The sequence below is a fragment of the Rhizophagus irregularis genome, chromosome 27, assembly GCF_026210795.1.
Source record: "Rhizophagus irregularis chromosome 27, complete sequence".
Taxonomy (NCBI): domain Eukaryota; kingdom Fungi; phylum Glomeromycota; class Glomeromycetes; order Glomerales; family Glomeraceae; genus Rhizophagus; species Rhizophagus irregularis.
The window spans coordinates 1493443-1565531 of record NC_089455.1 but is presented as its reverse complement, the minus strand read 5'-3'; the positions used below and the strand labels follow the sequence as shown (position 1 = coordinate 1565531).

Below are 72089 nucleotides of genomic sequence, written 5' to 3'. Positions count from 1 at the left end.
TTTTATGACATAACTTTGTCAATATTGAAGCTAGGAATTCGATTTTACTATCATTAGAATCCTTTCATCAAGACGAATCTAATGATATAAATTTTATTAAAATCGAATCACTGGTTATGTTAAAAACAGAGGTATGTAGGATAACGAATTTTGAAAACATTCCTGTAATATGTAACTTTTGAAAAATTTTAATATAAACTTTATGCAAACTCAAATGTGAGTTGTATCCAAGTACTCTTCGTTCATACAAAGGACCTTCTGTTCAACCTTTCCGCTTTCCCGCTCCTCAAGTAGCTTTGTCTCAGGCCGATGGGCCTCTCTCCCTGCTTCAGACTTCTGAATGGTCATCTCTTGGTATCAAGTGGCTTCATTCTTCCTTAACCCAATGGCATTCATGGTTTCATCACCTGTTGGGTTTTCTGAAGAGTCGAACAGTCCTCATCTGGAATAATATCTTGGCAGGTTGTAAGATTGGGTAAGATTTTCTGGATTTGGGTAGTTGATCTGAAACTTTGCTTTTTAGGTTTAAAGTTGGAATATACAAGTTTGGGATTTATAGTTTAGGTTACTTCACTATATGTACAAATTTGTGCGACTATTTTCTTTTTATTTTAGTTCTATTTATTTACTTTTTTTTACTGTATTTTGGTTTACGAAGTTATAATATGATTAATAAAAATTACTGTTAGCCTATCAAATGTGAGTTGTATCAGTATTGTTTGGGATTCTATGCTACCTGTTCTATACACAAACATCTTGGTTGACTTAAAATCTAACAGAAAGTTAAACTACTACAAAAGTATTGTATCCTTAGCTTTACTATCTAGGATGACCATCTAGCTCCTAAGAAACCTAAGCAGTATCATAAATAAGGTTGCTGAAAATACTAGAAGGTTTTGCCAAGTTGGTGAAATGCTGAAATGGCGAAACTTTGCCAAAATTATATGAAAGTTTTAGGGACGTGCCAGAAATCAGCTGATTCCTCTCAATTAGTAGCCTTAACCCCCACCTCTACCTGATTGAAATCTGATTGGCTAAAAAAAAATTACTATTGAATATTAAATATTATATATAATAATTAGTATTATATAATTATCTTGGCTTCTAGTAATTCAATTTGAACAAACTTTTTTTTTGTTTTGTAAAGCTAGATTTATAGAACTAAATGAGAGCTATAAATTAAAAAAAAGTTTATTAAAATCGGATCACTAAAAGTCAAGATAATTGCATTATAATAATTATTATAATGTAAATACAAATATCTTGGCTTCTAGTGATCCAATTTGAACAAACTTTTTTTTGTTTTGCAATGCTAGATTTATAGAGCTAAATGAGAGCTATAAATTAAAAAAAAGTTTATTAAAATTGGATCACTATAAGTCAAGATAATTGCATTATAATAATTATATAAAAATAATTAAATTATTTACATTTATATTTAGATATATAAATGTCACGTGATATATAGACCTGATCTGAAGCTTGATTCCCCCACCCCCTTTCAAATCAGCTGATTTCTGGCACGCCCCTTATTAAAAAGTTGGTAAAACTCTAGAGAAAAGTAAAACCTGACTAAACTTATTATAAATGCTAAACCTGCTAAAATCTTGCTGAAACTATAATAAAACTATAGTAAAATTTTGGAGAAACTACTAATCATATGGGCCGATTCTTGGAATCTAATTTTTTACACAAAAATAATTTTATTAAAGCAAATATAAATTATCATTTATATAAGAATAATAAATTTATACTAGATAATGCAAAAAAAACTAATTAATTATATAATTTTTAATTTTTTTTTAATATAAGATATCATTAAAATTTAAAAGATCAAATATAACTCTCATGACAAAATTATTGATAATTCTTCGTAGAAATAAGCTATACAAATAAATTTACATTCATTTGAAAGAGAAAATCGAGATCTATCTAATGAATCTAAAATCAAGTGAATTGAATCACTAGTTGTTCAGTAATCACGTTCAGTATATTTATTGAATTTTATCTAAATTTGATCGTTAATTACTTCACATGTAGTAATTCAATTTGAATGATCTTTGCTCCCTAAGGTGATGCCAACTTTTATCTTTAAAATAAATTTAAAATAATTCGTTTAATATATGTAGATGTTTAGGAATCATCAATTATATTATTAATATAAAATTTTATAAGTTTGATAAAATCTGATATAAAAAAATTTATTAAATACCTGTAGATGCAAGCTACACGAATGAAATTATATTCATTTGAAAGAGAAAATTGAGGTCTATCTAATAAGCCTAAAATCGAATGAATTGAATCACTGGATTGTGAATAATTACGTCTAATATATTTATTTTTAATTTTTAAATTTGATTTGACTTTGATCGTTAATTACGCCTCATCCAGTGATCCAATTTTCCTGATCTTTGATTCTTACGATAGAGCAAATTCTCAGCTTTCAAATGAATGTAAAATGATGACGTTAGCATATCTCCAGGAATAATAATGCACGATTTTGTCACCTGCATAAAGTCCGATCTGAAAATTTTATTTCTTACCAAAAAATGCTTTCATAAGAGAATCCCAAATTCTTTTACTTTATTTAAAAGATTTTATTTGCCATTTAAGGATTTTAATAGAATAAATCTAATAAAATAATTTTAAAAGATAAAAAACAAATATATAATTAGTTATTTTGAAAAAAAAAGAATATCTTATTATTCATTTTACAACTATTTTACATCATAATTATTTTTTATTTGCATGTATTTTTTACAAAGAAAAACAATAAATTAAAGCTAAAAATTAAGAAAAAATATGTCTTATCTATGTATATAAAATATTAAGTTTTTTCTTTTACTTACCACTTAAAAATAACTGCTATATTTGCTTATAAACTTTTTTGTCATATTTAATAAAAGTGAATAGAAAAATGATGGAAAAGTGATGGGCAGTGATGGGGAAAAAGAAGTGGTTATTACCATTATTTTTAAATATTGATTAAAAAAATTTTTTTTATTTTTTATTAAATCTGAGTTACGTAAATATGTAACACATATTTAATTTAGATTTGTGTAATGTTAATCTTACTAAAATATTAAATTTTTATAAAAATCTTAATTTAGACTAATTCCAAAAATCGGCACATATGTGTAGAATTTTGGAAAGGTTTAGGCAGGCAACCTTAATCATAAAGTAACCACCTGGATAAGAAGTTTTTCTCAAGATATAGTAGTAGTAATCTCAAGGGCAAGACTGCATACATGCCAATGGTCTCATAGAAACGTTAGAAGTAAAGTTCCTAACAGTTCAGGCTAAACCGGGGAATCGATCCGAAACTGGCTCAAAATTCGGTTCGGTTCAGTTCGGTATTAGAACCAAAAAACCGGCAGTTCAGTTTAATCTGATTTTTTATAAAAATGCGAAAAATCAAATAGACGCCCATCTAGTAATCGTACAAAGTCGAGCCATATATTATTGGATTCGTCTCGACGAGACGCGTCGAATGGTGGTAAGATCATGTCTCTAACATCGATAGATCATACGTTAATCCACGCTAAATGATTTATCAATAATTGGAATTATTGAGCTATCTATCGATGCTAGAGACATGATCTTAGCGTCATTCGACGCGTCTCAGTGAGACGAATCCAATGAATATAAATTTGTCCGTGTACGACCACTGGATGGCGAATAATGTCAAGTTTTGCATTTTTTTAAAATTTTTGAGCGTTAAAAATTAAAAATTCTGATACATGAATTTATTCGTCATCCAATGGTCATACAAATATGAATTAGGACTCATTGGATTCATCTCGATGAGACGAGTCGAATGGTGGTAAGATTACGTCTCTAGCATCGATAGATAGCTTGCTAATGCCAATTTTTTATAAATCATTTAGTGTGAATTAACTTACGATCTATTGATGCTAGAGACATGATCTCACTACCATTCGACTCGTCTCATCGAGACGAATCCAATAAATCCTAATTCATATTTGTACGACTATTGGACAACGAATAAATTCATGTATCGGAATTTTTAATTTTTAACGCTTGAAAATTTTAAAAAAATGCGAAACTTGACATTATTCGCCATCCAGTGGTCATACACGGACAAATTTATATTCATTGGATTCGTCTCACTGAGACGCGTCGAATGACACTAAGATCATGTCTCTAGTATCGATAGATAGCTTAATAATTCCAATTATTAATAAATCATTTAGTGTAGGGTAACGTATGATCTATCGATGCTAGAGACATGATCTTACCACCATTCGACGCGTCTTGTCGAGACGAATCTAATGATATATGGCTCGACTTTGTACGATCACTAGATAGACAGATATTCAATTTTTCGCATTTTTATAAAAATTGGATTAAACCGAACTGAACTGCCAGTTTTTTGGTTCAGTTCTTACAGATTTCGGCTCTAATCCGAACCGTCTATAATCCGGACCAAACCGACAGTTAGAAGAATACTATGACCTTTAGTTGAAATGTGCAGCCTAACTGTATACACTAATTCACCATGATGCTAATTTTCATGATTAGTAAAATTGAACCTGTAACTTTACTATAATTAGGCTATATGAGGGAGTATTACTTTAACGATTGCACTAGGATGATCAGTTCTAATTTCATTTTTTTATGATCATTGGCTGATAAGTTATTCAACAAAATGTCAAAAATCAGCATTATATAATTTTTTAATTTACGTTTACTGCGCCATTTAACATTTTGCTAAATTTTTTGGCACCTAGTGATTATAAAAAGATGATTAATAGCTTGTTAGAATTGCCTTATCAAGATGAATTAAATGGTGGTAAGCTTATCTTTCTATGATCAATATTGATAGAGTTATCACTCAAAAACTATTTAATATTTTTTAATTTTAGAAATTGATCTAGTGATTAGATTTTGATGCATTTTATACCATTAAATTCATTTTATCAAGACAAATTGAATGGTAGTAAAATCGTTTCTCTAGAATCAATATTGGCAAAATTATCACAGATCGAAATGCTAAAAATTGGCAAAAAAAATGGCGCGAAAAGCAGTGGCTATTCTTGGCTATTCTTGGCTGTTTTTGGCTATTTGCAAATTAACCTATACTATTTGTAAATAGTTTATATAAATTTGTGAATAGTTTATATAAATTTGTGAATAGTTTATGTAATTTTAGCCATTTTTTTTACCTGTTTTTGGTCATTCGACGTGTGTATTATGCAAAAACTATTAATATTTTTTAATTTTATAAATTGATCTAGTGATTTGATTTTGATGTATTTTATATCATTAGAATCGTTTTATTAAGACGAATCAAATGGCAGTAAGATCACCTCTCTACAATTAATATTGATGAAATTATGATACTATAAAGTTTTAAGTATAATTCTGGTTAAAATTATGTTAATTTTTGGCTGGAATTATGATTAAGGTTGCTTGTCTAAACCTCTTCAAAATCCTACAATTAGTTTCATCAAAATTTTACTATAGATTTATTATAGTTTCAGCAGAGTTTCGGCAGTTTCAGCATTTATAATAAGTTTCGGTAGTTTCACCTTTCTCCAAAGTTTCGCTAGTTTTTTAATATAACTTTAATATAGTTTTGGCAGAATTTTGCTTTTCGGCGAAACGCCATTTTGCCTAAACCCCTAGGTTTCGGCAAGCAACCTTAATTATGATATATATATATATAAATTTTTATATAGTTACATTTTTTATAATTACCAAATATGAACTGTCCCAAATATATAACTATAAAGAAAGAGTTGACTGTAGTTGCCAAATAAATATGCCCAATATATCTATTTCCTATTTTTGAATTTGATTGTTAATATCTTTATATATAATAATCCAATTTGAATGATCTTTGATTTATAAGATAAAGTAAGTTCCAACTTTTCAAATAAATATAAAATCATTTGTTTAGCATGCATGTATATTGAGTAATTAACGATTAAGTTACTGGTATAAAATTTATCATAAAAATTTTCAAAAATTGTATTTCTTACCAAATAATATTTTATAAAAGAGTCTTGAATTCTTTCACTTTATTTAAAAGATTTTACTTGCTATTTAAGATATCAATAAAATAAAACTAATAAAAAATCTTAAAAATATGTAGTATAAAATTATCTTATTAAAAAAAAAAAACTCTTCAAAAATTCTATATCTAAATTAACACTTATATTTATACATATTTCTATAAAGGAAAAAAAAAGAACTAAAGTTAAAAATAAAAAAAATAATTTATTCCTATGAATAAAAAGTATTAATTTTTTTCTTTTACTTACTGGTTAAGAAATAACCATTGTATATGCTTACAAACTTTTTTAGTTTATTTAACAAAAAAGTGTTTGAAAAGTAATTAAGAAAAAAAGTAATTAATATTATTGGTTCTGAATATAATTTGAAAAAATTTTTTATTTTCTAATAAAACTGGATTATATAAACATGTAACGCAGGTTTAATTGATGTTTGTGAAATATAATTCATAATTAAATTTTTATAAAAATCTTAAATTTGGCCAATTTCATAAATTGGCATATACTGTATGTATTTTTAATATAAATTTCATATTTTCTATGCAATAATCAAAAAAATTTTTAGGTTAAATAGTGTAATTTCATGTAAATAAATGATTAAATAATGTTGAAAATTATGTAAATTGTGTACAAATTTGTATGCAATTTTTTTTTAGATAAATTGAGTATTAGCAATTATTTATCTATATGTAAAGTTAAAATCAGCTTTCTAAACCTTTTTTGTAAGCTTAGTAAAGTTGTAGAGTAGAATGTAATACATAATATACATAAATTTCAAAATTTTAGAATATATAGATGATAAATATGATATATTTAACATTCTAAAACTTCATAAATTTTGTTAATTTTTACAAATGTAAAATTTGCCTATAAATCAACTACTCAAAAAAATAATTTCCATAAAAAATAATATTTTAATATATACTTCATAATAATTTTTACATAAGAATCAAAAAAAATCAAATTAATTACAATGTTGAAAATTGCATGCAAATTTGCATGCAATTTTCTAATTAATTAATTTTATTTATTTATTTATTTTTATTTATTTTTATTTTATATAAAGTTGGCAAAATCATTAAAAAAATATAGTTCAATACAATTATACAAAGAAAGAATGTTTAACATATAATCTGTCATCTGCCAAGGCAAGCCCTTTCAGACTCTTACTTTTAAAGAGATTTAAGGTGATCCAACTAGGGTCACCTCAAACCCATTCTGGACCACCTACATCCTGAACTGCAGCATATTATGGGAAGGACTACCTTAGCAACTCCTCAGCATTTCTAATTAATTAAGGTTAAACTATTCCAGTTTCACTATAAAAAAAAATACTATCACGTGATCTTTGGCCCGCATTACGGCATTATGCACTAACATGTGAAAATAAACAGAATATGTGTGACAAATAATTTTTTGCCCGCAAAGATGAAAACGCGGTGGGATGTGATGCCTGTAATAAATATTTTCCGCCGTCACGTGATAGTGAATTTTTATGGTGATGCTGGGGAAAATTAATCTAACAAAAAGACTAGAAAAATATTTTTCTAAGTAAATCTATAATCCTATTTGTCACAAATTATTTGTCGTTCTTAACGCTGGCCAGCAAATTTAGAAAATCAGCATTGTTCGTAGTGTGCACAATGCATGAAAACATACGAGTCGCTAAAGGCCAAGTTTAACCTTAAGTCGAAACAGAATGTTCCAGCGGGAAGTTCTAGAATTTCTCTTCAAAAAACTTGGTTAAATATCTAAAAATTGAATTTAATTTCGCAAGACACCATAAGCATATTTGTAAATTTTTTATATAACTCCATTCAGCAAATTTATAAATTTAATACACAACGCGGTTTCTTGTTATTTAAGAGATTTGAATCTTTATAGAGTAAATAAGTATTCTTTTAAATATTTTATAAGTATAACTGTATAATTATGTTAATTATCATATTATTATTGTGTAGGTATATAAGCAAGCAAGGTGTCAGAACGTTGGATTGTTGAACAGCCGATAATCCGAGACTATTATGTTAATTGGATGATGAGTTATAGATTTTGTTAGATCAAAATAAACCAGAGTTGTAAATTTAATTGTATTTCTTGGTAATATATGAGAGCAACAAGAGACATATGTGAAAGTTAAATTAACTATTGAACTTCATTGAGAAGTAGAATTTACTTGAAACATTCTGAAAGCAAACAATTATCAATCATTAACAGATAGATATTATATATACAGTGTAAAGCGCGTATAAAGTTAGTTATATACATATATTAATTAAAACAACTCGAATTCAAACGAGTAGCTATGTTATTAGTTATGGTATGAACAAGTAAACCCTACGAAATAAACAACCGAATGGAATTAATTGAATTATAGAAAATTTTTTTTTTTGCTTTTTTTTTTATTTTAAACTGTTGGAATAATATGTTGAATTTGATAAATTTCGTATTATATAACTTTTTTAATCGAGGAATAAAAATTTTTTTTTCTTTTTTCTTTTTTCTTTTTTTTTGATTGTGAATTTGTACTTGTACCAAATAAATTTAGATAAAACATCAATAAGTGAAGATTAAAAAAAATTTTTTTCAAATTCTAAAAATTTACTATTGTTTTCTAGAATTTTTTTCTTTTCTTTTTAAAAGTAAAAAGGGATATAATTCCTGTAAGGAGAAATTATTGAATTATAGATGAGTTATAATTTGGGATAGGGATGAAGAGAATGGAACGAGGAATATAGATAAACAAGGAACAAATAAAAGCCGTTTATTATCCGCTGCGATGATTTGAAAAAATGTCAAATTAATACATAAAATTTATGATTCATTTGACATTAAGAACTTGTGAAGCATTATTAAATTGGTTATTAAATGATGTGTTCAATGAATTTGTATAACACTGAATTGCTTCTTGTAGATCGGAAAGAGAAGAGCGAAGTAAAGGTAAAGTATGATTTGTGGTTAGTTGAAGAATATTTCTTGCTTTTTCAATAGGGCTACCTTTACCATTTTTAATTTCATTAACAACATCACCGTAACGTTCTTCAAAGAAGGTTACCAAAGGCTTGAGACGTTCTTGAAGATATTCAGGGGAATGTTGAGCATTTAATTTAATGTAATTTCCAATACTATCAGTAATAGCCAAAAGAGCTGACGAATAATCAATTATTCTCGCTTGTACAGCTTTGGGAAGATTTTCTTCATCCTTATAAATTACAGCAGCAATATTTTGCAAATGAGCTTGAAGAGTAACTGCGAGATCAGGATTTTGAACAGTTTCACGAAGATTTACAACCATTCCAAGTAATGATTGATTCAAAGTATTTACAGTGTCGGTAGCCTTGCATAATAATTGATTTGATTCTTGTAATTGCCTAAGTTGATCAGCAGTATAAGATTGTGTAGTAGTTAGTTGTTTCTTCACTCTTTCAACGCATCGATCTCTCGTCGCAATAGCTAGATGGACAACACGAAGAGTTTGCGCAATCTGTTGTTGATCATCCCGAATTTCTCTATTAGTTTCACCATTCTCCTCAGGAATAATTTTTTTAAATAAGTCTTCAATTACATCAACGAAGGGAGCGAGTTGAGAATCACAATTCATTATAAAACGACTTCCAGGTGTTTTAATATTATCTTCAATTGTACAACCAAGTTGTTCTTGATATTGTTTAACAGTTGAAATTGTTTGAATCGCTGGCTCCTTTAAAGTATTAATAACGATTGGAACTTGTGTACTTAAGTGCTGAACGGATGCAGCAGCAATCTTGTCCGCTTTTTCAAGTTGGTCGCTAAACTTGTAAGAAACAGGTTTTGCAAAAACGGAAACTCTACGTGCACTGGCATCAGCGAAATCGAAAGTTAAACGGCCAAATTTGTATTTCTTGACAGTTTCGATGGATTCGGTGAACGCAGGTATACCATATAATGTTTCTATCAACGCCGAGGGCTTAGAATCATTATTACAATTATTTGTATCTTCAACTGATGAGACAGAAGAGTTAGATTTAATATCAAAATCAGTATGGTTTGAATCAGAATCAGGCGTGTAGGACGAGGTACCATTTGAATTAACTTGCGACATATTTCAACTCGCTTATCTTTCGTCTCGTCAAACCGATATACTTTTGAAGTCGTGGTTGCTTAGTATAATTTGTCGTACAAACAATAATTATTTTGCACTCCCTTTAGTATGTAAGTTAATATCTCTTGCAAATCTTTTCGTAGCTAAAAAAAAAAGAAAGAAAAAAAAAAGAAAAAATTTTTTTTTTATAGACAGAAGGTGAAACTTTAAAAAGTTAATAAGGGAGGAAAATTTAATTATTGTTTCTTTTATGCAACAATGAGAAATTCAAAATTATGACGGAATTTTATATGGTTTTTTTAATAAGTAAACAAATTAATTAATTGTACTGTATTTTATGTTGAAAATCACCTGAAAATAAAAAAAAATCAACTCTCCTTTTTTTATTCAGCCAGCAGTAATTCGGATGCATGTGAATAATATATTTTTTTTTATTAATTATCCGAATAAACATCAAAGCCCTTATTCTTTTTCAAACATATACAAACAATTTATTAGTAAGCAATCTTTTTTTAAAAAAATATTTCGCGGATTTACCAGATGTTGATAGGATATAATTTTATCAATAAATATTTTTTTTTTTTCTTATTATTTGTTTTAGGAAAACTAGGATCCTTTTAAGATAAAACCTTTTAAATAGAGTCTGTATTATTATTGATTGTGTTGCTAAATCCGTGCTTTTTTTCCCTCTCAAATGAGCAAATGAGGTAATATCTGATATGACTTTGATTAAACTAACTTTGTATTACGAACTTGCGGAGTAAAAGTTATATCGCGGAAATTTTACCGCTTACTTACCTTATTAGAGGCGCACTGACCAACAAATGTTACGCAAAATAGATGTACCCTTGAAAAAAATAATTTTTTTTCAGTCATATGTTACTGTAATTTCAACTGGTGCAGTTTTAAAAAAGTTTGTTACACAATAAATTTTTTGACTTTCATATGTTCGATAAAACAATAAGATATAAATACACATTTAGATATGAAATGTGAAAACCAACCTACTGAGAAGAAATTTACCGTATGATAAATATGCATAGCCGCAAGGAAGCACGCATCACATCATTACTTCTCTTCTCATGTGGGGTAAAATTGGGAGGGAAGGAAGAAAAAAAAATTTTTTTTGAACGTGAAAATTGAAAATTTTTTTTTTTTTTTGAGAATCGGTAAATAAATGTGACATCATTATACCGAATTATTTGTGAAAACAAAAGAAACCCTGCGTGTAATCTATAATAAATAAATACAATATAAATATGTGATATATTAGAATTTTCCCGATTCCGCCCAAGTAATTAGAACCTAAAGCTTTAATTATGGTTTGAATTAATTTCTCTTTTTCTTCTTCCGGCATATTCCGATTTTTTAAGGGGTCTAACAACGCTAATGATAACGAATAAATAAGCAACCTAATAAGAAGAGATTTGCTGTTGATATCAAACTGTTTTATTATTTTTTTTTGCAAGTGCTTTTCAACTTTTTTTTTTTTAAAAAAAAAAACGAATATTTTAGCAGTTTTTTAAAAATCTATTCCCCACAATATAATTGTCGATTTCAATTAAACCGCGTGAATGAAGATCATCGTAAATCATTACTGCGCAATAACTGAGATAATAAAAAAAAATAACTTGTTGATCTACAAAAAAAAAAAAAAACTCTCACGCATGCATTAACTTTTGAATGTCGCTTTAAGAACGGAGATTATCGAATAATAGAAAGTGATCTCAAATTTAAAGTTGACGTAGATTGTTAGATTATTTACATACAAATTGACGATTGTTGATCAAAAGCTTTATTACCTTTGTTTTATATTATCGGAATTCATGTCCTTACTTACACGAGTATTTACACGTGCTTTTAAAATGGAAAAGAATCTCAATGTGGTGTAATAATATAAGGGTAATTGTTGATCGATAAAAGATAAATTACGTAAATTCAAAACATTCGCTTTCACGTGATAAATGCGTCCTTATATATTGAAATAAAAATACTGTAATAGAGCTAGCTTCAAGTGTATTACTCAGCCAATACCCTAAATCGAAATCTCAATTTCTGTCATATGATGATTATGTTCATTATGGGGAAAAGTATAAGGAATTTTAAGTGTCACCTTACTTATTTCCTATTGTCAATTAAAAGTAAAACTCTACCATGCTTATAATTTTATTATTTACAAGCGAGATAATTAAAACTAGGAATCTCTTTGAAATGCCTCATAGTTTCTCTTTTTTATAATTATATATATATATATATAAAGTGAAATTTGTGTTTTGACTTACAGTTTTAATTATAATAATATATTATATATTAATTATTAAGAATATAAAAATCAATTTTTATAAAGATTATTATGCAGCTAAAACTAAAATTAATAATTTAGTATTTTTTACATTATTTAAATTAAGAATTAATATCACATATAGATATAAATATTAAATTTAATTATTATAATAAATTAAAATTAACTAAAATTTATATATTGAAATTAAATATAATTTATATAAGATTAAAATTCTTAATTTATGAAAAAGTGAAAAAATACTATAGTATTATGTAAAGTCAAAATTTAAAATTACTATATGATTTTTTATCAATGAAATTTGTATTTACAAATATACTTTCAATTTATTAAATAAAGCTTAAAATTTATAATAGTTTTTATTTTCTAATATAAAAATTTTTTAATAAATATAATTTTAAAAGAAATATATAATATATATTAAATAAAAATTTTACAACTAATAATTATTATATAAATAAATATAGAATCATTTTAGTAATTACCAAAGGTAAAATTTGTCAGAAATGATTTTTATTATATTTTGAAATATCTTTTAACGAAACTTATGTTTGGTTTTTCTTTTTTTAGATGGGTAGTTCTTATAATCTTGAACACAAAGTCTTAAATATCATAGGATTTCAAAAAATAAAAAATAAAATTTCAGATTTTTTTAATATACATTAATAACTAATGTTTTTTTCTTTCTTTTTATTAACCAGTTTTTTCAGGTATTTGGATATGAAATATATTATAAATAAAAAAAATATTTTTTTTATATTTTAACTAATAATATTAAAATGTTTATTTTTTTTCTTTTTTAGATAACTTTTAGATATTTGAATGTACAGATTTTAATAGAGTTTTTTATTATTAATATTAATGAACTATTTTCTAATAGTAGTTTGTCTCTTCTTTTTTTTTAGGCAGCCTGGAATGTAAATTTTAGGTAAACTTAATAAATTTTTTCTAAAATATGAATTTGGTAAATTTTTAGTGAATTTTAATAAGTTTCTTTCTTTTAATTTTTATTTTAACAAAATTTTACTAGAAATATATAAAATTTTGGTAAGTTTTTTTTTCCTTTCAATTTAATTATTTTAACAAAATGATTTACTAATATTTCAATATTTCTTTTTTTTAAATATATTGGAATTTGATAGATGGGTTTCTTTATTTTTTTTTATATTTTTGCAGTAACAAAATATTTATTAATGTTTTAAAATTTCTCTTTTTTAGATGAATCTGAACATATGAAATTGGCTTTTCTTTTTTTTAAAATCATTCAGTTCACTTTAGATACATGGAATTTTGATGATTAATCATATAATATAATGTAATATTATAAAAGTTTTTTTTTTTTAATAGTTTGTTTTTTATTTTGTAGACAGTTAGTTCTTTAGATTTTGAAAGGTGTATATTGAGTTTTTCTTTTTAAAAAAAATCTTTTTCAACAAAATAATTATTAATTTTTATTAATTTTTTTTTTTAAATAACCAGTTTTTTAATAATGTTATAGTTAGCTACTGAATTCCCAATTGCTGATTATCTGAATTCAGTTTAATTGCAGAAAATCTTCTGAAATTTCATGACAATCTGCATCTGAGTCAAATCCAAATCATATTATATGTCATTATACTAAGCTAATTATACCATTATAGTTTTTTGAATCTGATGGATGTTAAATTTTTTTTTTTAAAAAAAAAAATACAATTTTTTTTAGTAGTCAATTTTTCAATTTTTCAGATTTCAAGTAGATATATTGGGTTTGATTTTTTAAAAAAAATTTTTTTTAATAAAACAATTACTAATATTTTATTATTTTTTTTTTTTGAAAAATATCAAATTTATTTTTAAAAATTACTTTTACTTTTTTTAGATGACCAATTTATTAAATCTTAAAGTATATATTTCTAATTAGAAATGTTGAGATTTGAAAATAATAAGTTTTTTTGTAAATTAAATCAATTTTCTTCTTTTTTAATGGAAACCTTAATTAATGTTTTTTTGCTTTTCTTTTAAGTTTCAAAAAATCTAATTAGAATATTTTCTTGAAAATTTAATGTACTTTAAAATTAAATTAATATATAGATTTTATATAGATTTAATTAGATTTCAATAATTATTAATTTAATTTATTTATTTTTTTTTGTTGCTGCAGCATATTTATTAGTTTATTAAAATTAAATTCATGTCAATACATATACGAGTAATACAACATAAATTTAAACTAATTTGATAACTAATAAACCACTCAAGAACTTTACGTGTACACTGTCAGGTAAATTTGGGACTATAAGAGTAAGTCCAATGTATAATTATCTTTTCTTAGAGGGGATGCCCCTCCTTTCAGTCTCAGTCCTAGGAAAATTCAACAAAACCTACTGTAATACAAACGAAAAAAAAGGATTTTAAACAAAAATAACAGGATAAAAAAAAGATTAATAAAATTTAGACTAGATGGCGAGTGTTCTAACATCCTAAAACTCCAATTTGGCCCAGTCCTCCCGTCAGTTAGCCAGTGATCTTAGCAATGTTCTAATTTCAGCTAAAATTAAAAGTTTGTTGTTGCTGTCGAAGCCTTTATTTTTTGAAGTAGATTGCTTTTTTTTTCCTAAAGACTTCCTCTTCTGTTTCTGTCCATCTAAGTCCTTTTGTGAAACATTTAAATTCTTGTCTTAGTTCCTGAATAGAATTCATCTTCTTTGATGGCTTATTTCTAGGCCAATTTAAGGTGAGCAAAAAATATCGAGTTTAAACATCTTTAAATTTTTCAAAGTTAAAATCTGTATTAAGTGCTTTATCCAGGCTTGCCTAAGTGTCAAAATACGCAATCAACTTCCTATGCCCATGATCTTAAATAATTTTGAAAGCTAAAGCACTATCTAATTGCACAAATGGGCTGATTTGTCTTTTTATTTTTTATTTTTTTATTTTTTATTAGCGATTAAATTTGTAAAGAACAATACAAATATACAAAATTTTATAATAATAGTTGCAGGTACCTGATTCTAAACTAACGAATACTAACCAACTAGTTTCTATATAAGTTATGACCTGGATTTGAGACCTATTATAGTAACATACATTTAAGACGTTCTATCAACCTCGCTCTAAAAACCTGACTCCTAGGGTAAAATTAATTTTTTATTTCAACTCCTTAATAAAACTGAACTCCGTTCAACTACTAACCCCTAAAAAAAGTAATAAAGAGCAGAGAGCGTAGTTAACTAAAACTATAAAACCCTGCATATTCGTTCCAAAGTATATATTCGATCGTAAACTTTCTAAACCGCTAAAAAGGTTAAGTTGATTAAATTTTCTATTAGGATCAATATATTTATCTTCATTAAGATTTTCTTTAACTTTCTTGAGATTAATTTTTAATTTTCTTTCTTTTTCTTTTTGCTTCAAGCACCTATTAATCCAAAAGTTCCAACTTTTGTTAAAAATAAAATTTCTTAATAAAACCAGAAATTTTTCTTGTAACTTTTTATTTTCGAAAATTAAGGCTGTATACGCTGCTAACTCACAAGAAATTATACCTTTAATCAAATCTATAAAGGTAATTTTCATTTCACTATAAGTACGATCCCAAAATGTTATTTTATTAATCAACCCATTATCAATAATAGGATCCTTTTTTGCTTCAACTAATAAAGAATTACAAGTTTCTTCGAAAAATTCTTTTACTTCACAAATAATAGTATTCATTTCATCAGCACGTGACTCACACATCCATACGTGATCAAATGTTTCATCATGCTGTTTACAGAAGGAACATTTCCAATTATCAAATATTTTATGAGCTAAATATTTCCTTTTTTCTACAGTAGGAATTTCTTACGTCAAAAGGTTAACTGATTGTTTTTTCCATTTTGATGAAAACATAGATGTAAAATATGTTGACTCAACTTTATCTTCAATGTCCTGATTAAGCAGTAAAAATGTATAATGCCAATCAACATTAACATGAGGGTGTCTATATTTACCATTTCGATTCAAATTCAAAAATTTTTCCCAATGTTGTACCATTGATTTTTTCTTCAAAAATTGACATAAATTACATTCTATTATAATATTATTCCATCGTGGAATATAGTCTAAATTATTCAGATTATTTGGCTTAAAAATTAAATTTGATAATTCGTCAGTATGAGTAATAAACTCATCGATGTAATTATTAAAATAATCATCACTATGTCCTTTAACTTTAATGAAATCTAAAGTAAGATTATTTGTAACAATAATTTCTCGAAGAATATTCCAGTAAATATTATTCGTTTTAATCTTAAAAAATTTCCTTGGCAAAATAATAAAATTATTTCTGTCTATAATATCATAATATCCTGTAATAACATTATTCGAATCAGTATAAATAGTGACTTCACTATTACTTGGTAAAACAATCAACGCTGAAATAACTGCTAACAACTCTGCTTTATTCGATGATGGGAAATAAGAAATTTCTGAACGAAAACTATGTAAAATTATATTATTTTTAACAATAATAAAACCAAAAGATATTGTACATTGTTGAGACTCAAATCCACGAACTGAACCATCAGTGTAAATTTCAAATTTTCTAGTTGAACCTTCGAGTAATTGTCTTTGAATTATTAGTAATTGGTTTCGATCGTATGAAAGTCTAACAGTTTTGTAATTAGATTATTGTTTATTTTAACTAAGCGGTCAATTGATATTACTGATTGATTAATTGTCAATTCATAATTTTTCCAATTATTTTTAAACAAAAAGTCATTATAATTTAGATCTGTAATATCTAGCAAGTTTGTCTGTAGTATAGCTTTCAAATTATTATTGTTAAGCGTTGACCTATGATATGTACTATTGGATTAAACACCAATAATTAAACTATCGTTGGCATTAATTAAAATGTTACAATTGTAATTTTTTTCGCTCGATTGTTCTAGATTGTCTAATTCACATCTTGAACATTTCTGTAATTGAATAACTGATGATCTAAAATCCACGTTATTAATAACATTCAAATGTCCTATTATTAAATTATTTTGTCCATCAATTCCAGATTTTTTTATTAAAACACCTATTTCAATATTATTATTTCTGTTGTTCCAAATTCCAATAAATGTTAATTTTTTAGGAAGATTATTTTTATGAGCCATATTATATCCCTTAAAATGAGAAACAGCTGACATTTTATATTCAGGTTTAAGGGTTTTTCCATCAATTGTAACAATATTTTGTAATTCTCTATACCACTTTTTGAGTTTAATATAATTACATGTGTTTTCTCTAAAGGATTTCAGTTTTAAAGTACACCAATTAATCAAATACAAATTAGAAATTCCTATTAACTGATCTAAAAACATAACTCCATCTTTTTTAATCCTATAAATATTATTAAAAAATTTTTCTGTTCCTAAAATATTTCTTACTGGTATATTACCTCCAGTTATCTTATATTTTTCTATACTTAATTTATTATTAACGGAAATATCTATATTGTTATATTTTAATATTTTGATGTTTTCTAAGATCCAATTATTATATTTTCTTTTACTATAAAATAATTTTTTATAAAATTATTATTGAATGGAAATACTGATACTATATTATCTTCGATCCAAAATTTATGTTGTAGTTGTTTAAGTCTGAGCGTCGTAATTTTCCTAATAATCCAGTATCATTTAATTGTATTAGGAAATTCGTACTTTTTGCTTGTAGTTGATTATCTGCTATATCTTTTATATTATAGATCAAATTATGATTAATTATTGCTGTTGGCATCTGCCAAGAGAATCTTAATTTTTTCCTGAAAGCTCGTCTAAATGGTGACATAATAGATTCACATTCTCGATCATTAAGAATTGTCACTTGAGCACAATACTCAATTGTAGGGATAATAAGAGCGTTGAATACATATTGCAATTGTTTATCAGAAATCCTTTTATGTTTAATATTATTGATCAACTTTTTAACTTCTGATTTAGCTTGACTAAGCATGAAATTTTTATCATCGTTGACATTGAACCAAATACCTAATATTCTAATAGATTCACTAGGAACTTTAGGTTTAATATTAATGTATTCTGATCCAAATCTAATCATTAAACTATTCGAATAATTAAATGATTTGTCTATTTTTTTCAATAATAATTCAGATTTGTCTTTATTGATTTTAATGTCATTCAAATTATAAAATTCATTTGCTATATCTAACATTGTTTCCAGCTGAAGTTGATCTTTTGCCAATAACGTGGTATCATCCATATACGCCTTTCCTGGAAATATAATTGATTCTTTAATATAATCAGAATAAATATCTTTTTTATATTTCACAGTAATTTCGTAACCATGACTTTCTTGTAATTGACAAAGTAAAGGATCATAATATATACACCAGAGGAGTGGTGAAATAATCTTTCCCTGGTCTATTCCTGTTAAAACATTATAAGGATTAGTTTTACCAACTGCGGTAAAAACTTGATTTTTTCGTTCTAAGAATAAATCACAAATAATTGAAATAAAATTATTTGGTAATTTCAATCTTTCCATTGCTTTTTTTAACATATGAATGTTAACCCTATCATACGCTTTTGCCATATCGAGAGCTAAAATCCATAGTTCTTTTTTGTTTTCAATTGCATCCTGTATTATTTCTTTAATTATTCTAATTGGTTCAAAGGTATAATTGCCTTCTAATCCTGCAAATTGATTCCCTCTTAACACATTATTTTCTTTAAAAATTTTACTACATTGCCTATTTAATATGGACACTAAAAGCTTTCTCATTGTTTCTAATAGGACGATTGGTCGAGTATTCACTAATCTACAAGCCCAAGGTTTCGGTTTAGGTATGGGATATAAATCAGCTATTTTCCACTCTTTTGGAATTTTCTTTAAAGTTAGACATTCATTTAAATAATCTTTAATGTATGTCTTCATTTCTGAACTACTATGTTTAATCATCTCATATGATACTCTTGACGGACCTGATGCCTTTCCATTCGAGAGTAAGGAAATATGATACTCAATTTCTTCTTGCGTTATATGATCTATAAGACCATCATAAATATTTTCATCAACATAATTTCTAGAGAAATATTGATCAATCCATATTCCAGACAATATTTTTTCTTGATTAGTAGATCCAGCAATATGTTGAAAATGATTGTTAACTTCTTTTTTAATTGATTGAGGATCTGTTATTAAAACATCATCATTATTTTCAGTAACTATTATTCGATCAATGACAATTGATTTTATTTCTCGATTCATAAATGAATTAATCATTTTCTTTTTATTGTTCATTAAATCGTCACATCTTTCTTGTATATAGTCTTTCATTTGAATATCTCTATACTGAATAAGTTCTGCTTTATATTGTATTATTAACAAATTATTAAGTTTTTTGAGTTTTTCAAAATATAAGACAATATTTGTTGGAGTTATATTGCTTGTTAGAATACTAGAAACTAACTTACCCTCATCCATTATACTTGTTAATGTTGTTTTTTGTTTATAATTAAGCACTACTTTTTTAACGCTTTCAGATTTTGTGAAGAGGGCTCGTGATTTACTCATATGATTAATATTAAAGGAATCCTTCTTTTGAGATTTAGAAATTCATTGTAACTTTCTTCTGAAGTTCCTAATGAAGCACATGTGTTGATAAGATTTCAAATCTTTAAAATGACTGGATTTTTTCCTATTTAACATGATTTTTTTTTGTTTAATCAATGTCTCACATGACTTTTCTTTATCACATGACTGTTGCGTCAATTCGATTAATTTTTTCTTAAAATTTATCCATTTTTTATTTAAATCATTAATATTGTTACTTGTTGGTTGGGGTTCATCTATAAAAAGTTTTGTTGTTTCATTCTTATATGTCAACCAATCTTCATCTGTCATTTCATCGTATGCATATATCATTTTCCATCTTCTTTGTTGTTTGAGCTTAGCTAATTGTTTTAATCCAACAATTTCTTGTGCGAAAAACTGATTTAATATCATTAGATGGTCTGTTTTTATATCGTTTGGTCTGTAAAGCTTTTGATTATTTAACTGAAGTGCCAAAAAATGAGACGTCCAAATGTAATCTATCTTTAAAGACGTGGCTTTATTATTACCATTACCATGAAAAGTATGTCTAGAATTTGTTTCAGAAATATCAAATAATAGATTTGTAGTGTTAAACATCAATATATTTTCTAAGTATTCAAAAATCCGATGTTTTGATCTTATCTGTTGTCCTTTTTGTTTCCTTTTTAAAAATGAATCATAGTGATTATTTAAATCACCCATCATTATTATTTCATAATTTTTCCTTTTAGCTTCATCTAATAGTCTTTTGATTTCGTTCATATAATCATTTTGAATTGATATTGCATGCGAAGATGCTGGCAAATAGCATTGTACAATTCTAATTTTCAAGTTCCCTTTAAATTAGAAATCTAATGTTATGATTCGTCCTTTGTATTCCATTATATTAAAGATGTGAGCGTCTAAAGATCTAGATACTATAATTCCAGTCCCAGATCCAACATGATCTTCATCTTTTAAATTCGTGAAATAAGATATGTAATCGTTCGTAATGTTTTTATATATAAATTTAGCTTCAGAATTCTTTAATAAAGTTTCAGAAATTCCTAATATATTAATTCGCTTTTCCTCTAAAAGGTCTAATATAAATTGACACTTTTCTATTATTAGACCCTGTACGTTAAGGGTAGCAATATTAAGTTAGGCTCTTCAATTATTTTCATATCCACTGGAGTAAAATCTGGTATTTCTAGAACTCTATTGGATGTATTTATTATTGTTTGCATCTCACATGATGTCTTTTCTTTTTTTCTCATGTAATCTTTTACCATCTTATAGAGAAGGCATGTATACGCGTCTTTGAAATTAATAGCAAAAAAAAGGAAGGTGTTAAAACTGTCTTTGGGTATACCCAGTTCGTAGAGTTCGTCAGAATATGTATTTTGTAGTCCTTTCAAACGCTTGTATATAGCAGGTTTGAAGTCAGTGGCGGTTTGATAAATATCAGTCGCGCTAGTTGTAGGGCACTGATCGGTTCGGTTCGGTACAGTTTTTATTAAAACCGAAACCGAACTGAATTGATCGGTATTGGTATTGTTAATTACCGAAACCGACTGGTAAATACCGAAAACTGAACTGATTTACTGATTCATTATCAGTTTAGTTTTTAACATTTTCGCAATGTTTTTTATTAAAAAAACGTGCAAAAACATTTTTTTTAATTAAATTAACTAATAAAAACGTTTCGCATCGTTTTTATAAAATTATTGAAAAAAAATGTTGCGAAATGTTTTTTTTTTTAATTAAATTAAGGGATGGTCTATTAGTCAACGGGTGTGCACGATCGGCAAAAATGGAATGCCATGTTCTTTCAAAGTAAAGTCTATGAGTAAAAAACTAATACTTTACAACTTTGGAAATATAGAAATGTAGGTTTTTGCGTATCATTTTGTGCAATTTTTGGGATAAAATAAAAAATAAAATTTGTGCAACAGAGATCGTCAAATTTGCTGCATTTTAAAATTTTATATAAAAACTGCGCATCAAATTTGTGAACTTTTTATTATGACAGATTATACATATTTTCCATTTAATTAACAGACATATAATTATATTTTTAAATTAAAATAAATTTATAATTATAAAACATAATGAATAATTCTAATTCTTTAATTAGACAGCTAGCAAATAATAAAGCGCCAGGAATCTCCCAGATATCGAATAAAATGCTCAAACATATGGGAACTTCAATGAAAAGTGTCACGTTAAAATTAGCAAATTTATGTTTACAAGTTGGTGATATCCCTGAAGAATGGAGACATGCGTTATTGTATCCTATCCTGAAGACAATAGATTGGAAATACTCATTAACAAAAACTAGACCAATAATACTCCTAGAAACTTTGAGAAAAGTGTTAGTGAAAATTGTTACAAAAAGATTATCTGAGCGTAATATATTAAAAGGAGGTAATCACGCGGGACTACCTGGTAGATCTACAGAGGCGCCTCTAAGAATCATTAATACTTGTATTGAAGATGCAAAGAAGAATAATAAAGAGTTATGGTTGACTTTCAGGACCTCTCTAAAGCTTACGACAGGGTAGATATTAAGATGCTTAAATTAGCATTGCAAAGAATTAAGATTCCAGAGGTTTTGATTTGTTTGATGATTAACTTATTTACGAATAGTAAAAAAAGTGTTATAAAAGAAAAAGGAATAACGAAACAATATACGTTTATCATAGGAATAGATCAAGGTGAGGTCATTTCACCGCTGCTATGGACAATTTATTATGATCCATTGCTCGCAGAAATTAATTCATTAAAAATGGGATATGAAATTGAGTATTGCTTTAAAAGTAATGTACAATCAGACCAAAAAGAAAAACTTAGGATCAATATATCATCACAGTCATACATGGATAATGTCACGTGGATTACTAAAAGTAAAGCTCAGTTAGAGCAGATCTTAAAAATTGCAGATGAATTCAACATTATGAATAATATACAAACAAATTATGATAAGTTTGAAATGATAACGAACAAAAAGTTAGATAAAGATATTGTTGAAGTTAATTTTGGATCATTAAAAAGAATGATTAAACCATTAACATCAAAAGAATCTGTGAGAATTTTAGGTGTTTGGATTAATTTAGATTTAAAAACTAATTATGTTTTTAATCAGTGCAAGGATATTATTAAAAGATATAATAAAACAATTAGCTTCAAACAAATAACGGATTTGCAGATGAAATATATATATAATCATGTGATCATTTCTCGTGTGGACTATAAAGCACAATTGTTAGTCTGGACAAATTTTCAAACAGAAAAATTAAATTCTACCTGTAGATATATGTTTAAAAAAAAAGCGTCATTGCCACTTACTACTTCTAATAGTATTATACATTCATCATTGGGCTACGCTATTAAAGATATTAATACGATTCAAGCTCAAAGACAGTTAAGTAGATTATACAATCAAGTGATATCAAAGGGTATGATGAAAGATATTTTCGAAATAGATTGTAAACAATTGCAAAGTGAATTATTGTCTAATAAATCTCCATTAGCAACATGGAATATCAGTCTGAAAGACTTACAAGTAAAACACTGTTTATTAGCTCATGTTTTAGCACTCTTATATGACAATATATTAACCATAAAATCAAGTGGTGTGAAAGTTAATCAGATTTAAGGGGGATTATTACAAATAGTAGAAATATGTACACATAAAGAAATATTTTCAAATGGAATTAGTAAGGGACTGAAAGGGAAAAATGTTTATTTCGTTAGTCAGTTAATGTCGTCAGATGGTATACGTCTTCTGAGATATAAAGATTTGAAACACAGGACTAAGATAAATACACAGGGTAGAATCCCTAGTTGGTTCAAGTTTATAGAAACTAAACTTATTGAAGATCCTTTAAAATCTAAGAAAGTGAAAATTGATTATCAATTAGGATATAATATACATAATGTAAATACAAAAATTGATAATTTAAAAACAAAAAATTGGATAACAACCTTTCATGATCAAATAGGTAAACCTACAATAGGGCATGTTTTAGATAATCTAAATGAGGACAAAATTCGTATAGAATATTAGATACAAGACCTAGAAAATGATCAAATATCACCATCAGTACAGTTACCAATCCTTAAAAAATGTGGAGAATGTGAAGTGAAAACAAATCAGATCAGAAATAAAAGAAGTAACAATAAAGTAAGGTGTATAGCAGATATTAATATAAAGAATTGTGTTAAAGTTAATGCAAATTCAATACAAAATGATCATTATATAGCAGATATGGCTATTTACGAGGCGTTAGCTCAAGCGGAATGTAAATACTACGGAAAAACATCTATGAATAAATGTATTATTGAAAAAGTGAATAGCTTGTTCAAATATATACATCCAAGTAATTATCGTAATACATTGATAGAAATTGCAAATAGTTTAACGCAAGAAACTGATATAGAGATTTATACAGATGGTTGATGAAAAATATAGCAACTAACGAAATAATGATGGGTTGTACATTCGTAATTAGCGCTCTTATAAAGAAAAGTTTCAATTGTGGAATTGCAGATAATCCTTCCTCTAATAAGGCTGAATTAATGGCAGTGATATTAAGTTTAATGACCTGTCCTAAAGCTGCAAATGTCGAAATATATAGTGATTCTCAATGGGTAGTTAATACATTTGATGAGTTAAACTTTTTGACAATTAAAGATATAGAAAGATCAAAAGTTAATTATAAGGTTTTATGGTCATGTTTATTCAAGATAATTAGTATCTATAGTCTCAAAGTAAAGATAACTAAAGTTAAAGCGCATAGTGATTGTGATCATAATAAAGAAGCAGATAAGCTCGCTAAATCTGGTGCTGAGAAAAATGTATTAATAATAGAAGATAAATTGTTATTACACAATGGTACAGTTTGTTGGAGAGATATGTCTATAGAACGTAACCCTATTCTTATGATAAAGAGAATAAAGAACGCTCAATTTATAGAAAAATTCCTAATGCTACACCGTAATGAAGTTTATAAACAATCAGATCTATTAAGGTTCATAGATTGGAAAATATCTTTAAAGTTAAATAACATAAATCAATATGATACATTGTTTGAGGATCATTATTTACAATCATTTAGGATTAAAATTTGTTGTAATGAATTACCAACTTGTGTTAATTTAAAAAAGCGTAAGCCCGATCTATATGATGAAGATTGTAGATGTAATTTTTGTAAAATAGAAGAATAAACCTTTGATCATTTTTGGAAATGTAATAAGATTCAAAATGTTGTGCAAGATATACTTAAATAATTAAAAATTTTTTTAGCTAAAATTATACAGGAGTATTCAAGAGATGATATAGATACACAAGAATTAAAAGGTGGGATATTGGATGTTTATATGATTTTACATTTTTAATGAAAAATCAAGTCAGTTGTCAGTTAATAGAATTATTAAGGTACTATAAAATAACTGAAGATAAATTGTTGTATAAGGTACTGAAACAAATAACTGGGAGAGTAGAGTTCCAATCCGTCATCTGACGGATAATCACATTTTGACAGTTGTACGCTCATTTAATTAATATAAAAGAGCATTTTTTTTTAAGGATATCCTAAGAGCATAATACAGTATATAATTTAATAAATAAACTTTTTTTTCAAAAATGAAAGTGAGGAGAAATTAGGAACGGATTAAAATATCATCCGACGGATGAAAATTTCAATCCGACTAAGATTTCACCCCATTTATTTTATGTTCAATTAATTAAATAATGCATAGTCTAATCACCTTACATCGAATGCAATTCCTAAATTATAAATTATGAAACATAAATGTCTCTTTCCAAAAATAAATGAGAAGAGATTGATCATCCATCGGATGACAGATTGGAACTCTATGGGAGAGTTTTATTAGAATTCAAAGTGCTTATTTGGAAACTAAGGAATGAGTTACAAATAAAGGAAGAAAAGCGGTGCAGTATTAGCGGTAAAGATAAAAAAGCTAAGTCACATAGTTAAGGTTGCTTGCCGAAACCTAGGGGTTTAGGCAAGATGGCATTTCGCCGAAAAGCGAAATTCTGCCAAAACTATATTAAAGTTATATTAAAAAACTGGTGAAACTTTGGAGAAAGGCGAAACTGCCAAAACTTATTATAAATGCCGAAACTGCTGAAACTCTGCTGAAACTATAATAAATCTATAGTAAAATTTTAACGAAACTAATCGTAGGATTTTGAAGAGATTTAGACAAGCAACCTTACACATAGTAAACGCACTGAAGTGGGTGTTAAAGATGTTGGCTGTAAGATGTTAGAAAGTAATTGGAATAAATAGAATGATTTGGCATTCCATCGAGGCGGTCATTGGGCAAATTTTTAGGTCGATCATGACAGTCACCTTTGAATTTGAGGTCGCATCATGGTTTTTAACAATGATGTGATCGTTTAGGTGACAGGTCGACTTGTTCTTTATGAAGAGTAGTCTTGTTTCATAATGCTTAATTCTTATATGTATTTGTTTATCTTATATTTTGTAAGTTTATATACACTACCCTCCAAAAAGTATCCGGTCAAGCTCTTTTCGATTTTCTCAAAATTGAATATATAAATTATCATTTTTTTTAAAAAAAACCAATTCCCCTGATTCTCAAGATTAAAATAGATGTATTTTTATTGTATTACGATGCATGTACTGGATTTGGCGATTAAAACAAATAATAATGCCTCAATTTTGCCAATGATGATCTTTACTTTTTTTGTTCACTACGCCACTTGGCTATTTTAAAATGGGAAAAACTCGTGAGTTGAGTGAGTTTGAGCGTGGGCAAATTATTGGCCTCTGGAAAGGAATAAGAACTCATGAAGCTATCAGTCATGTCCTAAAAATTCCAAAAAGTACCATTACAGACACAATTGCCTGATACAAAAATTTTAACACTGGATTAACAACTAAAAGAACTGGAAGACCATGTTCCATGAATAATAATGATCATCGTAAACTTTTGAAAATTATTAAAAAGAATAATAAACTTTCTTTGGGTGAAATTCAGCAGAAATTTCATAGTTCACAGGATAAACAGATTTCAGCTAACACTATTCGTAAAAACCTTCATCAAATGCAAATTTATTCCCAGGTTGCTGTACCGAAACCACTTCTTACAGAGTCTCAACGTGAAAAATGGTTGTCATAGTGCATAGAACGGCAAAGTTGGTCTGTGCAATAATGGAAAACTATCATCTGGAGTGACGAATCCAGATTTACACTTTTTCAAAATGATGGTCCTAGTCATGTTTGGCGAAAAAATGGAACCCAATACAATATCGAAAATTTGACTCCTACAGTTAAACATAGTGGTGGTGGTGTTATGATGTAGGGATGCTTTTCAGGAAAAGGACTGGGACCATTGGTAAAAGTAGACGGTAAAATGAATAGGTTAGATTATATTGATATTTTAGAAAAAAATTTACTGCCATTCATTCGATCAAAACATCACAGGCAACGTTACGCATTTCAGGATGACAATGCTCCAGTTCATACTGCAAGAGATGTTAAAAATTGGATTGTACAGAAAAAGATTAAGATTCTTCCGGATTGGCCTTCTCAATCTCCGGATCTTAATCCTATTGAACATTTGTGGCATGAACTTGAACGAAGACTTCAAAAATGATCTGCACATTTAAAGAATTTTCGTAAACTTGAAGAAGCATTGCAAGATGAGTGGGAAAGAATCCCACCTGAAACTTACATTAATTTAATTAAGAGCATGCCACGTCGAATTGAAGCATGCATTAAAAACAATAGATGGCCAACTAAATACTAATTATTATTAATAAAAATATAATCTTTATTATTTGACTGGATACTTTTGGGAGGGTAGTATATGTAAGTAAGCGTGATTATAATAGGGACATGATCGCATCTATAATAAAGTATTAAAAAAAAAAAAATAATAATAATTCTAATTTTTTAATAAACCAAAAACTTATTACTGATTTTGCTAAATAAAAATTTAAAAATAACAAAAAATCTAGTTTAATAATCAACTTTTTAACATTAACAAAAGTTGTTTATTTTGTCAAATTGCACCTATGAACAAAGTTTTAAAGGTGATTCTTCGCTTAGTTATCTATCTCATTTTTTACTATAAAAATAGTTTACGCAAACTATATATAAAAGTCACGTGATTTACCGCAATGCAGTAATTTTGACGATCTTTGTCGCACAAATTTTATTTTTTATTTTATTTGAAAATAACTCAAAATGATAGGCAAAATCTTCATTTTTATATTTCCAAAGTTTCCAAAGTATTAGTTTTTTATTCATGGACTTTACTTTGGAAGAACATGGCATTTCATTTTGGCTGATCATTTTCTATCGTTAAGTAATGAATCGTCACTTAACTAATAAAAAACGTTTCGCAACATTTTCTATTAAGTTATTGAAAAAAAATGTTGCGAAACGTTTTTTTAATCAAATTAACAAATAAAAACGTTTTGCAACGTTTTTATTAAATTATCAAAAAAAAACGTTGTAAAACTTTTTTTTAATTAATTAACTAATAAAAAACATTTCGCAATGTTTTCTATTAAGTTATTGAAAAAAAATGTTGTGAAACATTTTTTTTTAAATAAATTAACAAATAAAAACATTTCGCAACATTTTTATTTAATTATAAAAAAAAAACGTTGCAAAATGTTTTTTTTTAATTAATTAACTAATAAAAAACGTTTCGCAACATTTTCTATTAAGTTATTGAAAAAAAATGTTGTGAAATGTTTTTTTTAAATATATTAACAAATAAAAACGTTTCGCAACATTTTTATTAAATTATCAAAAAAAAATGTTGCGAAATGTTTTTTTTTAAAATAAATTAACAAATAAAAATGTTGTGAAACAATTTTTTTTTAATTAATTAACTAATAAAAAATGTTTCGCAACATTTTCTATTAAGTTATGAAAAAAAATGTTGCGAAACGTTTTTTTTTAAATAAATTAACAAATAAAAATGTTTCGCAACGTTTTTATTAAATTATCAAAAAAAAATGGTGTGAAACATTTTTTTTAAAATAAATTAACAAATAAAAATGTTTCACAACATTTTTATTAAATTATCAAAAAAAAACGTTGCAAACCGTTTTTTTTTTAATTAATTAACTAATAAAAAACGTTTCGCAACGTTTTCTATTAAGTTATGAAAAAAAACGTTGCAAAATGTTTTTTTTAAAATAAATTAATAAATAAAAACATTTTGCAACGTTTTTATTAAATTGTCAAAAAAAAAACATTGCGAAACGTTTTTTTTAAATAAATTAACTAATAAAAACATTTTGCAACATTTTTATTAAATTGTCAAAAAAACGTTTCATGACATTTTTTATCAAGCGTCACGAAACATTTGGCAAATCAGTTCAGTAAATTTACCGAAATGATCAGTAAAATTTACCGAAACTGATACCAAAAATATCAGTTTGGTAAATCAGTTTGGTAAATCGCAAAACCGATACTGAAACTGAAGTTACTAAAACTAATTGGTAAATTTACCGAAAGGTTCAGTTTGGTAAATCAGAATACCAAAACCGTTCTGATACTGAAACTGATCGGAGCCCTAGCTAGTTGTCCTAAGAACTTGCAACATTTGTTCTAATAAGAAAGCGAAAGTCTCTTTATCAAGTAGCTTGAGAAAGTCCCCAAGTTCTTGTAAAATAAAGTTATTAGTAGTAGAAGCCATTTTTTATAATATATTTTTTAAAAATATTATTGCTGAAATTTCGTTAAAAAATGGTCCATACAATCAGTGGAAAGAGTTCTCTGATTATTAATTTATTAATGTAATAAATTATGCTATTTTTTAATAAAATAATTTAACTATTTAATATATTGATATTATTTGATAAGTAATAATATTTAAACTACCTAAAAATTAAATAAAAAGCTACCTACAAATTACTTAAAATAATCTACTATATAATAATTGTTTTCCTGTGTGACAGTCACGTTTAGATTACATATTTATATCTGTGTTCCTGTAACGTTTAGACTACAATTTATACCTGTGTATCCGTAACATTTAGATTACGAATTTATACTGTGCACCCGAAAGACTGTATAAAATTACGTATAACATTTAACCATCGTACTGATTATGTGTATGTTTATCTGACATTGTGGAGTAACAAGTTCAACAGCTAGTCTAATTACATAAATATTTAGTTGTTTATAAGTATTGTAAAAGCTGCTAATTATTAAATTATTAGACTATTTATAGGGAATTTATAGGTCACTTATTTATAATTTATTAAACTATCTATAATTTTTATAAATTTTCATTTAAAAGTTATTTATTGAAAAAATTAAGTCCTCAAGATAACTTAATTGTATTATTTAGATTAAAATTCATATCTGCTAATAGTTGGTATTTAAGTAATTGGTAAGTAACATAGCAATATTAAATTATTAAGTTTCAGTAAAGAAAATACTAAACCATATTAAAATAGTTTAGGAAATTTTATATTACATTATTATGATTTTTTTTCTTTTTAGTTAATTAACAAATAAAATTTAAAAAAATCCTAAAATAAGATTTTATATGAAAATAAAATTTTCACTAGTAATATATTTTAGTAAGTTGAAGTGTTTCTAAATGTTTTATTTTTTATTTTAATTTTAATTTTTATTAAAATATTTTTTAATATCTTAAATATTATTTTAAAAAAATTTATTGAAATATTTTTTAATGTTTTATTTTTTATTTTTAATTTTTTATTGAAATATTTTATATTAATATTTCAAATGTTATTTTTTTTTTTAAACTTTATTATAGATGCGATTATGTCTTATTATAATCACGCTTACTTACATATATAAACTTACAAATATAAGATAAACAAATATATATAAGAATTAAGCATTATGAAACACGACTACTTTTCATAAAGAACAAGTCGACCTGTCACCTAAACGATCATATCATTGTTAAAAACCAGGATGCGACCTCAAATTCAAAGGTGACTGTCATGATCTACCTAAAAATTTACCCAATGACCACCACGATGGAATGCCAAATTATTCCATTTATTCCAATTACTTTCTAATATATTACAGTCAACATCTTTGACACCTATTTCAGTGCGTTTACTATGTGACTTAGCTTTTTTATCTTTACTGCTAATACTGCATCGCTTTTCTTCCTTTATTTGTAACTCGTTCCTTGGTTTCCAAATAAGCACTTTGAATTCTAATAAAACTCTTCCGGTTATTTGCTTCAGCACTTTATATAACAATTTTTCTTCAGTTATTTTAAAGTACCTTAAAAATTCTATTAACTGACAATTGACTTGATTCTTCATTAAAAATGTAAAATCATATGAGCATCCAATTTCCCACATACCAAGCCCATTAATTTTACTTTTTAATTCTTGTGTATCTATATTATCTCTTGAATACTCCTGTATAATTTTAACTAAAAAAATTTTTAATCACTACACATTATAAATAACATGCATGTATGATTCTTTCTTTATTAAAAAAGCTGTATGTACATACTATCAAATACAGAATGATTATTTTTAAAAATTTATTAGAATATTTTCAACATTCTATTTTTTTTTATTTTTAATTTTTATTAAAGAGTGATTTTAACACTCACCAGTAGTTAAATTCACCCAAGGTAAAGTTCACCTATATTACATAATTTATTAAAATTTAAATTGTTTTGTTTTGAAAAAAATAATAATTTTATTAATAAAAATATTTATATAAAATATATAGTTTAAATATAATAATATATTATACAATAATTTATAAGTTAGTATTATTATAAAAAATGGATAAATCCTACAAATATTAAGTAGATTTTATACTGCTAAACAACTTTCAATTAATAAAGAAAGTAAATTTCATTTGACTAAAGTGGTGAAATTATGCTCTAAAGTTAGTAAATGGAAAAAAAAAAAATTCGAAAGTTAGTATCATGATGAAAAACGTAGATTTCTCCATATATATTATATCTATATCCATAAAAATTAATATATAAGTAGTTTCGACTTTGCTGAACAATTTTCAATTAAGTTAGAAAGTCGATTTCATTTAACTAAAGTGGTAAAATTATGTGCTGAAGTTAATAAACAGAAAAAAAAATTTGAAAGTTAGTACCGTTATGAAAAATGTAGATTTCTTCATATTTATTATATCTACACTCATAAAAATTAATATACAAGTAGGTTTGACCTTGCTGAACAATTTTCAATTAATTTAAAAAGTCAATTTCATTTGACTAAAGTGGTGAAATTATGCTCTAAAGTTAGTAAATGGAAAAAAGAAAAATTCGAAAGTTAGTACCATTATGAAAAATGTTGGTTTCTCCATATATATTATACCTACATCCCAAGTGGTATAAGTTGTAGTGACCATTCAGACAGAAAGTAGTAGGCTAGTATCCAGGATCACCCCTTAAGGTGGATATCAACCACCAGAGATCACCAATTAGAATCCAAAGAGTAGAGAATCGAACCTCATAATTATGCTACCTGTTCTGTGCACAAACACCTTGGCTGACGACTTATCTAACAAAGGTCACAAACTACCACTAAGACATTGCATTCTCAACTTTACCATCTAGAATGATCATCTAACCATTACTGACCCTAAGTGGTATCGTAGAGTGATTACCTGGATAGGAAGTCCCTTAAGATATAGTAATGACCTTAAGGACAGAACTGCATATATGCCAATGGCCTCATAGAGAATATTAGAAGGATACTATAACCCTTTGTTAAAATGTGCAGCCTAACTGTATACACTAATTCACTATAATGCAGTCCAACTACACTAATCCCTGTACCTTCATGCTATTGGTTGTAGCATCTACAGTAAAATTCTTTTTATTTTTGTGGTCATAAGAATCGAACCTACGATTTTACCATACTCAGGCTATATGAGGAATGCCACCACCTTAACGACTGCACTAGGGTAACCAACCCTAGTTTCATTTTTCTACTGTGCAAACAGTCTTACGACTTTATCTTTTATTTATACAGTCAACTCCCTCTATAGTCACTCCCGTTATAGTCACATTCTACTATATAGTCACACCAGTTGAATGTTCAAAACACTTTATTATTAAAATCTATCCTATATAGTCACAATCTATCTATAGTCACTATCACACCTATCCTCAAAAATCTTATATTAAAAAGAACCGTTTATAATCGCAGTTATATAAAGAATATATTAAATAACTTGGCATCTAATAATCGTACAAAGATGTATCATAGCTTGTTAGAATCGTCTCACCGAGACGAATCGAATGGTGGTAGTTTTATCCTTTTCCTTTGCAATGTTTACGCCATTTACGCCACCCACCCTGCCTCTGGCGACTAATCTCGGCCTGCGTCCTATCATCTTAACGCAAGGGCAACCAAGTTTTATCCTTTTCCTTTGCAAGTGTTTACGGCCAGACCACCCATTGCCTCTTATGACTAATCTCGGTCGTGTCCTATCATCTTCAATGCAACCATTAAACCGAGTACTTAATTCCTCGTGTAACAGCACCACTATGAAGACATCCCCCATCGGGCCATTTGTCTGATCGAGTCGACACGCCGCCTACTCATCCTATACCCATTGTACGATACCGATACTCAATTTATTTAACGACCTTTAGAGAGCATCTACTTTCATGGATGGACTTTCGACAGGTAACATCAACCATCTAGTACCCTTCCATACCACCATTTTAGGTACTAAGTCTCACTCAAAGGCCACTACAGCCCGCGATTACCTAGCACCGATAGTACAGTTGCTTTACCCTAAAAGCTTGGTATACTTTCGTAGTGACCACTCGATTGCAAGTAGCAGGCATCTGTCCAGGATCACCCCTTATGGTGGGTATCAACCACCAGGGGATCACCAACCAGGACCCAAGAAGTAGGGAATCGACCGTAGCATGTAATCTACTGTTCTGTGCACGAACACCTTGGTTGGTCTAAGACCTAACAGAAGGTCTAACTACCACTAAGACATTGCACCCTCAGCTTTACCATCTAGGACGACCATCTAGCCATTACTGACCCCAAGCGGTATCGTAGAGTGACCACCCGGACAGGAAGTCCCTCCCAAGGTATAGTAGTGACCCCCAAGGACAGGACTGCGCACATGCCAATGGCCTCATAGGGAACGTTAGAAGGACACCATGACCCTTAGTTGAAATGTGCGGCCTAACCGTACACACTAATTCACCATAATGCAGTCCAACTACACTAATCCCTGTACCTTCACGCTATTGGTTGTAGCGTCCGCAGTAAAATTCTTTTTATTTCCGTGGTTATAGGAATCGAACCTGCGACCTCACCATGCGACCTGCAGCTTAATGAGGGTCTCAGCGACTAACCACCGAGATAGGGTGACCAACCCTAGTTTTATCCTTTTCCTTTGCAAGTGTTTACGGCCAGACCACCCATTGCCTCTTACGAGACTAACCTCGGGTCTGTGTCCTATCATCTTCAACGGGCAACCATTATACCGAGCACTTAATTCCTCGGTAACAGCACCACTATAAGACATCCCCCATCGGGCCATTTTAGGCTGATCTGAAGCTAGGTACACGCCGCCTACTCATCCTATACCCATTGTATGATACTGATACTCAATTTATTTAACGACCTTTAGAGAGCATCTACTTTCATGGAGGACTTTCGACAGGTAACATCAACCATCTAAGCACCCTTCCATACCACCATTTTAGGTACTAAGTCCTCACTCAAAGGCCACTACAGCCCGCGATTACCTAGTACCGATAGTACAGTTGTTTACCCCAAGTGGTATACTTTATAGTGACCACTCAGACAGGAAGTAGCAGGCATCTGTCCAGGATCACCCCTTATGGTGGGTATCAACCGCCCGGGGATCGTAACATGACCCGGAGTAGGAATCGAAGCCCCCATAGCCATGCTACCTGTTACTGTGCACGAACACCTTGGTTGGTCTGACCCCAACAGAAGGTCTAACTACCACTAAGACATTGCACCCTCAGCTTTACCATCTATGGACGACCATCTAGCCATTATCGACCCCAAGCGGTATCATAGAAGTGACCACCCAGACGGAAGTCCCCCCAAGGTATAGTAGTGACCCCTCAGACAGGACTGCGCACATGCCAACGGCTAGTTTTATCCTTTTCCTTTGCAAGTGTTTACGCCGTACCACCCATGCCTCTTACGGTACTAATCTCGGTCGTGTCCTATCATCTTCAATGGGCAACCATTAAACCGAGACTTAATTCCTCAGGTAACAGCACCACTATAGAAGACATCCCCCATCGGGCCATTTTAGGCTGATCTGAAGCTAGGTACACGCCGCCTACTCATCCTATACCCATTGTACGATACTAATACTCAATTTATTTTATGACCTTTGCAGAGCATCTACTTTCATGGAGGACTTTTGACAGGTAACATCAACCATCTAGTACCCTTCCATACCACCATTTTAGGTACTAAGTCTCACTCAAAGGCCACTACAGCCCGCGATTACCTAGTACCGATAGTACAGTTGTTTACCCCAAGTGGTATACTGTAGCGACCACTGCATATAAGTATAGCATCTGTCCAGGATCACCCCTTATGGCGGGTATCAACCACCAGGGATCACCAACCAGGACCCAAGGAGTAGGGAATCGAACCCTATAGCCATGCTACCTGTTCTGCGCACGAACACTTTGGTTGGTCTAAGACCTACCGGAAGGTCAAACTACCACTAAGACATTGCACCCTCAGCTTTACCATCTAGGACGACCATCTAGCCATTACTGACCCCAAGTGGTATCGTAGAGTGACCACCTGGACAGGAAGTCCCCCCCAAGGTATAGTAGTGACCTCAAGGACAGGACTGCGCACATACCAATGGCCTCATAGGGAACGTTAAGGACAACTACGACCCCTTGGCTTGAAATGTGCGGCCTAACCGTACACACTAATTCACCATGATGCAGTCCAACTACACTAATCCCTGTACCTTCACGCTATTGGTTGTAGCGTCCGCAGTTTTATCCTTTTCCGATCACTGGCTGACGAGTTATTCAACAAAATGTTAAACGTCGGCATTATAATATTTCTTGATTTACGTTTACTGCACCATTTAACATTTTGCTAGATTTCTCGGTACCTAGTGATTGTAAAAAGACGATTTATAGCTCGTTGGAATCGCCTCATCGAGACGAATCGAATGGTGGTAAGCTCATCTCTCTGTGATCAATATTGACGGAGTTATTACTTAAAAACTATTTAATATTTTTTAATTTCGGAAATTGATCTAGTGATTGGATTTCGATGTATCTTATACCATTAGATTCGTCTCATCAAGACGAATCGAATGGTAGTAAGATCGTCTTTCTAGGATCAATATTGGCAGAGTTATTACACAATAACCATTAATATTTTTTTAATTTCGGAAATTAATCTAGTGATTGGATTTCGACGTATTTTATACCATTAGAACCGTCTCATCAAGACGAATCGAATGGCGGTAAGATCATCTCTCTACGATTAATATTGGCGAAGTTACGATACAATAAAGTTTTAAGTATAATTAAATTTCTAAAATTATGTTAATTTTTGGCCGGAATTATGATATACAAATATAAGAAATTTTTTATATAGTCACATCTCTTTATAATCACCAAATATGGACTGTCCCAAATGTGTGACTATAAAGAGAGTTGACTGTAATCTAATTTTTTTTTTACTGAATATTGTTTAATAAATTAATTAAAGAATCACATTTAGATAGTCAAAAAGATAAATTTCTGAAATTATTGCCGTTTTCAGAAATGTTGACATTAGAATGTCGATCATTTCTATAAATCGAACACACCGAACACACACCGAACACAGCAATTAAAATTAAAAAAAAACAAATTTTCCTTTAAAAAAAGCAAAATTAAAACTTTAGTAATATATTTTTAGGTAGTGTGCAAAAAAAAATGTATAAAAATTATATTATTTGCATATATGTATTCACTTGTATTTGCTTGTATTTGCCAATGTTCGGTGTGTTCGGTGTGTGTTCGGTACAAATTTTCATATTTTCAATTTTATTCATATCTAAAAAGTGACAAAAATAGTTTTTATATAAAGTTATGCATGAATACTTCAAGTTTGCATAATTTTTTGTATGTGTTCACGGTGTGTTTGGTGTGTTCGGTATAAAATGGTCAAAATTTCAGATTGTCAACATTTCTGAAAACGGCAATAAATGGTTAGATAAAAAAAATGATGTTTTTTAATAGTATAGTTGGTTCATCAACTGAGCTTTATTAACAAAAAATTTAATAAAACATTATTTTCTTTTATAAAAGAATATATATATTCATAAAATTGTAAATTGTATACAGATAAAATATACATAACTAATATACATATTTATTCAATATATAATAAAAACACTTATTTCGTGGCACAATCAGGTCAAATTTATAGTACTGGCCAGAATTATTAGTAATTTTTTGTTAAAATTATAATTCTGTCCAGCTTTACAAATTTGCCTGGCCAACTCAAATGCTACACATATTAATCGGTAACAATACCCTAATGTTTAAAGTGAAAGATCTGAATTATGCATTTTTTTTCATTAGCTTCTTTTCTGTATTTTTCAAAAATTTTAATAAGCAAAAATATTTTATAACTTTTTATTGGAATCTCAAAAAAAAGTCTAATATAAAAGTAGCAAAAACATATAAAATTAAGAACGAAGCAACCAGTGATTCAATTTTGATAAAAAAAACTTCGAATGTGTAACAGATTTTAAGTTCTGGTGGTTTATTGATCAGTCTGTGTAACCTTAAGTTGACACCGTTTATTTCCACTCTATACCGGACTAAACCTCCTGGAACAGAGGGTTCGCTATATCCTTTTTATCAAAGAAATTTTGTACTTTACAACTTTTTCACTCTCCTAATAATAAATATCTAATATTTCTTTTTTCAGACAATACTGTATTTACTCTATAATGCTTAAAAGAAATAATACTTGCGTTTTTAATTATTTGTTTCGTTTATTAGCAAAAATTATAAATAAACATTGAAGATACGATAAATATTTCCAACTTGACAATGTTTATGTATTTGACAATATATTAATTAATCAAATCGAGATTTGGGAAATTGATTATTTAGAAAAATGTCATTTACATTCATAGATGCGTTATTCCTTCATTATATGTGCAAGAAATCGTTTCGTCTTTGAAGAAGTATGGTGTAACATTTGTGGAATATTGTAATACATATAGAGAATTAGATAGTACAAATTTATTTACTTGGACAAGATAGTATGAGAGCAAAAAATATACTTTGGCAAAAACATTAGGTTAGATTTACGATACTGGTTAACCATGCTTGTATATTTCTTTTAAATTTTTAGGATGTTTATCAGTGCGACACGATGATCTGATTGGACGTATCACGCGATCAGGGGTCAACCTGACACATATTTCAGACGTGCTTTAATAATATACAAAACTGTATTAAACTACAAGTTGAATAGACCTTTCGCAGGATGAATTAGTTAAAAGATGAATTAGTTAAAAACTTGATCTAGTTGAATCATTATCAAACAGGCCAGTAATTTAGAAAGAAAAAACTTTTTTAACGAGCAGATTATCGAATCATCGAGCAGATTAGTAATAAGAAAAAAATGTGGGGACTTTGATCATTATGATCAAAAAAAGAAAAAGTTACGCAATCTAACGCGCAATTGCCGCAGTATAATTTGTTATATAAAATGGGAATTTTTCTTATTGTAATTTGTTTTCCTTTTACTTGTGTAATCTTGTTTGTATGAGAATATATAAATAAAAAATTGCCGCTTGACGCAAAGCTTTCTTTTTTATTTCTTTGTTTCTTACCTTTTATTTTTAATATATTTTCCTTGATTCCTTAATAATACGTTTTTAACTGTGAAATAAGAACTCTATAATGGAATCATTTCAAATAAACTTTAAGGTCTCCTGTACTTCAGATCCTACTGTGCTTCGAAAGCTAAATTTCAAAAATTCAGACCTAACGTATTCTTCTTTATATGCTAAGGTATTGATTTTACATGCTTATATTTTTTTTGATATCTGAAAGTGAAAAGTTAGACTCAATATAGTATCCTGAGTAATAATCTAAGCGATTTCTTTACTATCAAAGCATGATATGCATAACGTTAATAAGCTTTGATTCTTTAAGTAAAATTTTGACATGAAAGTATTATTAATTTTGCTGCGGAAAAATATTTACCATTTTTTTTTCCAATTTATTTTTTAAAATTCTTAGCTTTCAGCTCTTTTTAAATTGGATAATTTTATAATTCGATACACTGATGAAGATGAGGATGCTATTTGTATCGATAATGATAAAGAACTCAAAGATGCCATTGACCATGCTTTAAATTTAGGCAAAAACAATGCTAGAGTTGTGATTAGGTTAAGCTTGGAAAGAATGGACACTCAAGTTTCCAATCGACAAGACCCTAGCGAAAACTTAAATGATAAAAATATTGTAGCAGGTAATTGTTTAAAATATTTTAATGTTTTTACTAACTATAAAAAAAGCTTGACATTTTTGCATTCTCTATGAAATTCTATGAAAAGGCTCTGATGCTGCGCCACAAATCGATAAATCTCAATCATCATCTGAATTTGGTACAAATAATGAATACGCCAATCCTGAAGAATATGCTTTCGAAAGAGTATTAAATACAGGAATCAAAAATCTCCAGGATATGGTACAAGCTTTCGTAACCCAGTTGAGCAACACCATAGAACGGGATTTGTCAAATAAGAATCTTAACGTGTCTCAACCACATCAATCAAATAATGGTGGCAATTCTCACAATGTTAAAAGTAATGATTCAATTACCAGTTCTTCATCTGAGACGCGACAAATTCCTAAAGTTACAGATATTCCAGCTTCTTCAGGTATGATAAGTCACCTTATAATATATATATATATATTAAAATGACCAAAATTATTTATATATTATTTACATCTTTTATAATTTCTTACAGAACCTGTTGTGCATCATGGTGTAATGTGTGATTGCTGTAAAAATATTATCCGTGGAATGAGATGGAAGTGTACATCTTGTTTAAATTATGATTTATGTCAAGTTTGTAAATCTAAATCACCAAGTATTCATCGTCATTCGAATAAGCATGCGTTCCAACCTATCCCATATCCAAGAACTTCCAATCATACTCCCCGTAAGTGTTATCAACATATTTTTTTGAATTTCCTATAATACAAGATAAGATATTTTACTCACGCCATATTTCATCATCACCTAATATTAAATTAGGTCCAGAAAATTTGCATTCTGCTACTTGTGACTACTGTGAATCAGTTATCTTTGGAATACGTCATAAGTGTATTAATTGCCCAGATTTTGACCTGTGTAATAATTGCATTTGTATGTAAATTTAGGACATTTATTTATCATTAAAGTTAAGATAATTATTTATTTACGCTCAAATCAATTTTAGCGCTTGCACCAACCCAGCATCCCAATCACACATTTGTACCTATCCATAGACCTGGTGAACCTGAAATCAAAATTCCGGGTATTTATTATTACTACTATAACTTTGTGGACTTTGGGAATAAATTTAACATCATATTTTGTTTAAATCTAATTTTTTTAGACGCTTCTTTTCATCCTGGAATTAGATGTGATGGTTGTCATAAATCAATCACTGGTGTTAGATTTAAGGTACAGGTTGTTTTATTAATATAATGTGATTTATTTATAGCGTTAATTCAAACACACTTTTTTTTTAAAAAAAAAATTATTGAATAGTGCGGAAATTGTCCTGATTTTGATCTTTGTGGAAATTGTGAAGCGTCTCCTCTTAAAAAACATGATCCTAATCATGTTTTTATCAAGTTCAAGAGACCTGTTCCGTCTCCAATATCATCAACTACCCCTTTACTTCCGTTATTTTATTCGCGTGCAGATGTCAAAATCTGCAGATCAAAAGAATGCGGACAAAAATCAATTTCGAAAGAAATGGAATCTACTACAAATAACAGTATAGCTGAAGCTAGGCTCTCTTCTGCAACTTTTGCCACTCAATCTACCAGTCAAAAATCGCCAATTTCAATTGTCAGAGCAACTAGGTAATTAATTGTTATTCACATCATTAATTTATTATTAAATCATTACTGAATTATGTATATTGTATAGTGATCCTGTTGTTAGTAGAGCGCCAATTGACCTCTACGATCAGTTGCTTATCACTTCGACCACTTCGCTTGAGTCATCTACAAAACCTAAATCGCAAAACGATAGTTCATCTGTGTCATCTTTATGTTCCAAACAAGTTCCACTTCCCGAAATGTCTTCTACGCCTTCTCCATCTGTTTCAAATGTTAATACGAGTCATACCGATTCCAATAACTACTTCACTCCTTTATCCCTTAAAACACCCGTAGCAGAAACAATTTCAAAGAATCCATCAGGAAAAGCTTTTGATGCTTCGATGTTAAATTCACGTTTTATTGAAGATGTAAACGTACCAGATGGTACAGTACTTGTACCACAGGCTCAATTTTTAAAGATCTGGAAAATGTCTAATAACGGCAGTATCGCTGTAAGTGGTTATGATAATTTTTATTAAATTATATTATACATTAATATTAATAATAATATTTATATTTTTAAATGTTAGTGGCCTGAAAGTACAGTTTTACATTATGTTGGTGGACAGCGCATGTTCAACGATGCATTAATTAAATCTGGTGAGGAACCAAAGATCCTTGTTGGTTCTGTTGAAGTTGGTAAGACTGTTTGTATTTCCGCTGACCTCCAAGCGCCTTCCGAATCCGGGAAATACGTTTCGTTAGTATAATATTAATTATCCCCTAATAGACCAATAATTCATCAACTTACATATTAATATTTAATTTTAACATTATAAAGATTTTGGCGATTGACAGACAGTGATGGTAATCGATTTGGACACAAAGTCTGGTGTGATATTACGGTAGAAGTTGACGATCAATCATCTAGCATGTCTTCATCTTCAATGATCTTCCCCGTGTTGAATTATGATCAACAGTCTGTTTCGTTTAGAACCAAGGATACCTCAGCTCCAGTAACCACCTTTGCATCTTTAGAAATTGGAAAACTTCAAAATGAAGATGATTCTTTACATGATCAATTAGCGGCATATAACAAAAAATCAGAAATCATATCTGAAACTGAAAGTCAACCTGATTTTGATGATTCAGATGAAGATTCTGACGATATTTCTTCGATTACTTCTAGCATAGATTCATCTCAAGATTTTATTGTTGTAGAAAAGGAGTCGGATAATGATATGCAACGTGGAAGAAGTGTACAACCGTATATTATAAGCCAAGATTCAAATGAAGATAAAACTAGGAATGATGCACAATTACCTTCGATTGAAAATGTCCAAAGCTCATCACCTGTTGATATTTTAACCGTTGAAAATGCTGCGACATCGCAACTTGTTACTGACGAGCCTGAATTAAGTGGAGAAATTCCAGAAGAGTATCAAGAAAAATTAACACACTTGAATGACATGGTATGTGTTTTTTAATTAATTTATGTTTGTTATGTTAGATTTCAAGTCATTTAACATCAATTTAAATATCAGGGCTTTCATAATAAAGAAAAAAATCTTGAGCTTTTAAAAAAGTTTAACGGAGATTTGGAAAATACTATCAATAATCTTCTAAAAATGTAAATTATGAATTTTATTTAAATTTTTTGAATTTATATATATTCCTATATTATTCATGGTATTCTGTTTTTGAAGTTTCATATTTAAAATTAAATCATTTGATCACTACTGTTCAAAATAATAAAATGATTTATCAATTTATTAAATTTAAATATTTAAATTGTATATTAAAATTTTTTACTTATATATATATTGTAAAATCAAATAAATAATTTATTGTATTAATAAAATAAGTGTTTATTATTCTATTATTAAGAAAAAAGTAAAAGCTAATGTATTAATATACTTGCTATCAGAATTAATTACAGTATATGAAGCTTATATTATAATATATTACTTTACTAACAATATTAGTTTTTTTGACAATTATATAATAACCTTATTATAATTAGAGATGATTATGGTTCAGTAGACCATGGTTTGAACTGACTTATTGTTCAGTTTGCTTATACTCTGAACTGAACCATTGAACCATAGTTCAGTTTGTTCAAGTTGACTCAGTTTGAATTGAACTGAACCAAAATTATAAGTAAATAAAAATTTTTATCAAATAACTTAAATTACTTATATAATTTAATACTTCCTTTATTTATAAATTTGATATTATTCTTAGTTATACTATTGAATTGTATTTAATGATTATGTAATATCACTATACCATCTCTTTAAAAGATAAATCACTAAAATTAATTTCACAGCAATTAATATTTATGTTTATATGATATACTATATAAAATTATTTTTTTTTTTGTTTAAAGTGTATCTAATCAGAACTTTATTAAAATTGAAATCATACAAAATTACTGTTATACTGTACAAAATTAAAAGTTTTTATATTTATATATAAAAAAAGTTTTCACATTTGTATACAACATTAAAATTCTTGTATTTAATATTCTAATTGAAAAAATAATATAATTGGCATATTTTTTATTATGATTTTGATTAAAATTATAAATTTTAATTTATTATATAATCCAATAATATGAATATTCAATAGTATTTTATTCAATTTGCTCAAATCAAACTTTTAACACTAGTCAAAAACCAGGCAAACATGGCATAGTAGCCTTTATCTTTATTAAAATTATTCGAACTTATACAATTTACAAAAAATAAAAAGAAAGATATAAAAATAAAACTAACTAAAAACAAAGCTATATAGTCTCCTAAGAAAAAATAAAGTAAAAATTAATCTAAAAAAGAAAAATCGCATTACACTAAATTTCCCCAGATCTTCCCCCTTGATATATTCCAACCAAAGTAGAAGCAACTATGCTAACAAAATAACAAATAGCGCGCCCACTATAAAAATCGACACTCCATCCTGCAAAAGCTGTTATTAAGTAGCGCCGTTAGACGACCCATAAAACCCGAAAAGTGATTAAACCATGGCAAACCATATTTCATCGAGTTCTTCAACCAATCGGTTCCGGAGTCACGTGAAACGTGTAGGGTCGGAGGTGGTAAAGATGAGTAAGGTATGTACGTCGACAATGACAGATTAGATGGCTTTGGAGTAGTTTTCAACTTATAGGTAATGTTCATCGCGTTTTCCCATCTACTTTTTTCATAAGAACGTGGATTCCAGATTCTTCTTCTGAATTTCTGGACAAAATTGTTATGAATAGCAGCGATAACTTTAATCGCAGAAGTTCTTGGAATGGATAGATCAACAAATAAGTCGATGAAGAGTTTGGGTAAGCAACCACGGATAAGGGCAAAGGAGGACCAATTTGTAGATGAAAAGGACCAGCATGAAAGAGAAGTAAGTTTAGCTATGAATGGAGAAGGATCAATATCAGCCAAATTGCTCGCTTCAAGTTTGGAAATCAAATGATTTTGATAAAATTGGAGAATTTGTTGCATAGGCAGACGTCGCTTTTGCGCTAAAAGGTGCATCAGGTCTTCCATGCGGTCAATACAAGAACGGCAAGTTAATTCGTCCATGTATAAGTCTGGTCGGGTCCGTTTAAGCTTTTCCAATGTAGGCAAATCATCCAAGAAAAGTATGAATTTAAAGGTTAGGTGTCTTGAAGCGTGCTCAGGAGTAAAGGACGCGTCATGGGAGGGCTTGAAATTTAGAGTGAACCAAGTAAGTTCCCAGTCAACAATATAATCTATATTAGTTGATAATAAAGAAATAAAGTGAAAACGCGTTAAGTTTAACAAATCGCGCATTAACTGCGTTTGATAGTATTGTTTTAGAAGGTGTCGCGGATTAGATTCACAGACAACATCATTGTCATAAATTAAGACAAAATCATGGGCAGAGGCCAGGTCCATTCCAGAGATCAAAATACTGGATGACGCGGTATGGGCGGTATTGGCCAAGGAATCAGCAAAATCGTTTAAATAATTGCCAGAATGAGCTTTAACTTTGACGGGAAGGACAGTCAAATTTTTAGAGAAGATGGTTCGCTCGATAATAGCCCAAAGTTCAAAATTTGTGGTTTTATAGTACAAACGACTATTTGAGTAGATAGAGGAAAAACAACTTCGAAGACCATCAATGGCAGTTTGTGAGTCAGTATAAATAGTAACTTCAGAGTCGCGAGGAGAGATAGTTAAAACAGCGTAAATAGCAGCAGCTTCAGCTCAAGAAGAAGAAGGGTTATCACGAATAAGACCGTGAGCATAGGTGGCGATGGAGTTGGGAAAGCCTGCATCCGGGACTATTTGCATCCAAGACCAGCCCATAGAAACATTGGGAGTGCCTAAATTAATAAGAGACCCATCAGTGAAAAAGATGTAACGCGAGTCTGGAGAAATGACCAACGGGGAGTTAGCAAAAACAGCAGTAGCCGATGATTCAATAGTAACAGGAGAAACGGAAGCTACAGTGGTATTTGCTGGAGAAGAATCAATGTCAAATTCCAATCTACTATAATAAAGACGGACACCATCTTCTATATCAGCCCAAGTGAAAGGGGAAGTCACTTCAGAAGTAGTACGTTTAATCCGCTCGTTGGTAGTGGGCAGAATAAGCGAATGTTGTAGAGAAACCGTAGGTGTACAAAGGGTTAAATCAGCATTCCGTTTTTTGGAAGGAGGCAGAGGAATGTGAGCAGCACAACCAGGACAAGGGGAAAGTCTGATGAGATCACCAGGTGAGGATTCACAATCAGGAGAAATCCAGTGAACAATAGAACAAGTACCACGACTAGCTTGGACTAGAAGTTGTTTGCCAAAAAAGGGAGAACCATAATCGTCCAACGTGACAATCCAATTTTTTGTAGTAGGAGGAGAAAATAAACAAGGAGTCAAATCGTAAAAGGAAGAGTCAATCGTAGGCATAAAATTAAACTGATCTAGCAAACGATTATTAGAGTCAGGAATAGTGGTAGCTTGTTGAATATCTTTGTACCAATAAGGGATACGGCCAGGGCCACGTCGTCCAACCAAATTGTCATAGTAAGCCTTCCAGGAAATTAAATGAGTTCCTTGGGGAGTAACAAGCTGAGATAAATAAAACAGTTGTCGTTTACGCAGGATGGAAAAATAGGCTTTAAAGGCTTTAGGCGTCATGCATTCAAATAAAGGAACGCGTCCATCTAACAAGGACAAATTCGGAAGCTTCGATAGTTGAGTGTGAAGCAAACGAAAAGGAGTAGAAGACAAGAGAGCAATAGTGCATGCGATATAATCTTTCTTAAAAGAAAATAGAGAAGACCATATAGACCAGTCTTTAATTAAAAGGGGAGAAATAGGAATCAAAAAATTATATTGAATTAAACTCAATCTATAAATAAAAAGAGATTGAATAAAAACAGAAGAAGAATTAGCCATTAAAAATAAATTAGTAATATGACATTGTCGTTGATGAGCAAACAAATTAATCAAGCCCAAGGCATGAGACAAAAATAAAATGGAATTGGGTAAAGAACGAGAAAAGTTTGCTTTATGTTTTACAACAGATCGTATACTTCTCGTTATTAGGTGACAATCAGATTCAGATAAGTGAGTAACTTTCATCTGGTATTCAAGTTTCGGTATAAGGATGGCATTGTGTAAATACACAACTTGTTTGGAAGAGAGCTTTGCGGGGCGAATAGTCGCAGCGAATAAGCAGCATTCACGTTTGAGTTGCTTTTTGACAAAATCCCGGGAGCTTTTAATGTTGAACCAGACACCTAAAAAATGAAAAGAAGTTGTCATGGAAATTGGGGTAATAATAATGGAAGGAACACTATTTAAAGAGGATAAATCCAAATTAAAAGTAATAGGGGATATAACGGAATTCGAAGTCAAAGGCAACGAATTAGTAATTAACACATATTTGTTATGATTGGCGGAAGTGTTATTGATCTGATAAAATTCTTCAGTAATGGATAGCATAAATTCCATGCCAGCTTTTGACGAGGAAATAAGAGTAGAGTCATCCATAAATACTAAATTATTAATCTTCAAATCAAGAGAAGGACTTGAAGAATCAATTAAAGACGGTGTAGAAAGAACATAAGGGTCCATCATCTCATTCTTTAAAACAGTAAGTAAAGGATCAATATAAATAACCCATAAAAGAGGAGAGATAACTTCGCCTTGGTCAATACCAATGCGAACCCTATAGGCAGGCGTAGATCCATGAGCAGTGAGAACGCGATTAATGCGTTTCATAAAAAGTGAAAGGATGAACTTAACAGCGGAGGCTGGAAGACGTATACGTTCTAAAGCGAAACGTAACATCGTTAGATCAACTGAATCAAAAGCTTTAGAAATATCTTGGGAAAGAATCCAAAGCGGATTTTTGTTGATATCAGCATCATGGATAATAGATTCTAAAGTAATAATAGGGTCGCGGCAGAACCTCCAGGAAGACCAGCGAAGTTACCACCTTTAAGGACATCATGTGAAGCCATGATGGTAGAAAGGCGATTATAAAAAAGTTTGACAAGAGATTTCCTAATCACTTCGAGTAGGGTAATAGGGCGAGTATTTTTTAATTGACACTTCCATTCGTGAGGTTTGGGGATAGGAAAAACCATTGCTTGTCGCCATAAATCAGGAATATCAGTTTTGGAAAGGCATGATTGAATCAAAATGAGGAGTAAAGCCGAGGTACGAGATCCGAGATGTTTGAGCATTTCATAGGTAATCATGGAAGGACCAGAGGCTTTACCGTTAGGAGTAGAAGAAACGGTGGATAACCATTCATCAAGGGTAGGGGGATTCATTAAAGAATCATAGATGGAGGAGGACACATCATCCATAGGTTGATAGGCAGAAGACCATCTATCAGGTAGTGTATCAATAGATACAGGAGGATTGGACTTTATAGGTACAAAGTTTTGGAAATGGTTAACAACAGCATCATCTATGTCCTTAGGAGCAGTTAACAACTGAGGTTGAGAAGGATGGTCAATGAAGATACGGTCCAAAGTGATATGGCGACGGGTGCGAGAAAGCGCTGAATCAATAAAGGAGGAAAGGTCAGTTTCAAAATTATTATTTCTATCATCCAAGTGAGCACGGATGGAGGAGTCTTGGAATTCTTTTTCTTGAAGTAAATGAAATCCCCGTAAGGATTTTGAAATATTGGATAAATCATTAAGAAGTGTCTTGAAATTATCTTGTCGACATGATGAAAGAGAAAAGGGCAGAGTAGGAATGAAAGTAAAAACTTTCTTATATAATTGAAGAATGTTTTGAAGTCGATGCAAATGTATAGACCACTTATGTTCATGAGCAGCAGAATAAGTTAAAAGATATTTGCGCAATAGACGTATCGAATGCCTTAGGCGATTTAAAAACCGATAATTTTGAATTAAAATTTCCAGATCTTTAGGAACCTTAGGAGTATAATTATTGCCAACAGTAGAAGAGGGTAAAGTAGCGTTGGCGGATTTAAGGATTCGCGATTGAAGATATTCGCACATCTGATTGATATGCCAGGAGGAAAAAATTGATGGTGAAACATCACATAAGGCATCAGCTTTGTCAGCAAATTCCGTCCATTGAGTATCAGTTACAGAATCAAATTTGAAAACGCGACGGGTTTGGCGCTTAAGTTGACGAGCGCGAGCCAATTTGGTAGAGGCAAAAAGTAAAGACATATCATAATATGTGATGACAGGGTTGTGATCAGATGTGCAGATGTCTTGAGCATTAAAAATACAAGCAGTAAGAGCAAATCCTTTGAGAAGAGGGCAGGACCATACATAATCAACACAAGTAATGTGGTCATTGCGATGAAAGGTACCTAAAGAGTCGGAAAGATTAATGGGTGTAAAATCTTCATAACCGTGAGAAAGGAGATGAAAAGTAATCGGTGTATATGTTTTGAAGCAATTTGGGGTTGATTAAAATAAATAGGATAATATTTATCTAAATGCATGTTAAAATCGCCACAAACAGCATGATAAAAACCAGCTTGTTTAGTAAGGATAAGTTGTTGAATAAGCAAATCAATAGTGTCAGTGCGCAGAACACTTTCAGCAGGGGGAGGGATATAAATAACAAATATACGCAATTTAACATTGCCTTTGAAATATAAATCAACAGAAAGCAGTCGTGAAGAATGGGATTTAAAATCTTGTACATGTGATGCAAGAGAATTTTCTATAAATAGGGAAACACCACCAGAAGAAAGAATTTGTTTAGAAGTATCCAAATTCGAAGAAAACACAGTATAATTAGAAAGTCGTTTGGATAAAAACTTCATTTGTTTAGGGTGGATATGAGTATCAACAATACCGCCAAAGGAAATATGTTTTAGAGAAAAGAAGGTAGAAATCTCTTCTAATTTAGTCTGACCATGCATTTTAAGGCCATTGACATTAAAGGAGGAAATATTAAATGAATTGGGGATAGGAGAAGTGTTACTAGGAGAAGAAAATAATGATTCATGTGTAAAAAGTTCAGTAACATTATCGGGGTTGGGAGGGTTTCGTACAAAGGTGTCATAATTAAAATTATTGTCCGACATTAAAACACAATGATAAAAATAGTCGGGGAGATAAGATTTGAAGAAGAAATTTAAACAGAAGCTGAATCAGCTTGTTCCAGGGGAGCACCACCAATGGAGCTAATGAATTGTTTGATATGACCAGTAAGTTGGTCCAATTTACTTTCAATAACGACTCTACTATTTTTGAGATCGTTAATTTCTTCTTGCGTGGAGGAGATAGGGGTAAAAGGAGGAGCGTTGGGGGAGAGGTGAGAAGGGGGAAGCGACGTGTTGGGAACAAGAATAGTAGGAGGCAGAGGTCGCGATAAAATACTTCTGGGAGGTAAGGGAGATGTAGTGGAAGGCTGAATGTTAAGTGGAACATGGGATACAGGGGCATCCTCTTGCATGAGATCCAAGTCAGATTCATTAGGACTAGAAAGCGGATCAAGGCCAAGGTGTGATTCAATACGAGTCATCCGTTGGTCAGCAAGTTCAAGAGCGGAAATGCGTTTGTGAAAATTAGCAACTTCACATTGCAATTCACGTAAGAGGTTTAAAATATTGTTAGCATCATCAGAAGATAATGCAGAATTAGGAGTTTGTCGGGGCAAGGGACGAGCGGTAGAACGAGAAGAGGAAGAAAAAGAGACCGATCGTTCTTTACTATTATGCCGGGCACGTTGGGAGGTATTGGGATTATGTATGTTATGATTATTAACATTATTATTGCGGTCATGAGAACTGTTATTATTATTAGCACGTCCAGAATCATGAGTAGGTCGATCTTTGGATTTTGAGCGAGATCGGGAGCGAGAACGTGTATTAGCAGCATTAGAATTGGGGCGGCGAGGTTGATTGACATTAAATCGTTCTTTGAGTTTTGCTACGGGGTCGCGAGTGCGACTTCTACCTCTGGTTTGTTTTAGTGGGCAAAAATTTGGAGCGCAACCTAATTTGCCACATCTGTGACAAAGTTTATTGGTATTATCTGAGGAGGACCAGAAAAGTACCTTTCCTTGGAAGCTGATAGTTTGTTCCATAGCAGCATCCATGGTTTCTTGGGAATTGAAAGTGACATAAGCCCATCTTTTGGGCTTGTAAGAGTTTAGAGAAAGCGGTACATTGACAGCTTTAGCGCCAAGGCTACGAGTAAGGGAGCCAAATTGATATCCTTAACATTGGGGGGAAGTTGGGTAAGGGTGGCAACGTATTGACGGCGTGCAGCCTTTTGATCCACAGTATAAGAACATGGAGTGATTCTGAGGCAGGTGGAGAAACAGTACACAGCCCATTGGTCGGTAAAACGAGCGATTGAATCGGCGTGATCATACACAATGCGGGCTTGCTGAACTTTGGCATTAGGCCTGGAGAAAAGGCGGCAAGAGGTGATATTACCAAATTTTTTAAAATAAGCCATGAGGTTGTCTTTTTTAATGAAGAAAGGGATATCGGTAACTTGGATAGCCCGGAGATCTTCATTGGATCGGAGTTGGCGAGGGTCATGTGCATGAAAGATTAAGTCAGGGAACTCAGGATGAGTGGAACCAACGCACAAATCGCGTGCTTCAGCGGTATGGAAGTGGATAACGAGGCGTTTGGCTTCCCCAGAGCCAGTCATACGCGCTTTTCCAGTAAACGACTCGTAAGTTTCTAAAAAAAGGTTATTAACAGCTTCAATAAGGGCTTTGTTGGTAGGGAATTTCTTAAGAGATTCAGGGGCAGCATTCGGCGCAGCCGCAGCCTGAAAATCATCTCTGGTTATGGCGAGGGTCACCACTGGATCTGGAGTTCAATCGTCATCTGGAGCACCATTGGTATCCAAATTGGGTGACGCGTTAGGGGGTTGTTGCAAGTCTTTGTTTAAAGGTGCATGCATGGACACGTCCACATTTCCAGAAGACGCGACGTGACTGGGCGCAGTTGGCGCAGCAGATTTTTTCAGGGAGGAGGTCAAAGTATTTTCGCCAGAGAAATTTTGTTGAGGAGAAGAGGAAAGTCCATCTACTCCAACGTCAGCCGTCTGATCATCGGCAACGTAGTCTTCTTCCATAGAGTTTTCGGTAATCGTACGATTACGTTTCTGCTGGACAGTGTTTTCACCATCGGAGCTCGAGTTATCAGAGTTATTATTTTTTCGTTCTTGACGGGAAGCTTTCCTACTATTAGGGTTATGACTTCCACGGCCTCTCTTGGCATAGTTACCAGACATAGTAGAGGGCTTTGAGTTGGGAATATATAAAATATAAAATTTTATTAGTAGCTTGTATTATTTTTTTAAAAATAATAAAAAAATATTTTCGTCGGAATTTTCGTTTTTGAAAAATTCAGGAGAGAGTTACTAGTCAAAAACCAGGCAAACATAGCTTGAGCTTGAATTTTATTAATTAATGCCGAAGTGACTTTAGAGAACACAGAGTGAACTATAAAGTACCGCAACAAGTGCAGAACTAATAGAAAACAAAGAACAAATAATCTTCCGAAATTGCAAATAAAAAGAAAAGCTAAGATTATAAAATCCCACCCTCTCTGTATAAATAACTACGGCTACTCCCCCCAAATCTATTTCAAAATGAGTAAAGTCGACTATGCTATACGTAACCCATCCAGCGCCGTACCCACTCCTAGAATCGGTAAAGAACCTCCGAGCTACCATTAGCACTATCAGAAATACATAAAATTCAATTTCCCCTATTTGACTACATACTATGGATAACAAACCTATTTTACAAAGACCTCCGGGAACTTTTTAGTGTCGTGCAGTCCAGCTGATGGGGAACTTTTTAGTGTCGTGCAATCCCCGAAGGGACACCCACCTCATTTCGAACGATCCCAAACAGAGGACACCCACCACATTGAGAACAATCCATCGACCTAAGATCTACCTAGATAAGTCAATCCAATGATAGTCCATCATGTGACCACCTTGATCGGTATACTACAAAAACTGTGGTACCCAACCTGTCACCCCCCTTATCACCCCAATGATGATCGATTTTGAAAATTGTAACACCAAGCCACCATGACGATCAAATTTTCCAGTATCCCCCCACCCCCAAAGAAAATAAGGTTACACCGAAAAAAGCGACCAAGAAAAACAAAAAGCAAAAAATAAAGACATAAACCTCAGGAAAACTCAAAGTGCAATGAGAAAAACCTGAGTAAAATTCACCAAACATACACCTCAACTCCGTCTCCTTATTTTAGAAGACTAACTCCCCAGTTAACAACATCAACTAGTAAGAAATACGTTGGTCAGGAGCTCCTTCCAAGAAATACCAGTCCGGCCTGCACTAGTCAAAAACCAATATATCGGGTAGCAGATATGTATCAGATATGTACCCGATATGTGTAGTATTAATGCAGAAAATCGGGTACCCGATATGTATAAGATATATGTAAATATATATATCATATACATATCGGGTACCCGATATGTGTAAGATATGTGTAAATATATATATCGTCTACATATCATTTACATATCATATACATATCGGTACCCGATATGTATATGATATATATATTTACATATATCTTATACATATCGGGTACCCGATTTTCTGCATTAATACTACACATATCGGGTACATATCTGATACATATCTGCTACCCGATATATTGGTTTTTGACCAGTAGTAACTCTCTCCTGAATTTTTCAAAAACAAAAATTCCGACGAAAATATTTTTTATTATTTTTAAAAAATAATACAAACTACTAATAAAATTTTATATTTTTTATATATTCCCAACTCAAAGCCCTCTACTATGTCTGGTAACTATACCAAGAGAGGCCGTGGAAGTCATAACCCTAACAGTAGGAAAGCTTCCCGTCAAGAACGAAAAAATAATAACAACTCCGATAATTCAAGCTCCGATGGTGAAAACACTATCCAGCAGAAACGTAATCGTACGATTACCGAAAATTCTATGGAAGAAGACTACGTTGCCGATGACCAGACGGCTGACGTTGGAGTAGATGGACCTTCCTCTTCTCCTCAACAAAATATCTCTGGCGAAAATACTTTGGCCTCCTCCCCGAAAAAATCTGCTGCGCCAACTGCGCCCAGTCACGTTGCGTCTTCTGGAAATGTGGACGCGTCCATGCATGCACCTTCAAACAAAGACTTGCAACAACCCCCTAACGCGTCGCCCAATTTGGATACTAATGGTGCTCCTGATGGCGATCAAACCCCAGATCCAGTGGTGACCTTTGCCATAACCAGAGATGATTTTCAGGCTGCGGCTGCGCCGAATGCTGCCCCTGAATCACTCAAGAAATTCCCTACCAATAAAGCCCTTATTGAGGCTGTGAATAACCTTTTCTTAGAAACGTACGAGTCATTCACTGGAAAAGCTCGTATGACAGGTTCTGGTGAGGCTAAACGCCTCGTTATCCACTTCCATACCGCTGAAGCACGCGATCTGTGCGTTGGTTCCTCTCATCCTGAGTTCCCTGACTTGATTTTTCATGCCCATGACCCTCGCCAACTCCGATCCAATGAAGATCTCCGGGCTATCCAAGTTACCGATATCCCTTTCTTTATCAAAAAGGACAACCTCATGGCCTATTTCAAAAAATTTGGTAATATTACCTCTTGTCGCCTCTTCTCCAGGCCTAATGCTAAAGTCCAGCAAGCCCGTATTGTGTATGATCACGCCGATTCAATTGCTCATTTTACCGACCAATGGGCTGTTTACTGTTTCTCCACCTGTCTCCGAATTACTCCATGTTTCTATACTGTGGATCAAAAGGCTGCGCGCCGTCAATACGTTGCCACCCTCACTCAACTTCCTCCCAATGTTAAGGATATCAACTTGGCTCCTCTTACACGCGAACTTGGTGCAAAAGCTGTCAATGTTCCTCTTTCTTTAAATTCCTACAAACCCAAAAGATGGGCCTATGTCACCTTCAACTCCCAAGAAACCATGGATGCTGCTATGGAACAGACTGTTAGTTTCCAAGGCAAAGTGCTTTTCTGGTCCTCTCCCGATAATACTAATAAACTTTGTCACAGATGTGGCAAACTAGGTTGTGCTCCTAATTTTTGCCCACTCAAACAAACCAGAGGTAGAAGCCGCACTCGTGACCCTGTTGCAAAACTCAAAGAACGATTCAATGTTAATCAACCTCGCTCCAATTCTAATATTGCCAATGCACGTTCTCGCTCTCGATCTCGCTCCAAATCTAAAGATCGATCTGCTTCCAATTCTGGACGAGCCAATAATGCTTCCCATGACCGCACTAATAATGATAATAGTAATCATAACAAACCCCCTCCCAATACTTCTCAACGTGCCCGCCATAATAGTAAAGAACGATCTGTCTCCTTTTCTTCCTCCTCTCGTTCTACAGCACGTCCCTTACCCCGACAAACTCCTAACTCTGCATTATCTCCTGATGATGCTAACAACATTCTAAACCTTTTACGAGAATTACAATGTGAAGTTGCTAACTTTCACAAACGCATCTCCGCTCTTGAACTTGCTGACCAACGGATGACTCGTATTGAATCACACCTTGGCCTTGATCCACTCCCTATACCCAATGAACCTGAACCGGACCTCATGCAAGAAGATGCCCCTGTTACTCATGTTCCTCTTAATATTCTGTCTTCCGCTAAATCTTCGCTGCCTCCCAAAAGTATTTTAACGCGACCTTCGCCTACATTCACTATTGTTCCTGACACATCACCTCCTTCTTCTCACCTTTCTCCAAATGCTCCTCCTTTTACTCCCATCTCCTCCACACAAGAAGAAATTAATGATCTCAAAAATAGTCGTGTCGCTATTGAAAGTAAATTGGACCAACTTACTGGTCATATCAAGCAATTCATTGGCTCCCTTGGTGGTGCTCCCCTGGAACAAGCTGATTCAGCTTCTTCCAATTAATTTCTTTCTTCAAATTTTAACTCCCCGACTGTTTATATCATTGTGTTTTAATGTCGGACAATAATTTTAATTATGACACCTTTGTACGAAACCCTCCCAACCCTGACAATGTTACTGAAATTTTTTCGCATGAATCGTTATTTTCCTCTTCCAGTAACACTTCCCCTATTCCCAATTCATTTAATATTTCTTCCTTTAATGTTAATGGCCTTAAAATGTATGGTCAGACTAAATTAGAAGAAATCTCTACTTTCTTTTCCTTAAAACATATTTCCTTTGGTGGTATCGTGGATACCCATCTTCACCCTAAACAAATGAAGTTTTTATCCAAACGTATTTCTAATTATACTGTGTTCTCTTCTAATTTGGATACTTCTAAACAAATTCTCTCTTCTGGTGGTGTTTCTCTTTTTATAGAAAATTCCCTTACTTCACATGTTCAAGATTTTAAATCCCATTCTTCACGGTTACTTTCTGTTGATTTATATTTCAAAGGCAATATTAAATTGCGTATATTTGTTATTTATATCCCTCCCCCTGCTGAAAGTGTTCTGCGCACTGATACTATTGATTTGCTCATTCAACAACTTACCCTTACTAAACATGCTGGCTTTTACCATGCTGTTTGTGGCGATTTTAATATGCATTTAGACAAATATTACCCTATTTACTTCAATCAACCTCAAGTTGCTTCAAAACATATTCACCGATTATTTTTTCATCTCCTCTCTCACGGATATGAAGACTATACTCCTATTAATCTTTCCGACTCCTTAGGTACCTTTCATCGCAATGACCACATTACTCAAGTTGATTATGTATGGTCCTGCCCTCTTCTCAAAGGATTTGCTCTTACTGCTTGCATTTTTAATGCTCAAGATGTTTGCACATCTGATCATAACCCCGTCATAACATACTATGATATGTCTTTACTTTTTGCCTCTACCAAATTGGCTCGCGCTCGACAACTTAAGCGCCGAACCCGTCGCGTCTTCAAATTTGATTCTGTAACTGAAATTCAATGGACGGAATTTGCTGATAAAGCTGATGCTTTATGTGACGTCTCACCTTCAACCTTTTCCTCCTGGCATATCAATCAAATGTGCGAATATCTCCAATCACGAATTCTTAAAGCTGCCAACGCTACACTACCTTCTTCCACTGTTGGCAATAATTATACTCCTAAGGTTCCTAAAGATCTGGAAATTTTAACCCAACATTATCGGTTTTTAAATCGCCTTATGCATTCAATACGTTTATTGCGCAAATATCCTTTAACTTATTCTGCCGCTCATGAACATAAGTGGTCTATTCATTTAATCAGACTTCAAAACATTTTGCAATTATATAAGAAAGTATTTACTTTCGTTCCTACTTTGCCCTCTTCTCTCTCATCATGTCGACAAGATGATTTCAAGTCACTTCTTGATGATTTATCCAATATTTCAAAATCCTTACGGGGATTTCATTTACTTCAAGAAAAAGAATTCCAAGATTCCTCCATTCGTGCTCATTTGGACGATAGGAACAATAATTTTGAAACTGACCTTTCCTCTTTCATTGATTCAGCGCTTTCTCGCACCCGCCGCCGTATCACTTTGGATTGTGTCTTTGTTGATCATCCCACTCACCCTCAGTTATTAACTGCTCCCAAGGATATAGACGATGCTGTTGTTAACCATTTCCAAAACTTTGTACCTATAAAATCCACTCCTCCTGTATCTGTAGATACATTACCTGATAGATGGTCTTCTGTTTACCAACCTATGGATGATGTGCCCTCCTCCATCTATGATTCTTTGATGAATCCCCCTACCCTTGACGAATGGTTAACCACCGTTTCTGCTACTCCTAACGGTAAAGCCTCAGGTCCTTCCATGATCACTTATGAAATGCTCAAACACCTTGGATCTTGTTCCTCGGCTCTACTCCTTATTTTAATTCAAGCTTGCCTTTCCAAAGCTGATATTCCTGACTTATGGCGACAGGCAATGGTTTTTCCCATTCCCAAACCTCACGAATGGAAATGTCAATTGAAAAATACTCGTCCTATTACTTTACTTGAAGTGATTAGAAAATCTCTTGTCAAACTCTTTTATAATCGCCTTTCTACTATTATGGCTACACATGATGTTCTTAAAGGTGGTAACTTCGCTGGTCTTCCTGGTGGTTCTTGCCGCGACCCTATTATTACTCTAGAATCTATTATCCATGATGCTGATGTTAACAAAAACCCACTTTGGATTCTCTCTCAAGACATTTCTAAAGCTTTTGACTCGGTTGATTTGACAATGTTACGTTTCGCTTTAGAACGAATACGTCTTCCAGCTTCTGCTATTAAGTTTATTCTTTCCCTTTTCACAAAACGCATTAATAGCGTTTTCACTGCTCATGGATCCACGCCTGCTTATAGGGTTCGCATTGGTATTGACCAAGGCGAAGTTATTTCTCCTCTCTTATGGGTTATTTATATTGATCCCTTGCTTACTGTCTTGAAGCATGAAATGATGGACCCTTATGTTCTTTCTACACCATCCTTAATTGATTCTCCCAATCCTTCTTCCGATTTGAAGATTAATAATTTAGTATTTATGGATGACTCTACTCTTATTTCCTCGTCGAAGACTGGCATGGAATTTATGTTATCCATTACAGAAGAATTCTATCAAATTAATAACACTTCTGCCAATCATAACAAATATGTGTTAATTACTAATTCGTTGCCTTTGACTTCGAATTCCACTTTATCTCCTATTACTTTTAATTTAGATTTATCCTCATTAAATAGTGTTCCTTCCATTACCATTACCCCAATTTCTATGACAACTTCTTTTCGTTTTTTAGGTGTTTGGTTTAACATTAAAAGCTCCCGGGATTTTGTCAAGAAACAACTCAAACGTGAATGCTGCTCCTTCGCTGCAACCATCCGCCCTGCAAAGCTCTCATCCAAACAAGTTGTTTATTTACATAATGCTGTCCTTATACCGAAACTTGAATACCGGATGCAAGTTACTCACTTGTCTGAATCTGACTGCCACCTAATAACGAGAAGTATACGATCTGTTGTAAAGCACAAAGCAAATTTTTCTCGCTCTTTACCAAATCCCATTTTATTTTTATCTCAAGCCTTGGGCTTGATAAATTTATTTGCTCATCAACGACAATGTCATATTACTAATTTATTTTTAATGGCTAATTCTTCCTTTTCTTTTATTCAATCTCTTTTTATTTATAGATTGAGTTTGATTCAATATAATTTTTTAATTCCTATTTCTCCCCTTTTAATTAAGGATTGGTCTATATGGTCTTCTCTTTTTTCTTTTAAGAAAGATTATATCGCATGCACTATTGCTCTCTTATCCTCTACTCCCTTTCGTTTGCTTCATACTCAACTTTCGAAGCTTCCGAACCTGACTTTGATGGGTGGACGCGTTCCCTTATTTGAATGCATGACACCTAAAGCGTTTAAAGCCTATTTCCCTATTTTGCGAAAACGGCATTTGTTTTATCTATCTCAGCTTGTTACTCCCCAAGGGACTCATTTAATTTCTTGGAAAGCCTACTATGACAATTTGGTTGGACGACGTGGCCCTGGCTGTATCCCTTATTGGTATAAAGATATCCAGCAAGCTACTACCATTCCTGACACCAACAATCGTTTGCTGAGCCAGTTCATTACTACGCCTACGATTGACTCTTCATTTTATGAATTGACTCCTTGCCTGTCCTCTCTTACCACTACGAAAAATTGGATTGTCACGTTAGACGACTACGGTTCTCCCATCTTTGGCAAACAACTTTTAGTTCAAGCAAGTCGTGGTACTTGCTCTATTGTTCACTGGGTCTCTCCTGATTGTGAATCTTCGCCTGGTGATCTCATTAGACTCTCTCCTTGCCCTGGTTGTGCTGCTCATACTCCTTTGCCTCCTTCCAAAAAACGGAATGCTGATTTAACCCTTTGTACGCCTACGGTTTCTCTACAACATTCGCTTATTCTGCCCACCATCAATGAGCGCATTAGACGTAATACTTCTGCAGTATCCTCTCCCTTTACCTGGGCTGATATCGAAGATGGTGTCCGTCTTTATTACAGTCGATTGGATTTTGATTTTGACTCTCCTCCTGATGATTTTGTTGAAGTTTCCGCTCCTCTTATCACTATTGAATCCTCAGCTGCTGCTGTTTTTGCAAATTCGCCGTTGGTTGTGTCTTCAGACTCACGTTATATCTTTTTCACTGATGGGTCTCTTATTAATCTAGGCACTCCTAATGTTTCTATGGGCTGGTCTTGGATGCAAATCGTACCTGATGCTGGTTTTCCTAATTCCATTGCTACTTATGCACATGGCATCATTCGAGATAATCCTTCTTCTTCTCGTGCTGAAGCTGCCGCTATTTACGCAGTTTTAACCATTTCTCCTCGCGACTCAGAAGTTACTATTTATACTGACTCGCAAACTGCCATTGATGGCCTTCGAAGTTGCTCTTCCTATGTCTACTCAAATAGCCGTCTTTACTACAAAACAACAAATTTTGAGCTTTGGGCCATTATTGAACGAACTATCCTTACCAAGAATTTGACAGTTCTTCCTGTTAAAGTTAAAGCTCATTCTGGCAATTATTTGAACGATTTTGCTGACTCCCTGGCCAATACTGCCCATACCGCATCATCCAGTATTTTGATTTCTGGAATGGACTTTGCCTCTGCCCATGATTTCGTCTTGACTTACGACAATGACGCCGTTTGTGAATCTAATCCACGACACCTTCTTAAACAGTATTATCAAACGCAGTTAATGCGTGATTTGTTAAAATTATCACGATTTCACTTTATTTCTTTATTATTATCTAATATAGAATATATTGTCGACTGGGAACTTACTTGGTTTACCTTGAATTTCAAGCCTTCTCATGATGCATCTTTTACTCTTGAGCATGCTTCAAGACACTTAACCTTTAAATTCAAACTTTTCTTGGACGACTTACCTACATTGGAAAAGCTTAAGCGGACTCGACCAGACTTATACATGGACGAATTAACTTGCCGTTCTTGTATCGATCGCATGGAAGACCTGATGCACCTTTTTATGTGCAAAAAACGTCGTCTACCTATGCAACAAATTCTCCAATCTTATCAAAATCATTTGATTTCTAAAATTCAAGAAGCTGGAAAATTGGCTGATATTGATCCTACTCCCTTTATTGCTAAACTCACTTCTCTTTCATGCTGGTCCTTTTCTTCTACAAATTGGTCCTCTTACGCCCTCGTCCGTGGTTGTTTACCTACACTTTTTATTGACATTTTAGTCGATTTGTCTATTCCAAGAATCTCTGCGCTTAAGGTTATCGCTGCTATTCATAATAATTTTGTCCAAAAATTCAGAAAACGAATTTGGAATCCGCGTTCTTATGAGAAAAGTAGATGGGAAAACGCGATGAATATTACTTATAAGTTGAAAACTACTCCGAAGCCTTCTAATTTGCTATTGTCATCGTACATACCTTACTCATCTTTACCACCTCCGACCCTACACGATTTACGTGACTCCGGAACCGATTGGTTGAAGAACTCGATGAAATACGGTTTGCCTTGGTTTAATCATTTTTCGGGTTTTATGGGTCGTCTAACGGTGCTACTTAATAACAGCTTTTGCAGGATGGAGTGTCGATTTTTATAGTGGGCGCGCTATTCGTTATTTTGTTAGCATAGTTGCTTCTACTTTGGTTGGAATATATCAAGGGGGAAGATCTGGGGAAATTTAGTGTAATGCGATTTTTCTTTTTTAGATTAATTTTTTTTTACTTTATTTTTTCTTAGGAGACTATATAGCTTTGTTTTTAGTTAGTTTTATTTTTATATTTTCTTTTTATTTTTTTGTAAATTGTAAAGTTCGAATAAATTTAATAAAGATAAAGGCTACTATGCCACGTTTGCCTGGTTTTTGACCAGTGTAAATAAATCAGTTCAGTTCAGTTTACTGAATTGAACTTTAAACTGAATTATAACTCAGTTTACTTAAGATGTAAACTGAACTTGAACTGGGTCAATTCAGTTCAATTTGAGTCATAATCATCTCTCGTTATAACTATATTTTATATTTTTAATAATATGTCTACTATTATTATTTAACAAATATTTAAACATTATAATTATAATATTAAATTTAATATATATTGTAACAAGCTTATCAATATAATTTTATTATTATTTCAATATACACCCACCTGCTAAAAGTATCTGGACGCTTATAAAAAATGACCATTAAATCACATTATTTCAACGTCCAGTGATCAGAATTTAACGATTTATGATTCATTGGATTCGTCTAATTGAGACGCATCTAACCGCAGTATTTTCAAGTCTGTAAGTTCAATAGATCAGAAGTTATTGCTGAATGTCTAAAAATAGTAAAATGCAAATAACTTTTGATCCATCAATTCTAGAGATATGAAAATAATAAATACCATATATCTTAACGAGATAAATCTAATGAATCATATTTCATCATTCTAAGTTTAATAGGGATGAAAATGTTGTGAAATTTGTATTTGCTAAAGTTTTAAAGATAAAAAATGAATTACTTCATAAAGTTAAATCACATTATTTCAATAATCAGTGAACAGATTTAATTATTTATGATTCAATAAATTCATATTATTGAGATGCATCTAATTGCAGTGTTTTTATGCCTCTAAATTTGATGGATCAGATGTTATTCTCAACAGTAAAATGCAAATAATTCATTATTCACTTTTAAAAATTTGACATATACAAATTTCAAAACGTTTACTTCTCTATTGAACTTGGAAAGATGAAATATGATTCATTAGAATTGTCTTGTTAAGATACATGGTATCTATTATTTTCATATCTCTAGAATTGATGGATCAAAAGTTATTTGCATTTTACTATTTTTAGACATTCAGCAATAACTTCTGATCTATTGAACTTACAGACTTGAAAATACTGCGGTTAGATGCGTCCCAATTAGATGAATCCAATGAATCATAAATTGTTAAATTCTGATCACTGGATGTCGTGTGATTTAATGGTCATTTTTTAGAGGTGTCTGGATACTTTTGGCAGGTGGGTGTATATATTAATATATATAGTGGTAAAGTGTTAACATTATTGTATGATATAATTTTATTAATATACATATTAATATAGTTTTAATATATGTATTAATACAGACATACAGTTTATTCTTATTACAAAATGTATATCAATATTAATAATATAACTATAGTTATACAATCATATAATAAAATTTGTTTAAAATATACTCTTTATTATCTTTATCATAAAAACCCTTTGAACACAGTACTCTAGGTTGTCAATCTACTATTATTAAAGGTTAAAGGTGATGATACCATGAATTGTCATTTCTTTTTTAAAGTCCATAAATTGGAAATCCAGTTATAGAATCAACATTTCCATTTCATTTTATTACATGCAAATAAAATGAACAAGAAAATAAAAAGAATATTAACTAAATCAGCTTTAGAATTTGTTTCTGAATTTAGTGTTGTCTATTTTCATACTATTACTTTACATATAGGTTTATTTATAGAGAATGGTTTTCTCAAGAACTTATTTGAAAAAAACCCATCAGTAGCTAAGGATAAAGCCCAATTACTGATAGAAATGTTTGGTGATGCTGTCAACCCTAAGAACTTCACTCAGTAAGCTCAACCGACAAATATACAACTAACTATCTTTTCGCTAATATATTCTATAGCTTTATATGTATTATTCATAAAGATGGTCAATGGTCCTAAAGATTATAGTTATCTCTGGTCTTACATGTAAAAAAACTATGGTGGTCGTCACCTATAAATAACAATATTAATAATAGTCTGAAATTTAAAATTTTATTTATTTATATTGTGTAACTTATTTTTAAAGTACTTTGCTAAAATTTAATAATTGCCGCGTGAGCGGCAAAATTTTTTTTGCTATATTACATGGAATTCTTGTGGATTTCCATGGAATTTTTGTAAAATCCATAAAAATTACATAAAAACTAGTCCAAAATTTTATGTTTTTATTATGGCTACTTATTAAAATTATCTAACTTTAACCCATAATATTAATTAAAATTCTTATTAAATAACCTGATATATATATATATATGTTATTATATACTTCGTATGTAAGATAACCAATATAATAATAATAATCTTAGAAATGTTCAGTACATGTTGTTCTATCATTTTATCGGTTTAATTTTTTCTTTTTACTATTCAATTTACAATTTATAAAAATTTGAAGTCACATAATATTAGTGTGGTTTATAGGTGACAGTCACTATAGACCGTGTAAGATGTGGTCTTCTATTGGTCTTTCATAAATTTTAAAATTTATGATAATTCCAGCTAAAATTAAATGATCATTACAAAAATATTTTTTTTTGGATTTTTGTATAACTATTTTCCATTTTGGAAGCAAACAAAATTTTTTTTTTGGACTTGTGTGATGTCACATGATCATATTTAACCAATTGCAGTGATTGATCTTTATTAGAATTAAGGTTGCTTGCCAAAATCTAGGGGTTTAGGCAAAATGGCGTTTCACCAAAAAGTGAAATTCTGCCAAAACTATATTAAAGTTATATTAAAAAACTGGCGAAACTTTGGAGAAAGGCGAAACTGCCAAAATTTATTATAAATGCTAAAACTGCCGAAACTCTGCCGAAACTATAATAAATCTATAGTAAAATTTTGACGAAACTAATTGTAAGATTTTGAAGAGGTTTAGACAAGCAACCTTAATTAGAACTGTGGATTTAATTAAGACTGCAATCAATCCTACAAAAACTGAAACCAGCTTGGACTGGATCAAGATGGACTAAATAAAACTATGGACCATCTTTAATCATTTAGATTTTGGGATGAATTTTTGTCCTAATTCTTTGGTAATATAGGTTCTATCGATAATAGTGATGATGATGAGTCACTAGATGATAAGTATGATAATAATGAAGGTGAGATTATTTCAGGATTACAAATATTAAACCCAGTAGTTGATATGCCTTCAATACTACCTGATACAGAAATGACCCTGTTGATTAAACTGTAATACCTGAAACTTTCTGAAAGGATAAATGAAAATCAAAAGTGTGTATTATCTAGGGGATAGATAAATAAATGGGGGGGACAATTCAAATGTTATACAGACTGATCAGTGATCATCAGAACTGAAGTTACTATAAATTATATATAAAATTATAAGATCATCAGTGTATATCGTTACTTTAATTGAATAAAAAGCAAAATTGCATTAGACAATCATGTACAAAAAAATAATACCACTGTATATTTATCTACCGTGTAAGTTTTGTTACAATTTGACTTCAAGTTCTTTAGAAAAACTTGATCAGCGAAATATATTCCTTTTAATTTGACAAGTATATTTGAAAAATGGTGAATTTCAAAAGGAAATAGTGTTATTAATAGCTTTTAACTAATATTTTTATACTTTTCATGTTAATAAATAAAGTCAAAAAAAACATACTCTAAAGGATATTAGTAATTCTTTACCAACAAAGAAGCGAAAAAGAACTGAAGCATTACAAGAATTTGTGTATATATGACCTGATCTCACAGAAAAAAGGGTTTATTTTTTTCCAATATTAGATAATACTTTAAAAGTGTATTAATATTTGATACAAAAGAAAAAAAAGCTTATGTATATAGTATTAAGAATGATTACAAATATGAGTCTTTTTGAAAAAACAAGGATTATTTAAAGGAAATAAATCAACAATATTCTTAGAGCCAAATCCTGCCAATTTACCAATTGCATTAATCCTGCAAATATCAAAGATATTCTTTTACTAATTCAAAATGAAATATTACCAGGAGGAAAATTTTCTGGAATGGCAATACAAGAAATAAATGAAAGTTCTAATTCAAAATGAAATATTACTAGGAGGAAAATTTTCTGGAATGGCAGTACAAGAAATAAATGAAAGTTTTGAATTCAATTTTTTTGAAAGAGGTATGAAATCAGAAAAGAAACTAATGATTATAACTAAAGGTATATTCTTGATCAAATATTGCAAGAAATACATCTTCCTTTTTCAAATAAAGCAATGAAAAGAACTCTTGATAAAATAGAAAATTTTATACAATATGTTTTTTTCTTTCAAAATTTGTCATAAACAAAGTACTAAAGGTAAATTATTTTTTTTTTTTTATATAAAAATTTGTTTTTTTTATTAAATATTTTTAAATTTAAGGTTATGAAGATGTAATACGTGCTAGAGGAATTCAACTGGTTAACAATAAACAAAATGATAGTAAAAAACATACTCCCTTTGCTTTTTTGGAGAAATAAGGATAACCAGACAAGGTATATTGGTGTATAGACTGTATGTTTATAGTGAAAAATAAAAATGTTTGTGAAAATTATGAAAAATTACAAAAAACAATGCAATAAATTTGCCAAAGATTGTTAACCACAAATTTTACAAAAATTGTACATGCATTTAAAGATATACTTATAAAAAAAATTAAAAAACAACAAAAATTTATTAAAATGCAATGTGAAACAATCTTAAATATGGAAAAATATTTGCAGAAATAAATAGAATTAAAAGAAGTAGAGATATCAGATGAAATGGCAGATGTTTTTCATGTTATAGCTAAAAATATTACTAATAAAAAAGAAGATATTTCAAATCTACATCCTATTTTTCAAAAAAGCCAAATGGTATAAGATATTATCTGATGTAAGAATTAAATTAAAAATTTAAGTAATTTATTTGAAATTTACAAATAAAAAAATTTTTTTATGCTATAGATTTTTATGTTAGGCTATATCTGTATATAGCAAATCAGAAAAAAGATTATGCGTTTACCAAACAGGGCAGATATCCTCATATTATCACGATATTACCGATCATTTTGTTGATCATTTGTCCAATATTGTCACAAAAAAATACCATTGAGTTTATTTTTTTTACAAATTCTACATAATAATGTATAAAATTTTGATTTTATTTACTTTATTTATATACTATTAATAAATTAATTCATAAAATAGTTCATGAAGATTTTGGCCTTATATTAATCTTACAATAATTGCAAGTATGTATTTAATGATAACTTCAAAAATTATTCATGTTTATTTTAGCCATGGATTCTTAAATACCTAAATAATATACTATAAAAGTTTCAAGTTTCACCCAAATATCTGTGGCTTCGCCCGAAGCTTCAAAGTCAAATTAGCAGATGATCGGCATATGATTGGCTAATACTATAATTATTAAAAATTTTGGCTCAAAGCTAACTTTATCTTTTTTTGCCACAATAATTTTATAGTATATTTTGGGTATTTTAAACTACCAAATAAAATAATTAGTACAATTTTTCTAGCAAATATGATTTTGCTTGGAGCTTCAAAATAAACGTGATAATCAATATATATATGATTGGCAAATAATCGGCAAAGTGATAATAAGCATGTCCATCCTGTTCGTTTACCATCAGTTTCTATATTTAAGTATTATATAAATAAAAATGAACAATGTTCAGGGTGGCAAGATAAAATTGCTGATCAAATATTAGCAAATTTAACTGTTAATAAAATTTGAAGATATGGTTGAGTAGGATTTTTTTCACATAATTCTTTTAAAGAGGCGAAAAAGTTGATTTTAAGCGGAAAAGAATTGGAGATAATTACGGATGAAGCTTTATGAGGGGGGATTAAAATTCAAAAGGGTAATTTTTTTTTTCATAACACAATAAATGAAAAAAAAAATAATATATTGATTAATTTAATAGGTCTTTTATAGAATCAATGTAAAAATTGTTATGTTGGTTATTTGGATTTTGAAAATGAAATACAGGACTATGAAGCATTTGCTATACAATGTCAACATAAAATGAATTCGTTACCTAATTTGTCTACACCTAATAAACTCAAGTTCATCAAATTATCTGACACTCAGTAACACATAATTTTCTTTTCCTATATCTTATTATGGAATTAATAATATGAAAGCATACAATTTAAATACATTAATTTTCAGTCTTGCTACAAAATTAGAATGTATAGGTATAAAGATAAGAAATCTTTTTATGCAGCAGAAATTGTAAATAGCAATTTTGAAAAAACACAATTTACTGTACATAAGCTTAACTGCAATAATTCTACAAATATTACCATTAATCATGCTTTTATTTATCCACCAATGCCTTCAAAATCAGAATGGAATGTTAATGAATTATGTGAATTCAGAAGTCCAAATGATGATAAGTGGTATTTAGAAAAGATAACTAATTTTGATCTAGTTGCATCAATATTATCAGTTGAAATTACTAATGCAAAAGGAATTAATGAAGGATAGCAAGTTTTTAACTATCATATTAATAAATTTTTACAACCTGTATATGATAACCAGAAACTTTCAACAAGTTATAAAACAATAAATCCAATTACTGGAGAAGATCAGTGATCCAACACATGTTTTTAAAAAACTTAGAAATAACTTATCAAAAAGTTATACAGGTGAAAAAAATTCTAGGGAAATAAGGCCATACAAACTTGATTTTATGGTTTTTATAATATAAAAATTTCATCAATAACCCGGCAACCCAGCTTTTAATTTTTTTTTTTCAAAAATTTTATATGTGAAATTTTTTTTCAATTTTTAAAAAATTCTCACCCAGCATAGTAATAATATAAAAAATTTTTTTTAAGACTTAACAAAACTGACCCGGCCAGACTATGAAAACCATTTTTACTACTTTATGTCGCCTAATGTTAAATGGAAAAGAAATTAGTTGGAGACATATAAAAGGCGTATATGAACACACAAATAAGCATGTAACAGCAAAAGCTACAAAACTTACAAAACGTCATATATGGCTCACTTCATGAAGCAAAATGTGTGTTGATCTTGCTGAACATACATTATCAAAAAAAGTTGAGGGTGCATTGGCAAATATTGAAAGTCTTAAAAAAATATCAGAAAAAACAAAAGTAAGTAATTTTTAATAAAAGTACATATTCTTTAAAATAAAATCAATGAAATATAATAACCTTCTTAATTTTTTATAAGAATTTCATTAGATATTCATAAAAATATTATCAAATAATGCATAGTAAAATTAATTTCCAGTCTTTAGATGATCCACGTATTAATACTTTAAAAGAAATTCATAATTGGTTTATTTATGGTAATAAACAAAAAACAGAATCTAAGGAGTGGATTTAATTTTATCCATTGTTAGCTTTATTGAAATGCTTGAATATCTTTTAAAAAAATATCCAGGTTCAATAGTTCAATCAAAATGTATTTCACAAGACATGCTTGAAGGACTTTTTGGTGTAATTTATAGCTGATTGCAAAATTGTAAGACTACCCTATGATTTTTTAATTTGAAAATTTGATATTTTGAAATTTTTAGAAACCAGTAAAAAATCAAGTTAAAAACCTGTTTATTCAACTCCTTAAATAAAAATAGAAATATATCATATGATTCAATATAAATAAATTACTTTAAAATCTTTATTAATTTTAAGGAGTTAAAGTTATTACTAAAATAGGTATTTAAACTTGCTTTTTTGAAAAATTCAAAATATCAAATTTTCAAATTAAAAATCATAGGATGGTCTTACAATTTTGCAATCTGCTGAAGGGAACATACTAATATTAACATTCCCTTTCTTTTTTTTTTAGGAAACCTGGATGTGAGGCGAAGCTGAACAACCAGGATTTAAAAAAAAGAACAAACTATGGTAAGTTCATTTCTTTTTTTTTATTTTTTTTTTATTTTTACTTAAAGGAACGTACTAATTAATGTTCCCTTTCTTTTTTTTTAGGAAACCTGGACGTAAGACGAAGCTGAATGACCAGGATTTAAAAAAAAGAACGAACTATGGTAAGTTTGTTTCTTTTTTTTGTTTTTTTTTAAGGGAACATACTAATTAATGTTCCCTTTCTTTTTTTTAGAAAACCTGGATGTGAGACAAAGTTGAATGACCAGGATTTAAAAAAATGAACTATGGTAAGTTCATTTCTTTTATTTTTATTTTTCTTTTACTTGAGGAACGTAATTAACGTTCCCTTCCTTTTTTAGGACAAGGACCAGATCTGAACCAGATTCAGATTAGATTCAAATCGGATTCAAATGGATCTGAACCAGATTCAGGTTAAATTGAACCAGATCTGATCAGATTCAGATCAGATCAGATCTATTAAAATAAAAATCAGATCGGATCAGATTTAAGCTGAATCCAGTCTGAACCGATCTGTTAGGAGCACTACTTATAAATTAATCTTTCAGCTAATTCACATATGATACCTGAAAAAATTATTATCTTAGAACTGGCAGAAGCGTCAAAATTTTCCTATATTGTTGGATGGATTGTTTATAAGCTGACTAAAAGTGATAATGTAACAAAGTTACACCCTGAATTTGAAGTCATTAACTCTCACCTTATAATTCTAAACTCAAAACAAGTTGTATATAAATAGGACGTCCAATCTCAAACAACAAATGTAATTCCAGGTAAAGAGTTTCTAGAATTTATGTATAAAATGGAGTCATTAATTTTACTATTATTTGAGAAATATAAAGAATTTGGTTCTAATATCCTTCAATATATACATAATAGCTTATTATGCAACATACCATTGTTAGAAGCTTTTAATATACTTCTCAATATTTCCAGCCAAATGCTTTCTATGGACGAATCTATAGATATAAGAAGAAATGAATTAAAAGATAATGTTAAAAATTTCCTTTATGAAAGAATCATTTCTATTTACATGAAGAGTAGGCAAAAATCCTGGTGAAGATTCAAAGATTTCACTCCTGACAAAGGCACTTCAAGCCTTAGAGAAAATCTTAAAGCCAATATCCAATAAATCTTATGCTTGGATTAGTGCAACTTCGAATTTGGGCACAATTCGATTGTGCTGAAGAAGAATTTTCAAAAATGTTTTTGATAAATAATTACAATGGTTACTTTAGGTGTTTGGAGATAATATGAAAAGTAGGAGAAAAAAAATGTTAATACCTTTAATTTTAGATCATCTTAAAAAGAAAGTCCTTTCTCTAAAGAAGCTATATCAAAAGGACAAATTTTTGCAGAAAAATGTGTTTAAAAATGCATAATAAAGTTTTTAAAAGCTTTACATACATTAATGATTAAGATGTATGATACGATATATTATTTTTTATATTATAAATTGGTAAGAAAAAAAGCTGCCTGTAGAAAGCTACAGTAGTCCATTTCGAATAAAAAATCTTTGAATATGTAGAGTTAACATAAATGGTCTTAGCTTTTAAGATCAGCTGCTTTTTATGCATGTGTATTGAAAAATTAAAAAATTTTTAAAATTTTCGTGATATTTAATATGAGAAACCTAATTTATAATGAGGCTATTCAAATACTGACCAGATATGAAACTTGTTGGAGAGGAGCAAGAGTAAAAATGGTCAACGATCCTAAAGACCATGGTTAAGACCAGTTCTACACACAGGTCAAAAAACGATCTATCTCACACATATCGGGTACCTATATATCGGTGACTAATTAGGTACATATCGGGCATTTTTACATATTAACAACATATCGGGTACCCGATTTGTCACATAATGCGCAAATTTCAAATATGGTTAAAAAAATGTAAATTACCAAGTGTCCGATATCCAAACTATTAGTCACCGATCCGTTATCTAATATATATCGGTCACCGATATTTGTACGATCTTTAAAAAAATTTGTGTGTTTATTTAATATTATCGTAGTATAGAAAACAGCTACTGATTTCTGTCTATTTGGTATTGGCTTTGTACGCTTTGTACTTTGTAAAAATGTAATACAGTGTACGAAAAAAGATAATTGCTATGGAGTGCTTGATCCAAGTATCATTTATCTTCACAACTTCATACGGAGTTTTTCCAAATCATGAATACTTATAAATAGATGATGTTTATTTACTTTTTTAGGAAATATTGAATGATAAGATTATTATATAAGCCAACTCTCAGTGATCATAGTAATACAAGAGTGCGGCCAGAGAATACCTAAACTTCAAACCCGTTATCAAAAGCATATACAAATTATTCAAATTACCGCGATTTTCTGAAATCCACTTATTGTAATTAAATTTCTCATGGCAAAAAAATAAATACGTTCCCCTTTTTTTCTTTGTAAACTATTACACTGAATTTGCAAAATGGCGTATAAGGTGTATTGTACTATTACCATATTAGGAATCTTTCCATATAGCCAGGATACCTGAAAAAAAATAAATTTTAAGGAGATATTTTTTTTACCCAAATCGTAATAAAATTGTAATACAAACTAATTCCATATAAATGACGGATTTTATTTCTCTAACATCTTTAGTTCGATCGTTACTGATAAGGGTGATTATTGGTATCTTTGATTCTAGCGATCACTTCTGATGGAAGTTTGATAACCGGAGGCGATCGATTCAGTCATATTGAATTTGGATCCTATCTTTCAATTTAATTAATCTTTAAAGAGATACGTAAGCCAAAATGCCTGCGCTGATCCCTGTCCTTTTGGAGTTTATAGGGTGACGATGAAGATCGGCTATTGCCCAAGTATACTCTTTATTGATTAATTTCT

General features: G+C 30.5%; 10 protein-coding genes across 11 annotated transcripts; 4 read left to right on the top strand and 6 right to left on the bottom strand.

Annotated features, from left to right (window-relative positions):
* Positions 1 to 8167: 8167 nt before the first annotated feature.
* On the bottom strand, positions 8168 to 10550 carry OCT59_018232 (uncharacterized protein). 2 transcript variants are annotated; one of them, XM_066148631.1, is made up of 2 exons: positions 10098 to 10550; positions 8168 to 10019 (listed from the first exon to the last, which is right to left on the bottom strand). In XM_066148631.1, the coding sequence occupies exons 1-2, from the start codon at positions 10117 to 10119 to the stop codon at positions 8860 to 8862; spliced, it is 1182 nt and encodes a 393-aa protein (XP_066004541.1). In that variant the 5' UTR covers positions 10120 to 10550; the 3' UTR covers positions 8168 to 8859. The 2 variants fall into 2 exon arrangements, with proteins under 2 accessions (XP_066004541.1, XP_066004542.1); XM_066148632.1 differs by having other exon boundaries at positions 8168 to 10376.
* A 5030-nt stretch (positions 10551 to 15580) lies between these two features.
* Positions 15581 to 16114, bottom strand: OCT59_018231 (uncharacterized protein; the record flags this gene model as incomplete). The annotated part of the gene is made up of 1 exon (XM_066148630.1): positions 15581 to 16114. One exon carries the CDS (start codon positions 16112 to 16114, stop codon positions 15581 to 15583), a length of 534 nt encoding a protein of 177 aa, XP_066004540.1.
* Positions 16115 to 17256: 1142 nt separating this feature from the next.
* On the bottom strand, positions 17257 to 17754 carry OCT59_018230 (uncharacterized protein; the record flags this gene model as incomplete). Its single annotated transcript, XM_066148629.1, has 1 exon — positions 17257 to 17754. The coding sequence occupies one exon, from the start codon at positions 17752 to 17754 to the stop codon at positions 17257 to 17259; it is 498 nt and encodes a 165-aa protein (XP_066004539.1).
* A 1382-nt stretch (positions 17755 to 19136) lies between these two features.
* OCT59_018229 (uncharacterized protein) lies at positions 19137 to 19969 on the bottom strand (the record flags this gene model as incomplete). The annotated part of the gene is made up of 2 exons (XM_066148628.1): positions 19137 to 19145; positions 19211 to 19969. The coding sequence occupies 2 exons, from the start codon at positions 19967 to 19969 to the stop codon at positions 19137 to 19139; spliced, it is 768 nt and encodes a 255-aa protein (XP_066004538.1).
* A 42-nt stretch (positions 19970 to 20011) lies between these two features.
* OCT59_018228 (uncharacterized protein) lies at positions 20012 to 20692 on the bottom strand (the record flags this gene model as incomplete). Its single annotated transcript, XM_066148627.1, has 1 exon — positions 20012 to 20692. One exon carries the CDS (start codon positions 20690 to 20692, stop codon positions 20012 to 20014), a length of 681 nt encoding a protein of 226 aa, XP_066004537.1.
* Positions 20693 to 22080: 1388 nt separating this feature from the next.
* On the top strand, positions 22081 to 22533 carry OCT59_018227 (uncharacterized protein; the record flags this gene model as incomplete). Its single annotated transcript, XM_066148626.1, has 1 exon — positions 22081 to 22533. One exon carries the CDS (start codon positions 22081 to 22083, stop codon positions 22531 to 22533), a length of 453 nt encoding a protein of 150 aa, XP_066004536.1.
* Positions 22534 to 22757: 224 nt separating this feature from the next.
* On the top strand, positions 22758 to 23194 carry OCT59_018226 (uncharacterized protein; the record flags this gene model as incomplete). The annotated part of the gene is made up of 2 exons (XM_066148624.1): positions 22758 to 23054; positions 23153 to 23194. The coding sequence occupies 2 exons, from the start codon at positions 22758 to 22760 to the stop codon at positions 23192 to 23194; spliced, it is 339 nt and encodes a 112-aa protein (XP_066004535.1).
* Positions 23195 to 30872: 7678 nt separating this feature from the next.
* Positions 30873 to 31298, bottom strand: OCT59_018225 (uncharacterized protein; the record flags this gene model as incomplete). The annotated part of the gene is made up of 2 exons (XM_066148623.1): positions 30873 to 30905; positions 30987 to 31298. The coding sequence occupies 2 exons, from the start codon at positions 31296 to 31298 to the stop codon at positions 30873 to 30875; spliced, it is 345 nt and encodes a 114-aa protein (XP_066004534.1).
* A 6532-nt stretch (positions 31299 to 37830) lies between these two features.
* Positions 37831 to 42861, top strand: OCT59_018224 (uncharacterized protein). The gene is made up of 12 exons (XM_025321914.2): positions 37831 to 39028; positions 39260 to 39491; positions 39577 to 39903; positions 39994 to 40188; positions 40284 to 40394; positions 40468 to 40545; positions 40627 to 40694; positions 40782 to 41101; positions 41169 to 41574; positions 41653 to 41822; positions 41904 to 42534; positions 42607 to 42861. Exons 1-12 carry the CDS (start codon positions 38918 to 38920, stop codon positions 42694 to 42696), a joined length of 2739 nt encoding a protein of 912 aa, XP_025167636.1. The 5' UTR covers positions 37831 to 38917; the 3' UTR covers positions 42697 to 42861.
* Positions 42862 to 67527: 24666 nt separating this feature from the next.
* OCT59_018223 (uncharacterized protein) lies at positions 67528 to 67827 on the top strand (the record flags this gene model as incomplete). The annotated part of the gene is made up of 1 exon (XM_066148622.1): positions 67528 to 67827. The coding sequence occupies one exon, from the start codon at positions 67528 to 67530 to the stop codon at positions 67825 to 67827; it is 300 nt and encodes a 99-aa protein (XP_066004533.1).
* Between the last annotated feature and the right edge of the window lie 4262 nt (positions 67828 to 72089).

Coding starts and splice junctions, on each gene's coding strand:
- OCT59_018232 (XM_066148632.1), bottom strand. CDS start 10,119: ATGTCGCAAGTTAATTCAAATGGTACCTCGTCCTACACGCCTGATTCT.
- OCT59_018224 (XM_025321914.2), top strand. CDS start 38,918: ATGGAATCATTTCAAATAAACTTTAAGGTCTCCTGTACTTCAGATCCT. Junction 39,492..39,576: donor TGATAAAAATATTGTAGCAG/GTAATTGTTTAA, acceptor TTCTATGAAAAG/GCTCTGATGCTGCGCCACAA. Junction 42,535..42,606: donor TAACACACTTGAATGACATG/GTATGTGTTTTT, acceptor TTTAAATATCAG/GGCTTTCATAATAAAGAAAA.